The 71,650-nt window shown below is 41.9% G+C and overlaps 5 protein-coding genes across 10 annotated transcripts in view; 3 read left to right on the plus strand and 2 right to left on the minus strand.

The window, feature by feature from the left end:
• Window positions 1-2,294: 2,294 nt before the first annotated feature.
• LOC125300073 (scrapie-responsive protein 1-like) lies at window positions 2,295-4,615 on the plus strand. Of its 2 annotated transcripts, none has more exons than XM_048252020.1 (3): window positions 2,295-3,267; window positions 3,510-3,754; window positions 4,150-4,615. In XM_048252020.1, the coding sequence occupies exons 2-3, from the start codon at window positions 3,519-3,521 to the stop codon at window positions 4,202-4,204; spliced, it is 291 nt and encodes a 96-aa protein (XP_048107977.1). In that variant the 5' UTR covers window positions 2,295-3,267; window positions 3,510-3,518; the 3' UTR covers window positions 4,205-4,615. The 2 variants fall into 2 exon arrangements, with proteins under 2 accessions (XP_048107977.1, XP_048108800.1); XM_048252843.1 differs by having other exon boundaries at window positions 2,295-3,199.
• A 14,020-nt stretch (window positions 4,616-18,635) lies between these two features.
• On the plus strand, window positions 18,636-20,977 carry hmgb2a (high mobility group box 2a). Its single transcript, XM_048227692.1, has 5 exons — window positions 18,636-18,786; window positions 19,576-19,732; window positions 19,920-20,074; window positions 20,174-20,348; window positions 20,434-20,977. Exons 2-5 carry the CDS (start codon window positions 19,586-19,588, stop codon window positions 20,614-20,616), a joined length of 660 nt encoding a protein of 219 aa, XP_048083649.1. The 5' UTR covers window positions 18,636-18,786; window positions 19,576-19,585; the 3' UTR covers window positions 20,617-20,977.
• Window positions 20,978-23,237: 2,260 nt separating this feature from the next.
• galnt7 (UDP-N-acetyl-alpha-D-galactosamine: polypeptide N-acetylgalactosaminyltransferase 7) lies at window positions 23,238-45,486 on the minus strand. Of its 3 annotated transcripts, none has more exons than XM_048257920.1 (12): window positions 45,114-45,486; window positions 43,374-43,804; window positions 33,671-33,837; window positions 31,915-32,045; window positions 28,282-28,361; window positions 27,078-27,260; window positions 25,864-25,981; window positions 25,459-25,581; window positions 25,102-25,320; window positions 24,888-24,986; window positions 24,676-24,804; window positions 23,238-24,554 (listed from the first exon to the last, which is right to left on the minus strand). In XM_048257920.1, the coding sequence occupies exons 1-12, from the start codon at window positions 45,234-45,236 to the stop codon at window positions 24,417-24,419; spliced, it is 1,941 nt and encodes a 646-aa protein (XP_048113877.1). In that variant the 5' UTR covers window positions 45,237-45,486; the 3' UTR covers window positions 23,238-24,416. The 3 variants fall into 3 exon arrangements, with proteins under 3 accessions (XP_048113877.1, XP_048113110.1, XP_048114649.1); XM_048257153.1 differs by lacking the exon at window positions 27,078-27,260 and adding an exon at window positions 27,438-27,620 and having other exon boundaries at window positions 45,114-45,484; XM_048258692.1 differs by lacking the exons at window positions 27,078-27,260; window positions 45,114-45,486 and adding exons at window positions 27,438-27,620; window positions 44,548-44,610.
• LOC125284521 lies at window positions 43,926-54,664 on the plus strand. Of its 3 annotated transcripts, XM_048230430.1 has the most exons (4): window positions 52,743-53,230; window positions 54,021-54,106; window positions 54,207-54,398; window positions 54,608-54,640. In XM_048230430.1, the coding sequence occupies exons 1-4, from the start codon at window positions 53,151-53,153 to the stop codon at window positions 54,613-54,615; spliced, it is 366 nt and encodes a 121-aa protein (XP_048086387.1). In that variant the 5' UTR covers window positions 52,743-53,150; the 3' UTR covers window positions 54,616-54,640. The 3 variants fall into 3 exon arrangements, with proteins under 3 accessions (XP_048085618.1, XP_048086387.1, XP_048084837.1); XM_048229661.1 differs by lacking the exon at window positions 52,743-53,230 and adding an exon at window positions 43,926-44,398 and having other exon boundaries at window positions 54,207-54,664; XM_048228880.1 differs by having other exon boundaries at window positions 54,207-54,664.
• Window positions 54,665-69,391: 14,727 nt separating this feature from the next.
• The window catches only part of galntl6 (polypeptide N-acetylgalactosaminyltransferase like 6), a 38,384-nt gene continuing 36,125 nt past the window's right edge, over window positions 69,392-71,650 (minus strand). Inside the window, exon 10 of the mRNA XM_048252237.1 lies at window positions 69,392-70,317. Coding sequence (XP_048108194.1) covers window positions 70,150-70,317 — 168 coding nt within the window. The 3' untranslated portion in view covers window positions 69,392-70,149. The remainder of the gene's footprint in view (window positions 70,318-71,650) is intronic.

Here is a 71,650-nt window from a genome sequence, read left to right on the forward strand (position 1 = left end):
AAATAACAACCTATGTGTGCCAAAAAGGTATTTTGTTGTTGTTATTGTTATGAGTTTGCTTTTTTTAGAAATAGATTTCACTTGTGAATAATACAGTACTGTGGCACTGTTTAGTATGGACATCCCAATAAATTCAAATATGAATTCAAGCTGACTGAGAGGAGGAAAGCGGTAATCATCCCCAGTTGTTTTCATGTTGCGCTTCTAGAGGGGAGGGAGGCCAAGGAAAAGGTAAAATGCATGCCCAGAAGGAAAGTGTCAAGGAACTGACGTCAGCTAAAGGCACCGTGCAAACCCAGCAGCCCCCTGCCTCCAAACACACAAACACGCAAACACACACACACACACACACACACACACACACACACACACTTACAGAGCAAGAACAATAACCAAAATCATACATTTCAGACAGCCCCTGCCAGAGATTTCAGGAAACCTGAGAATGCAGCCAACGACATGTCTCCTACAGTGACCAGCTGATGGTTTTGGGCAACTTCTATACATAAACCATATGCTACGACTGGGAAGTGGAGAGGAACAATCAGTTGTTCCTGATGAACAGACAAATAAAAGCATGATATGTTACAGTTCTGTCTGTCTGAAGGATGACGATTATGACAAGAGGAAAACTATTTTCTTTCACTGGACTGAGTCAAAAGAGATGTCTAGTATCTCTGAGAATAAACATATCACCACCACTATTCAATACATGTAGCACTATGTCTTTAGAGGTTCCATGCAGAAGCTTGTGGAAGTAAATGGATTTGGCTTATGATGCTCAAACAGTAGAGGTTTATGGTGCTTGTGTGGTAATAGGTCCCTCTAGTGGTACAAAGGTATTACTCCCTCTGCCTCTAGTGGACAGAGAAATAGGGCCCTTTGACAACATAGAGATGAATAATAGTAAAATAATAGTACTATATTACTGCTAGTAGGAGTATTGATAATAATAATAATATGTAATGTTTTACATAGCTTACACAAGCTATTTATATTCAGTGTTGAATGTACTGGATGGAATTCAGGGGTCCTATAACAAATGTGAAAGTTTGAAAATATTACTAGTCAGAAAACATATAATATTGATACAAGCTGGACTGTACAATTGTTGAATTCACTGGAGAGCTTTTCATTGAAGCTGAAGCATTTGACTCAGGTGTGAATTGTGCCTATAGTGATTTCAATTTTTATGTTTGAACTTTTTAGCAGCGTGTTTTATATGCTACAGGTTATAGAAGGAATCAGTGCACTGCAAGGCATTCCTATTTTGCATGTACAGTACACAAATGGCACAATCGTCAAACTAGCATTAGTTTCAATGAGTTAGTTTCAATTAAATAAAAAATAAGACAAATTGCTGTCTTATAAGCAATATAGATTTGTTCACAAGACAAACCCAGTGCTGTTCTACATCCCCACAAATGTGTCTTCATAGGCAACCCTTCTCCATTTGAGTATAGTCACATGTGCTTTATTTGGTAACATGAAGAAGAGAGAAATACACATCACCATTACTGCTCAGACTGTGTTCTAGTTTGTGGTGCAGGACAGACCACCTGGTGAAAATGTTAGAACAGTCTGAACAGCATGACTTCTCCAAATACATACTGGCAAACACTGCAAAATCTAAGTGAAATAAATAAGCTTAAATCAAGTGAATATGTACTTATTTTTCTAATATTTGCTCATTACAAGACATTTTTGCACTTGATTTAAGTTTTTTTTGCCGTGTACTAAGTGAAAATCTTCTTGTTCTATTGGAAATCTTGCCAGATAATTACATTTTTTTTAAGTAGTATTTCCACAAAACAAGAAACTTTCACTTGCAAGATTTGCCAACAGAACAAGAAGATTTTCACTTATAACAAGGTCAAAACTGTGCAAAAAAAGTGTCTTGTTATAAGCAAAAATTAGAAAAATAAGTACATATTCACTTGATTTAAGCTTATTTATCTCACTTAGATTTTGAATTCTAGGATTTTTTGCAGTGAACGTGTCTCTGTACAACTGAACGTGTCTCTGTAAAACTGAAATTCTTCTTCCTCCAGCTGCTCATCTAAGGATTAATTCTGATGCTTTGTTCTCATTTTAACCATTTGACCATTAAAAAACTTCAAGAGTATAGTGAATCACGTTTAGAATGGATAACATATGAGCATGAGATGGATGATACATCCACCAGTCACACCTGTTCCCAAGTGTCTTGGCTGACTGAATATGTTGCAAAATTAAATATGCTAAATTAATGATGAAGCATCTTGGGGAGTTACATTGTATCTCACTAACAACTAGTGCACATATACATTTAATCAGATCTTAAACATTTCTGTTGTTAGCACCTTGTACCAAGTTGAGGGGATACAAAAACCAAGAAACCATCTACAACATGAAATTCCAACCTCATCCATCATTTCAAAAAACATAGTTTTGTTGGGTTGATGTTAAACATGTCATGCACAAAACAATGAATAGTCTTCTTTCTCTGTGCATCCATCTCTTTATCTATTTAAAGGGAGTATCTAGAAATGCACACTTTCACCAAAATCAAATATTGACTGTGCTTTTTTTAAGCCTTCTCCATCATTCAAATAGATCTTAAAATACCAGCTGCAAAGCTAGTTTTCATAGGTGTATGCACTAGGCAGGCATCTCAGCCGCAACTTTGGCATATCAGAATGGCTTTTTCCAGCTGAAATACCAGTTCCAGTTTGAATAGCACTACACAGTGATTGTGAACTTGTAGGTTTTGAAGCCTTAACTTTCTAAATCTGGAAGTGTGTGTGTGCACTACTGGTCTGGCCACTCTGTGCATGAACATGCAGCTTATGTGTGTGAGCATGTTTGTATTTTATTGCGTCTGTATGTGACAGAGGGTATGTGTGCATGTTTGTTTTACTGCATGTATGTGTGTTTACATACTTGGGTTCACATTTGTATACAGTTGTAAGGAAGAGAGCATGTGTGTGTGTGTGTGTGTGTGTGTACACTGGATTCCCATGGGTTGGTTTATAAATGCTGCCAGTTATTTCTCCTATCATGGCACATGAGAGGCTAGTGTGAGGGACTGGCCATCACCCTTTCAGTTCGGGGGCCTGCCAGGCACAAAGAGTGCACTGTGTGGGTGCCTACGACCAGCTCTGGCTCTCCAGATATCTTCTCAGAGTGTTCAGCCATTGCCTTGGATACAGCCCCAAAGGTAAGGTCCTCTCAGCTCTCACATCAGCAGACAGTGGATGGTTCGGGAGGCTCGTGGCTTTTTTTGTCGTAAGTTAAGAGCAAAGTTACTTTTGTAATTTTATGTTTAGATGAGGGACAAGTCTTTTTGTGGCTCTTTTGCCCAATTAATTCTGTAATCATGAAGCCTAAAACAATTGGTACCAACAGTGAAATGGGAATGGCATGTTTTGTGCAAGTGTAAAGGGAACAGTAGTTGCTTAGTATTTTCTAATAAGCTGAGTAAGTATGGAGATGAACAAGAAAAATAAATAAATCTTTGTTTTTTCCAGATTGCCACAATGAAAGCAGTGCTTATTGCTGCACTGCTTTTACTTGGACTGTACAACAGTCATGCAGTATCCTTGAATCGCTGGTCTTGCAACAAAAAAGTCCTTAAGGACAAAAATTGTCATGACATTGCCAGCGGCATGGGGCAGATGAGACCAATTGATTCCCTTCAGAACCATTTCTGGGAGGGAAAGAAATGTGATGTGGTCTGCTACTGCAACTTCAGGGAGCTTCTCTGTTGTCCCAGGTAATATCACTTTTTGACCACCAGGTGGAGCCCTTAGCAATATAGTGACTGCAGATAACTTGAATTGCTTCAGTTCAAGAGACTAGGGAGAGCTTTCCGCTATCAAACACTACTGGCTTTGTTGTTATCATAAGTCACCAGTAAAATAAATCACATGTGCTAAACAGTGTGGTGACTTCTGTTCCATTGATCTGTTTTAATTTGAACTATTATGTGCCTCAAACCTGGAGTTCTCCACAATAAAACAACTTGATTCCTGTGTTAATTTATGACCTCTAAGCCTACAAATGTAAAACACAATAGCATTTTGCTTATATTCACATGCAGACACAAATGTGTTAAGACCAAACAGAGAAATGCATGTTTGATTTGTTTTCTTTTATTAATATTTCCAGGGACATGTTCTTTGGGCCAAAAATCTCATTTGTGATTCCATGCAAAGACGCCTGAGGCCTATCAACTAATGGACAGTAACTTGCAGAATGATATGCATCACAGAACCTATGGTGGCTATTATTGTAATATCACATCTCTATTCAAGCCAACACACCTAACTTGTCTGACAGTGTACTAGAATATTTTTGCACATAACAATGGTTGGTATGTATAAAATAGCGGTATGTTAGGTGCATGTTTGTTAGAACACATCAGCTCATTCAACCACATACTATAAACAGCAAGTGATATGTGCCTAAGGAAAGTCTTCCTTACAATTCTGCCAGTTCAGCATTTCCACATACCATGCTCCTTCTCAAATATTTGTATCCCTTAAAATGTGAACAGCCATGAAGTATTAGGATGATGGCAGGAACTCTGTCCAGTTACTGTGGGTTCCCTTGTTAATAAATATACTCTATAGCATTCTGACTCCTCAGTAGTCTTGTTTTCACATCCCAGACTGTTAAGTGTTGTGAGTGCCGGAGCGTTGGGCCCAGGGGTGGAAATAAAAATGTAAAAATGTGTACATCTACCAGCCACTAGCAGATTTCTGGTCAAATTCACCAGCCACTTAATATTAAAATATTACTTTGTGTCTGAAATCTACCAGCCACTCTCATTTTACCAGCATGGTGCTAATTTCCATCCCTGGTTGGGCCACTACTCAACAATTACCGGCCATTCACAAACAAAGGGTGCGAAACAGCACAGCATACAAAACCATCAGGCACACCATCGTTTATACAAAGAGCTTAGAAGTTATGCAAAACAAAGCAGTATGACTCCAAGGGAGCTTAAGCTGAAGCTGTGGTAGATCTGTGTATGCCCTACTAGTAGACAGAGAGGGCCGTTAGATTTCCTTTAGCTGACAATTGCACATAATGGACTTCATTCTTAGCATCATGTAGATACAATGTTTTTTGTAAATGATTTTCAAATTGATTGAGTTTATTTCTTGTTAACATGTTTTTCTTAAACTCTGGGACCTGGGCTACAAGAAAATACCACTTAAGTCTAGTTTGGGGGCATAAACTATTAGCCTGCCCAAACTTTGTAGGGTGGAAGACATGTTCTCAGTGGATGACATGTTCTCGGTATGATGGTATGGTAATGTTGAGCCAATACCCTGAGGTCTCTACAACAAATGCACATGAGGATATTATGGATAAAACAAGGTGTGATTGCATTTTTTGGTAATGTTTATAGGACCAAAATGGTATGTGGGGTAGCTATAACACGGAAATCAATGTGGAAATAGCTTATAGTCGTTTCATGTATAAAGTGCCATTGATTAATGTTTCATTTATACATAAATACACTTACTTGGTTAAATTATATTCCTATGGGTTTTCATTCTTGGCCCTGAAGCAAAACAATGATGTTGACTAAAGGTATTTATGGAACAACACTGGCACTTTGTACCCTAAATGCCCATACACTGAGCTACTTTCACATAGATTTTCAATTGCCTAGCTACCCCTATACCATTTTAATAATCCTGTGAAAATTACCGAAAAACACAACCTCCCCTTGTTTAATCTTTAACATATTCAAGCCCATTATATGTGGAAAGCTCAAATATTGGAACACATATTAAAACATTAATAAAATATAGCATTTAAAGAAGAAAACAATGATTGATTCCAAATGCATACAAAGTCATGTTTTTCTTTCACCCTACACAATTTGGGCTGCCTATGAATAATACTTTCCATTATATTAATGCCCAACTATTGATTACCAGACTGATTTTCAGTGATTTTCAGGCTGTAAAACTGAAGTAACTTCAAGGGCTGAAAATAATAGGATAGACATAGACATAGGATTTGAACAGAAATATTTCACAGGCCTTGGTTTTGGGACCCATTCTTGATATAGACAAGGTTTGAACAAAACCTGAGACGGTGTAGCAACAACCTTATCTGATTTGACACAGAATGTGCTAAAAACATTTAAGTATAGCCTACAGAATATATGGCCAGTAAACAGTTTTGTTTTTTCAGTTTCATCAGGATTCATGTTTTCTCACCTCACTCTGTTCTCATAGCTATATTCTTGACTTCTTCACTGAAATGGTGGAACATAAACAACCCCCTCAAAGCCCAACCACATCCACTGGAATGACACAAACGGAGAAAGCAGACATCTGGATCACCTGTCCCAAGGCTGAGGAGAGGCTATCGAACGAGAAGGGTCATCAGTGGTTGACCCAATCTTAGAGAACTATCCTCAGGCTGTTACATCAACTACATTTGACATCTGTTACATCTACTCCCCTGGGGCCTATTGCACAAAACAGGATAAAGGATTAAGCCGGGATATCTTGGTTATCCTGGCTCAATTTATCCGTGATCCAGTTGCACAAAAGCGGGATAGGGGGCAGCAGGATATGTTATGGTATAAATCACCATGGCGATTTATTCTGTGGAGCTAGCCTGCTCCAGACCAGGCTAAGTTCCAGGATCTATTTAATCTCATCCCTTATCTCAGTCAGCAGTCACCACAAACGGACACCAATAGTTATTCCACTGCCCACTACACATTGTTATCACATATAACTAGACCCACTGTCATTATTTAAACGTTTGTGATCATTAATTAACTTTTACATATCGCCATTCCTGACCTGTCATGCGACAATGTGACGTCACGGGAGTGCCTAACCATTTTGCGCGTGGTGGTCGCGGCACTAGTTGCAATATTCTCCTAAACAGAGGTGTTGCTGTTTGTTGCTGTTGTGAAAAGGCTATCGCTACCTACTTCACACCATAGAAGAAGCAATGAAGCCACTCTAGTTGCCATGGTGAATCAGTGAATCTGTGATCGGTGGTGGGGTCTATTTGAGGGAGCCGTGAGCGCGCACTTATCCAGGATAGGTTTCACCTGGCTTGATGAATCCATGTCTGCTCATCCTGGCTTGCTCGTTGTCCAACCAATTAAGCCTGTGCGCTCTTGTTTTGGATTCATTGAGCGCAGCTCAGTAACTTATCCCGGATGTCTTAATTCTGCTTTTGTGCAACAGGCCCCTGGTTTCTTGTCACCATCCCCAACCAATCACCTGAAGTCCCCTGCAAGTAGTCAGAAGCTGCTGTTGAATGCCAGGCTGCCTTTTCCTAGCCTGAGACCTTCAGCAGTGTACTCAGTGACATGCAGGCTGCCTTTTTCTAGTTTAAAGAATATTAACTTTTCCCCCAGCTATTACAGCAGTCAAAAGTGCAGGGCAACCCCACCCCTTCCCATTCTGAAGGACCTCAGAAGCCACCTGTCAGCAACAACCTTGTACTTCATATCTGTGTGTGCAGCATGGAATGCAGTGATATAGCCTATAATGCAGAAGCAGGGAACAAATCACTGACTTTAATTGTAGTATAATTGTATGTGTTCTGGGTCCCCTGAAGTAGAAATGGTATAACAGAAGTTCCTGGAACAGACTGGGACCTTGGCATTCTATATCCCTGTATTGATAAACATAGAAGGGTTCAATATAGGGAAACCCAGTCTAACCTCCTACCTTTACCACTACTTCAGAATGCTCCAGTGGGCCATATTATCAGTAAAACCAGCTCTTCTGAATATCAGATCCCTCCAAAACAAGTCTTTTTTTATGAATTATCTTATTTGCACACACAAGCTAGATTTTTTGTTTTATACTGACACATGGATGGATCAAGCAAGTAGTGTTACTACCCTAATTGAATCAGCTCCCCCAAAATGTCAGCTTTATGATTGGAGGGTGCTCAAGGTGTGTGCGTACCAGCTATCAGGGATCTTCACCACCATTTTCAACCTCTCCCTGACACAAGCTGCAGTCCCAGCCTGCCTAAAATCAGCCATAATAATCCCCGTACCCAAGGAAACCCACCACAGGCTGCCTCAATGACTTCCATCCGATTGCACTAACGCCCTAAAACATCAAGGGAGCTATGTAAGAATGCTTATAGCCCAGCCTTCAGCAACATCATCCCAGACATTCTAATCAGTAAACTGACTAGGCTAGGACTCCCTCAACTCACATGCACCTGGATAAAAAAAAATCTGATAAACCGGCCCCCACACTGTGACACTTCTCCTCCACACACACCCTTCGCACAGGCTAACATTATTGTTCAGGCTAACCACTATTGTGAATAATCTATACACATGACAGCAGTCCAGACCACCACTAGAACACCATCGTCAAATTTGCAGACGACACCATAGCGGTGGGGCAATTATCAGAGGGAGACAAGTCTGCTTACCGGGATGAGATCCTGAAACTAACAGTGTGGTACTCAACCAACAACCTGACGCTCAACACCTCAAAAACCAAGGAAATCATGCTGGACTTTAGGAAACGCAAGTTAGACCCCCGTTCCCTTATCATCAATGGAGACTGTGTAGAGAGAGTCAAAACATTCCCAGCACCATCATCTCTGCTGACCTCACCGACACTGCAAACACTACAACCATCATCAAACAAGCTCAGCAGCGTTTTCACCTCCTAAGGGTAGGAATCTCAGGGGGAAGTTGCTGACAATCTTTTACCGTTCTGCTGTGGAAAGTCTGCTCACCTACTGCATCACAGTGTGCTACTCCAGCTGCATCAATGCAGAAAAGAAGAAGCTCCAGATTAGCTGGCTGGCAGACTGGCTGCCCATTCCCCTGTTTCCGTGAAAATGCATGGATTCCAGTTGCTGCTACGGAAGCAACTGAATCCATGCATTTCCACTGAATTATTTTTGGAATCTGATCCCTTATCATACCTGTTCGTTCGTACTCGTCGCTCGACTTATCGTGACTAAATTCAAGATGGCGTCGAACGGTAAAATTCATTAAGGTACTGTCTGTATAAATCGTCTTGTAAATAAAACACACTTTAGGTCAATATCACACTGGAATTCTCCTTTAAGAATGATATCAGAGTGGGCCTTTTTCTACCAGTTTTTGCTACATAAAAATAATAAAGATTGCTTGAACTCACATACGTATGCCTGGTGACTTGTGTGATCTTCATCTTGCAAAAGTTCTGCCTAGGCTAAGTACAAATGAGCATACAGTCTCATATTAAGATATAAATGCTATTTTTTCATCACCGAATATCCACAAAGATGCTGCCAATTTGTTTACTACGTTCCCAAACTTTGCAGCTCATGTGACTTCATTAAGGGCTACGATTCGCCAGTAAAGTGAAACAAGCGTAACCTCTGAGCTGAGCTTTTCCAGTGTATCTGCAGCATTAAGGGACTGTAATGATATTCGTAATCTGGGGTGAACCATACAAGCTGCCCAGACATTGCTTCGTCTTTGCAGAAAGTCACCACGTTTGCGTCTCGTTGCTTCACTAGATGCCATGTTTAAAAACCTGCAAGCTTACGAGGGGGGTTGTGGGAGATTCAGGTAGGGTTGCGACTTTTTGGACTCACCCACTCTGTCAAAGAGACGTGAATCATGTTTTGGCCTACAAACCTTTTAAAATATTGAAAACGGATCATTGATCAGGGGAAAAAAATATCATGGATCAGGAAAAAATTATTTCTCCTGGGCCTTCCCCTAAGGCTTAAAATATTCTCTTAGGCCCCCCCCCGGTAAATATCGTAGTCCCTTAGCAGAGCTAGAAATATTGCAAAGGACCATTCTCATGTCAGTTTTTACCTGTTCGACCTGTTGCCCTCTGGAAGGTGCTTCAGGTGTATCAGAGCCCAGACAAACAGACTCAGGGGCAGCTTCTTCCCAGAGCCATAACCACCTTGAACTCTTTCTATCCTCTTGATGAGGAAGCAGTCATCCAACAACATGTCCTTTAGATCCTATCCCGTCTACTCTTCTACAGTCTATCGCACCTTCTGTTCTACCAGCAGTCATACATGTGTTTAATACTTTACTCAGTTCTGGAATAGTTACACACCTTTGCTAAAGAAAAGTACATTTAACCCAACGGATGTGAAGAACTACAGCCCTGTCTCCCTTCCTTGTCAAAGGTTTTGGAGAAAGTGGTCTTCAAGCAAGTATGTGACTTCCTTTATCAGAATAACCTTCTACCTATGCAGTCTGGTTTCAAGAGTGGTCATTCTTTACTGAAACGGCTCTTCTCTCTGTGACTGAAGCATTGAGAGTAGCTAAGTCCTCTATATTAATTCTACTATCTGCAGCCTTTGATACTGTTAACCATGGCATTCTCCTTTCTACATCTGAACTGGGAATTTCTGGGAACGCTTTTGACTGGTTTGAATCTTACCTTAAAGGGTGTTCTTTCAGCGTGTCTTGGCAGGGACAGGTATCAAAGTCTCATGACCTCACCACAGGTGTGCCTCAGGGATCAGTATTAGGACACCTGCTTTTCTCTATTTACACCACCTCCTTAGGTGAGACCATTCGCTCCAATGGATTTGACTATCACTGCTATGCGGACGACACTCAACTCAACTTTACCTATCTTTCAGGGACGTTGTTAGGATATTTCTACAGGCATGCTTCAGTTAACATGAATGCAAAACAATCACGAGACACAAAATATTTTTCCTTGATATAAAGGCTTAAATATGCAAGCATGATCACATCATACTTTACCAGATATGGGTAGCCTATATTGTCTGCAAAATGATATAGCCTAGCTAGCATGAAGAGCTCCTTTCCAAAACGCTATAAATCCATTTTTGAAAACATTAATAGATGTTAGGCCTATTTAATTGTGTATTTCAGGTAATATCAATAAAATGCAGTTGTGTTGTTTTGACTGAGTAAAGATAAATCAAATAACAATAACTCAATTACAGTTCCACTGAATTTACTTGAAAAAAAAAATATTATTGAAAATGCAATGGAGGATTTTGGAACCAAACTCTTAATATATAGATGGTCCTTACAATGACCAAGATAAGTAATAGTAAAATTACACTGAAAATAGCCTAGGCCTCAAAGTACTAATCTATGTGATACTTTATTTAAATACTTAGTTGTTTTGTTTTGGTGTGTCACCCCAAGATTTGCAATGGTCTTATCTGGCCACCCATGTTAACATTTTCTGGGGGCGCCACTGGCAAGACACTCCATCAGTCCCCGTAGACTGTTGTTATAATCAGCAATATTGCGAAAGTGAAAAAGTATTTTCTGACACAAGCTTCCAAACTTCTTGTACAGGCCATAGTTATATCCAAGCTGGGCTGTTGTAATTAACTGTTAGCTGGCCTACCTGCTTGTGTAGTAAGATTGTTACAACTTCTGCAGCACACATGGTTTTCAATCAGCCATGAAAACACATGTAACTCCTCTCCACTGGCTCCCTAATGGCCAGAATGACAGACAGACAGAGTCTTTATTGTCAGCACCACTTTTTTACAAAGGTACAACGAGATTGAAAGTGCTGTCAACTCATAAGGTATACATAAGAACAATACATTGTATTTTTAAACTCATATAAGAATATAAAAAGAATAGAAACACATTGCACTGGTTATGAACAGGAATGGTTTTGTACAGATTTCACAAGGTAAAGACTATCTACACATCATTATACTGGTGATACAAATTTGTAAAGGTTACACTGGTAAAGAACATACTCCACAATAGAATTTGCACAATGGGTTAGGGGCCAAGAACAGACTATTTCAAATTTGAAGAGTTAAGGGCCATGATTGCCTTCGTATAGAAACTATTTTTTAAATGGTTTGTCCTGGTTTTCATTGTTCGGTATCTCCTGCCTGATGGCAAGAGCTGAAAGTGACAATGACCTGGGTGTGAAGGGTCCTTTGAAATATCTATTGCCTTCTTGCAGCATCTGGAGGTGTAGATCTCTTCTAGCAGGGGGAGGGGCAGCCTATTGGTCATACAGACTGTGACCACGGAGCAGACTTCAGACGGAGCAGACTCAGAGGAGTTGGGCAGGGAACAAACAGACAAAGACTGGACTGACTCGGGCAGGACTCAGACTCAGACACGACAGACTCAGACACGACATGTGACAGGAACAAAGACAGTGACAGGAACAGTGACTGGGATGGTGACGGGGACAGTAACAGGGACGGTGACTGGAATGGTGACTAGGACAGAGACACAGACAGAGACAGAGACGGGAACAGAGACGGGCACAGTGACAGGGATGGTGACTGGCACAAAGACGGGGACAGGGACAGACCACTCAGCAGAGACAGGAACAGAGAAGGGCTCGGGCAGAGGCGGGGCCGGAGAGTCAGAGGGAGGCGGAACCGACTCGGGCAGAGGCGGGGCCAGAAAGTCAGAGGGAGGCGGATCCGGCTGCAGGCGGGGGGCTGGGCGACTGGGCTGCTCTCTGGGCTGGGCACAGGAGCGGGCGTCTCTGGGCTGGGCACAGGAGCGGGCACCTCTGGGCTGGGCACAGGAGGCATGGTGTCGGATGACTGGGTTGGCCGACGCTTGGCACGTCTCCTCCTGGAGGGAGCCTGAGGGACCTGGATGAGTTCTGGGGGGAACTGGAACTCCTCAGGCTGGGGTTCTGGACCTGAAGCGGTGGTTGAAGGCGCAGCACGCCCACCCTAAGCCCCTGGCAATGAGCGGGAGGGGCAGGGTCAGGCAGGAGACTAGCAGCCTCAAAAACTGGGTTACTGGAGGGACCAAGGAGGGACTGAAGGCTCTTACCCAGACCTGACAGCTGGTCGGCCAGGGTAGCCATTCCTGGAACCTTCAGCAGCCAGGGCCTTGAGGAAATAGTCCTCTCCATCAAGGTAACGATAGCATGCCGGTGCTCCAAGTCAGTGGACTTCACCAGCTCAGAGTTGAGCCTGCTGAGAGTGTAATCCACTTGACTCAGCTCCTCCATTGGGAAGTCAGAGTTTGCTGGGTCCATTTCTGATCGGATCGTACTGTCAGGGTTGTGCAGGAGGACCCAAGTGCAAGACTCCAACAGGACAAACAGAACAATACACAAAATGGCCACCAGGGTGGCACAAACTCCAACAGTCCGGGCCAGATCCTGACAGAAGGGGGCAACAAAATACTAGAAAAGTTGTGTAATGATAAAGAAAACAAAAGGAGGAATATTTCACAACTAGGGTAACTGGCAACACGATTGGGTATGAAAAAAACATTGAGAGGCAGAGTCTCTTAGAAGTAAAGATGTAGGGATATTCATCACTCTGTGTAAACCAACCTGTGTGGACAAATAATGAAACGATATACCTGTAATATATACAAATACTTCATGCTTCTTAACATGAAATTATGAAGTATTTGGGGAGTTCATCATCTATAGATATTACCTGAAATACACAATTAAATAGGCCTAACATGACTTATTAATGTTAGTGCTAGTGTAAACTTTACCATGCAACAGCCACAATTGAATTTAGACGATACAGAAATACCACACTTGTTTAAGATGTTAGTGGAAAAGGGTCCTGTGGTTTGGCAAATTGGCAATTCTTTTTGGAAATCATGCACTCATCTGGGCTAAAGAGGAGAGGGCCTATCCAAGTATCCAACCTATTTTAGTGCTTAGTTCGAAACCCAACATGACGGTGTGGAAGTGCATTAATGCCTTCAGAATGGACATCTTGCAAGGCAAGGCACAATCAATTCTGAATGATGTATGATTTTGAGTAACACACTGCCATCCAGGCAATGTCTTTTCCAGGGAAGACCTTGAATATTTCAGGAAAACAATGGCAAAATGAATTCTGCACATTATTCTAGAGGATTCCAGGTGCTAAAATGGCCTGTCTGCAGTCCAGACCTGTCAAATTAGGTGCATCATGGGATGACAAACATGATTAAGAATACCCCATACTGTTGAGCAGCTGAAATCCAATATCGGGCAGGAAGAATTTCATTCTCAAAACTGGTCTCCTCAGTTCCATTTACAGAATTCTGTTAAATGAAGAGGTGAAGCCGCACAATGGTAAATTTACCCCTGTCCCAACTTTTTTGAAACATGTTGCTGGCATCAAATTCAAAATGAACATATATTTTCCATTAAATAGTCAAATATTTAATTTGTCTTTTTGCAGCTAAATATGGGTTTTCAAAATGTGTAGATTTTCACAATCTGTTTTAATTTGCATTTTACACAACGTCCCAACTTATTCTGATTTGAGGTTGTACATCCCCAACCGCCCAGTCTTCTAATGAGTGTCTTTTGTGTCATCCAGCCATAAACGTTAGGTCAAATTCAAGACTCTTTTCATCAGTGGTTCCATGTTGAGTTGCCCAGTGCTCTTCGTTGCTGTGATAGTTTAATTGATTTAATTGACAATCTTATTTATTATTGCTAGCCTGGGCGCCAGCCGAACTTAGTCCCACCCACAACATTTGAGGTCGGGAAGTTCGGTCTGGCATTGCTCCATTGTTGAGCAACTATGCTCGCCCAAAATCTGGCGGACCAATCAAATCGGGCTTTACGATGATGGACAGGTGATTATGTTTGCAACAAAAACGCTGTGGCTAGAAGGAGACAGATTGCTTCTGAGACCCCATATGGAAAATGCATATTATTTCAATTAGGTTTTATCACTGAAAATTATTATTTCTGAAAACTTTGGCCAAAGTTGAGATGTGGGAAAACTCATGGTTTTACTTTCATCAAGGGAAAACAGTGTGTTGCACTGTGACATGTTGTTCCCTCATTCGTTTGAAATCTCTGATTGACCACCTGTTCGAGGGATTTGCGACAGCCTTTCCGAGCTGTTTAGCCTATAACATGTTTGTAGCATATCCGTGTTCAACAGAATTATTTTTAAAAACGGAGGGGATATAGGCTATCAGTTTTTCCTAATAGCCTACCCTACGTATCTCTTAGATTTCGCTAATGAGTGTTATAGGAGATATTGACGGCACAATAACTTTTACAAAAGACCAGAAAACAATGTTAAGGCATTTGTGGAGAAGGATGGTTCGTTTGTTCTTCCTACATCTCACGGTAAGTTATTTCGTTGCTCTGATTGGTTAGGTCTATCCAATTAAGTGCAGAGGCATTCTCCCCTGTATTGGTTGAAACACGCCCTATACGTCCCAATGGAGCAGTCTCAGACTCATATTCTGACTAGAATTGAGTATGGCTACATCAGGCTAGCTATTCTCCTTAATGTAGTCCAACCTTTTAAACTGTTTACTGTTCAATTTAACTATTGTATTGTTGTTATTTGTATGTCGCTTTGGACAAAAGCACCTGCCAAATCCCATAACCAAAATAAAAAAAAAAAAATCTGTGCAACAGTCATCATTTGCTGACTTTGCATCATTTCCATGCCTATGCCACCCATTAAATGTTCACCCTGGATTTTGTTATTATTTACACGCCTCCAAACAAATTTGGCAAAAGGTTTTCTTGAAGAGTTGGGTGAACTGCTGTCAGCCATCTGTGTAGAGTTGGACTGTCTTAAAATAAGGATGGTCACTGAAAAGAGCTGTGAAGGAGCTGTCCGAGGCTGCTGAAAAGGCAAGCATAGGCTGAAGCACTCCGACTACTTTGAGTCATGTTATCACCTGAATAGACTCGGAGATAGAAAAATCCGGTCACTGCATGTTCCATAGTTGTGTCTGTTTGCAATGTGTCCTAACCCTTGAGTTTGAAGAGGGATGGGTCCAAGACTCTGGATGCCACTGTTGAGCCTTCCTGAGGCATTGTGGGCTAAACTAAACTACGATTAAAGAAGGTGCCTGCTTGAAACCCTCAGTGAAATGCTCACAAATGCTGCTCTGTTAGGTAGTAGTGTTTTTTTTTTTTTGCTGGGCAATTGTGTAATTTAAGAAAGACTAGTTGTTGATTGGCTTCTGTGCCAGCACACATTGTACTGTGAATGTGGGCCTTTGCAGATCATGTGTAACTGTTTGTTTCTGTTTGTGGCTGTTGCAGACAATCATAGGCGATATTGCTTTTGTATCGTGTCATGTTAGCTTTGGTTATTGGTGGGCCACTGTGAAAAATCCTCTAACAGCACAAGAAATGTAACACCTTTCCTGTATATCTGAAATTATTAAGGGATCTATTCTGAATAATCCAGAAAACAGTTATTCCAAGGAACTAATTGCACTACTTCATACCTTTACACAGCAAATCCTCACTGGGTTGGATTCTCAGACAGTCATCAAGTGCTTGTAATTTTATACCTACAAGAAATGAGCTTCAGCAACATGTGCTGTCAGCCATGATGCAGTGGTCAACCTTGGGGCCACTTTTCAATCTTCATATGTCTGCACTTAAACAATCATCAAGAACAATTTGATTACCCAAATTGTAATCTTCAGATGCCTGTCTTTAGGTAGCGTTATCTAATTTTAAACTTTCATCTCTCACACAATATTTTAATTAGGCCTACAGGAGTTTGAAGCCAAAGATCCAAATAAGCCCAGGGGGAAGATGTCATATGCCTTCTCTCCCAGTTACAGCATTTGGTGGCACATTCAGAGATAGCAGTGGTAAGGGGTCACATTTTGAAGCATGAATAACAATGCTGTTGCCACTAGTGATGGGGCAATAGAATGAGTGACTTATTCATGGTTTACTGACATGAAGGCTGATACACAACACCAAAGAGATATACCAAGCTTAGTCATTTCAGTGTTTCCTTTACTTCAAACAGCACATGTTATCATACATCAATACCCCATAATTTCAGACAGAGTATCCTGGATATAATTACAAAATAACAAAATGTTTAGGACTCCTAGTGAATTGGAGTTCAAATGATAGTTTTCCTTTTCAGTTTTTCAATATTTATGTTTGATATCATCTAGGCCTAACAGCCATGGTCTCATTGTCCTTGTTGGCCAAAGAATATGCATGTCTCAAAATGTTCTTCAACTGCATGAACAAGGACAATATTGAGTTTAGGACTGCCACACATCTTAGCAAAAGGGTTTATTTTATAATATAATTAACTTTAAAGCACTATTGCCTGTTAAATCACTGAATGGGATAGGAACAGCCGTGGCCCACTGGTTAGCACTCTGGACTTGTAACTGGAGGGTTGCAGGTTCGAGCCCCGACCAGTGGGCTGTGGCTTGAGCAAGACACCTAACCCCTCACTGCTCCGTGCTGCCGTTGTAGCAGGCAGCTCACTGCGCCAGGATTAGTGTGTGCTTCACCTCACTGTGTGTACACTGTGTGCTGTTTGTGTTTCACTGATTCACCGATTGGGTTAAATGCAGAGACCAAATTTCCCTCACAGGATCAAAAAAGTATATATATTTACTTATACCAAATTACCTTACAGATATGTTTCAGCACTTAAATCACTGGAGAAATAGTCTAGGCCTACTGGTTTGTAAAACCCACAATCATGAAGCATTTTTTTTGCTGCATGTTTCAGCTCTGGTAACAACTTCTGAATAACAAGCAAGATGCTCCAACTGTTTCTAATTTTAAATCAAAGTTTAAGACCAAACTGTTCATGCTGTCTGTTAACTGATAATTGTATGCACTTTCATTTTATCACACACCCCTGTGATGTTGGTCTTAATTAATTGGCATGAAGGCCTACTTCACTTTTTGTGAACTATTGTTATTTTATGCTTTTATTGACCATTTCCTGTTGTTATTTGCAGTAAAGCATAACTGCCTCTCTGTATTCAATGCGATATATAAATAACCATGCCTCTCCTTGTAGTTTAATAGGTTATGCTAAAGTACTAGGCCTTAGCAAAAGGCTTTGGCAGCTGTGCTTCAGTCATTCACTGACTGTCTCACGCTCCCGCACACAGTCTTGACATACAATCCCCCACACACAATTCACTTCTCTTCCCATGTGACACTGCGACCGGTTTGGTCTGCTTGGATCCAGTTTGCAACACAGACTGAGAATGCAATAACATAGCCGGAGAGTAGAGCAGGAAGACCTAGTTTGCCTTCAACAAGCAGGCTACACATTTAACCAAAAAAGTCTCACAGTCACCATAAGAACAATTTAATAAAAATAAAAATTAAGAAAATGAATGCTGTATTGCCCAACATCAGCATTAAGAAAGTCAGACCTTAAAACTAGTATTTTCTGTACATGGACGTTTCAGAGCACCACTAAAGAAAAAACATTTTCCCTAAAACGGCAAACGTTCATCATCATTTCAACGTCCCATTCAAACTTATCCGACGTCAAACAAAAGAGATGGCGTGGCTTGGGTTTCATATCCCAACAAAAGAGGTCAAGGCGGGAGACTCATGAACCGCGAGTTTAAAAACATATGGCGTATGCTAACTAGCGATTTCGCAAACCATCTGTGGTGTAGTTAACCACGGGCTACAATGTGTACATTGCATTAAAAATGTTGCCTATTTACATATAGTATATACAAGACTCACGGTAGTGTACAGAAACTTTGTGACAACACCAGCCTACAATAGCAAGATCTTTACATTTAGCATGGATGTTTCCCGCTGGTTATTTTAAAGAACACAGCTGACTTACACCTGATTGGCTACAGAATCACGATGGCTGGAGTAAGTATAGTACCAACCAGTAGGAGCAACGCATTTCTTCCCCTGTGCCCGCGGTTCAAAATTTGAAAGGGCTGGAACCACTAACAGAGTAACAAGTGGGAGGAGCCCTCGAGCCATTTAATCAAGCTTGTGCGGCGTCTGCTTCTGAGAAAACATCATCGAGAACTTCTGTAGTTGCAGGCGGTGATAGAACAACGTTAGTGGCTGAAAACAGGTATGTCATAAGCTCTTCATTCAAAGTGATTCATTTTTGGATTCTATCTATGTGGTTTTCAATGGCTATTGGTAATAAGAACGTATATTACCCATATATTTCTGTAGTTTAATAGTAACATTTAATTGTTAGTCTGCGGACTAGAGTTAAGGTTAATGTTAGCCTTGCGAGCTAAGGATTAATGTGGCCGAGGACCTGCTAAGTGTTAGCCTGTGCGTTGTAAGGCTAGATATTCGATGCTCTTTTCTTAAAATGTAATTTCAGGCGTTTTAGCAATATGGACTTGTGTTTTGCCCATATCTTAATTAAACACCCGGCCCATTTGTCAGCAAAGTTAACCTACGCAACTCACTGCTAATGGTAGCTGGTTAGCTAACGTTAGCTGCCGCGTTATGGTTAAACTCCATGCAGGACGAATTATGCATGCGTTACAATAGCAAGTTGATGAAACCGTAAACGTTAACGTCCCGGAGAGCCGACGTTTGTCACGTCTTGGAGTTTAACATCAACAATGGTTTACACACATGCTTTTAAAATTATCAAGGAAATTGTTTAGGCGGGAAACAAAATGGTGGGGTGCTTATTGTTCTGTGCTATGGACACCACGAAGCAGGAACTTGATCGGATTAGATCAGTAATTTCCTCGACGGGTTAGCAAGCGCATTAGTGAAGCTAAATGCACTGTTAACGGGTGGTTGACTTGTTTTTTTTTACCTGTTTTGACGGGGATAATGGTTAACGATACCGAATTTTAAACTTTAATCTACTCCCACGCAATTTTAATTACAGATTTGCAGTCATGGGTAAAGATCCAAATAAGCCCAGGGGAAAGACGTCCTCATATGCCTTCTTTGTTCAAACGTGCCGGGAGGAGCACAAGAAGAAACACCCAGGCACCTCCGTGAACTTCACCGAATTCTCCAAGAAATGTTCGGAACGGTGGAAGGTGAGTCGAACAGCTTAACAGCCATGTTGCAGAATAACTTTGTTTTTCCGGGGGTTGGACAAGACTGGAGGGGGTGGGGCGTAGTTGACACAAGTGTTAAAACCAACCTGACCCCAAGCAAATGGCAGACGGGAGACTCTTTGAAATGGCTGATGTCGACACTAATCCTTTTTTTTTTTTTTTAAAGGGCATGTCTGCCAAGGAGAAAGGAAAGTTTGAGGACATGGCCAAAACCGACAAAGTTCGTTATGACCGTGAAATGAAAACCTACGTGCCTCCCAAAGGCGCAGTTGGGAAGATGGGAAAGAGAAAGAAGGATCCCAACGCCCCCAAGCGTCCACCGTATGTTCTAGATAAATTTGCAATTACTCCCCCCCCCCAAAAAAAAATATCACTGCGGTTTTGATCCTTACCTTCAATATTTTTGTTTTGTTTCACAAGGTCTGCATTTTTCGTCTTCTGCTCGGATCACCGAGCAAAAATCAAGGGGGAGAATCCAGGCATCTCTATTGGCGACATTGCTAAGAAGCTTGGTGTCATGTGGTCAAATATTACCCCCCAGGAAAAAAAACCGTATGAGCAGAAGGCACTTAAGCTGAAGGAGAAATATGAAAAGGTAATTTTCAAATGTCCATTCTTGATTCTAACCCCCTCCCCTTGGATCTTAGACAGTTATGTAATGAAACTATTCTTATGTGCAGGATGTTGCAGCCTATCGTGCTAAGGGGGTAAAAACCGATGCTGGTAAGAAGGGTGGACCAGGTCGGCCAGCAGGAGGGAAGAAGGCAGCACCAGTAGATGATGATGACGATGATGATGATGAGGATGATGAGGAGGAAGAGGATGACGACGAAGATGACGATGATGATGATGACGATGATTAAAGTGCTTGGAAATTTGAGCTGGATTATTTTCAAAACAATGTGAACACGCAATGAATTGTTATATTTTTAGATTTTCAAAACGTGTACAGAAATGTTTAACTGTTGTGCATATCAAGGGTCATTTACTGTTTTGTAAATTAACAGCTTTTTTTGTTTTTTCCTAAAGCACTGCTTTCTCATGGGTAGTGGTAATTGCCCTCCCATCTCCATTTTTGAACTGGTTTCTACTGCTGTGTAAAGGATTCAGAGGAACAAGTCTTGTTTAGTAAATGTAATGCAGTTTTTTAAAAACTGAGCTTTAAATTGTGTGTAGACGGAACTTTTTTATATAATAAAGTTTTGTATATTATGATCGACCACATTGCCATGTGTTTGTCCATTTATTGCCAGCTGAAAGGATGCCAGACTATGCCTCAAAGTTATATTTTGTTGCTTTACAGTGCGATATTAGCTATGCAGTTTCTTTTCAGAAGCTTTGTATTTAATGATTTTGTGAGGCTTAGTTTTTGTGCAGGTCTTAAAGGGATATTCCACCATTTGGGGAATTACTCATTTTCCACCTCCCCTTGAGTTAAACTGTTGAGTTTTACCTTTTCCCCAGTTCATCCAGCCGTTCCTTGAGTCTGGCAATACCACTTTTAGCTCCAGCCTAGCATAGATCATTGAATCGGCTTAGACTATTTGCATCTCGCCTGCTAGCATCACGTTTAAAAGTGACTCAGATTTCCAGTCATTTTCCTATTTAAAACTTGTCTCCTGTCAAAATAGAAAGTGTAATAAGACCAATGAAACACGAAATGTGGCTATTTTCCTAGGATGATTTGATATGGAACTATACTCTCATTCAGGTGTAATAATCCAGTCACTAACCAATTTGGTGCTGCATGATATTGTGCTGCTGTGCCCATGGTGTTTCTTGATTATTACACAGGAATGAGGAGTATAGTTCCATGTCAAATCAGCCTAAAAAATCATCAAGTTTCATTTTACGTTGGTCTTATTACACTTTCTAACTTGAGAGGAGACAAGTTTTAAATAGGAAAATTACTGGAAAACTTAGTCACTTATAAATGTGATGCTAGCAGGCGAGAAGCTAATGGTCTAATCAGATTCAATGATCTATGCTAGGCTGGAGCTAAAGCTGGTATCGCCAGACTCTGACAACGGCTGGATGAACTGAAGAAGGGTAAAAATCAATTGTTTAACTCAAGAGGAGGTGGAAAATGAGTGTAATTCCCCAAATGGTGGAATATCCCTTTTAAGTTAAGACTTTACTTTACTGGCTTAAATGGTTGAACTTGAATTGCCACACAATGTGGATACTGGGAGCCACGTTGGTAAAAAGATCTTTTATTTGCGAAAACAGAGCCAACATATATTTTGTATAAGTTAAGATATTTACACCTTCATTGCAAGGCTCCACCTTCATAAGTATAGAAACCTATTTACATTGTACAAAAGCAGCATACATAACATGATTCCTCACCTCTGAAAAGTTTGTCCAATTGCAAGAATTTTGTACATTGCAATAATCAGTTAGCCATATAGTGGGGCTGTTAAGCTCTTAAAATTGGGACGATCTTGGTTTTTATGAAAGAAGCATGAAACTTTCAGAGTTTGTTCTTGACCTAAGCTTTAATTTAAGATCTGGAGGCATTCTCAGTTTGACCTCTGTAATATAATAATAGATGTCACCATGAAACTTTCTCAGTTGATTACTCATATTAAGCTAAGAAAAAATTGTATTGAAAGTTTTTTTTATATTTTAATGTTTAAATATACAAATTAGGTCTTATCTCATTAAAAATGTGCTAACGTGCATACATAAAAAACAAAATCAGATTGTCTGATAAAGCCAGGCTCAAAATATTTTTTTCATTTTGTTGTCATACGAGATGAGAAAAGAATGGACATCTACTTCTATTATTCTTTAATTCACCTGTGCCTCTGTGATATGAAATTTCTAGGCCCGAAATTAGAAATGGGTGTATCGATCTAAATGTGATAGAAATGTAAACTAAATATGTTTTTCCATGTTTCTGGGCTTGAGTAACTCATCTATAGCATTGATAGCACTCCAAGGGCCCTATCATGACAGTCTAAAGCGCATCGCCACTCGTCAAAAGCGTACTCAAATTTAGTAGGATGTCCAGTCCACATTGGGAGTGTTTTCTTTATCAAACATCGAGCACATGTGTGTGTTCCTAGGTTTCTTAATCAGTCATGGGTGTGTTTGGGGCGTAACATCATTTAAACCAATGAGAATGACATCGGTCATTCCCTTTAACGGTGCAAAGCGTGACCTCAAAGAATGCATCAGTATTTTGACAGTCAACGGCACACTTAAAGGAGTCTGCAGTCAATTGCGAGACCGTATGGAACAGTCATTCCACTACCTTTTTTTGCTTTACTAAAACCTAGCATAGCCTTTACGCGTTTGCGTCTATGGTTTGCACTCGTCTATTATATAACCTCATTGGCAAAGTGAAACTAGCTTCACCATGGTGTCAGTCCACGACAAGACAGTTATACGCAGTAAGTTACTTTCACTATTGACTGACAATGGGTTACCATCGAAAACATAGGCTGGAAAAAGCAACACTTACCCTAATATTTTTTTCGAATGACTGAACAAAACAACGTTTATCCTCCAGAGGAGTTATATCTTGTGATAGTGCGTCTTCAGCTGTATTCTCGTCTAATCACTTTTAACCGTCATTACCAATTTGCAAATGATAATTGTAGTCTAATCGTGTAATTTCTAATGTTTTGCATGGATGTGTGCGCTGGTGTGCGTTCATGGAGGATAGAAGGATGGTGCGTTGTGCACCTGCCAATATGACTGTTGACAATGCGCTCTTAAAATAACATATAAACAACTCGCCATAGACTGACTCACCAACATGAGTAATCAACTGAGAAAGTTTCATGGTGATATCTATTCAAATTTTTTAGCCCATTCACCTGTAGTGTCACAACATATTACAGAGGTCAATGACCTCTATCTGACCTCAGAGGTCAAACTGAGAATGCCTCCAGATCTAAAATGAAAGCTTAGGTCATCAAGAACAAACCCTGAAAGTTTCATGCTTCTTTCATAAAAAGCAAGATCGTTGAGCTTAACAGCCCCACTAATATGTATGTTGAGTCAAAGATTGCTCACAAACCATTTCCCCAAAAGCTCAATTTGTGCAATTAAAAATGGAGTTTCAATTAAATACTCCCATGATTTCCATGTTCTGATTTCAGTGATTCACCACAGCTAAAATTGAGGCAAAGAAAAATCCAGTTTCGAGCTCTGACGTTTCACTGTGCCTGTGACCCGCATCGTCATTACAATGTCAGTAAGTCCTCATAGCAATCCAGTGTTAAGTCTTAAGTATGAAAAAAATAATTCCAAAAATACTCATCACTTTTCTCCAGTGATGAACAGTGGGACAAAAATAAGTGGTTCTGAATCAAAAGTCAAAACACTTGCAACTCCCAAATTCGAGGGAAAAAAAAAAACAAAAACCCTTAGAAAGACCCCGGAAAGTCAAAGTAAAAAAAAAAACCCAAATCCTTTCATTAAGATATGGCAATGAGGAGTGCATTTTGAATGTAAACATCTACAACGAGAGAAGAATAGAGTGGACATCCTCATAATCAGCAGTCTGAGCCAGGTTGGGATGGAGACTGCCCAGTTCTCAGTCAAATTATTTACACCCTTTTTAAATTCATAAGTACATATATTAAAAAGCAAATCCACATGTTCCAATGTTTAGAGAAAGGATGCACTCCTGCCGAGCTGTGTTTTGGTGTCAGACTGCAACAATATTGTTCATCTCCCACTTCTGAGTAGATTTGCTGTTGTCACACTCAGAGATGAAAACCTTGTGGAGTATGTCAGAACGGTCTAAGCACTTCCCAGTCGGAATGTGTGTAAAACGGTGAAGATCCTATAGGAGGGGAGGAGAAAAAAAAAATCAGTTGATCCACCAGAGTAATCTAACTAGTGTGTGAGAAAGATGTGATTGCCTGATTGACAGGTATTGACAAAGGGACTTGGTGATCACCCACCTTGAAATATCTCCACTCCATGTGCTCATTCATGTTGCAGTGTGTGATGAAAACTGCAGACCCGTCTGGACCTTTGGTCAGACACTGGTCGTACTGCATCAGCTGATTGGCCTCGTTTATCCTAAAGAGCTGTGAGAAAGAGATAGGGAAACTGTGATTTGCCAAGCAACCTCTAGCTGTACAGAATGCCCCTTCTCACCACATCTGCATACCTGGTTGCCGCCCATCCGGTGGCAGGGCCCTATCTCCACGTCACCTCCATTAGTGTGACCCATGCTATCTATGCAGTAGCTGGTTTCAAAGCCTCGGATCTAAGGAAAAGCAAAGTGATGTGATGATTCAAAGTCAAATGTATATGTTCGGCAGCTACAGCGATCTTTAATAAAAATGACTGTGATTAAAACTGAAAGGTATAAGGGGCAGCACCTCTCCCCACTCCACATTTTTGGGAGGCAAAGGGTAGTGTGTGGGTATGTCATAAGCAACCTCCTCCATGAACCACTTGAAGCTCTTGCATCGGTGTTCTTCTCTGAACTTCTTGAGCTCGCTGATGTCGCCATAGGCTAGTGTCAGAGTCTCAGGCCGGCTGGCGTAGAAGTAGTCCTTGTACTCGTCCCACCACACCTCTACCACACGCACATAGTTCTGCAGGGAAGCAACAGAGCAGAGGACATCTTTCAGACACCTAAACCTGACAGAGAGCACTGATTGGCGCTTTAAGATGAACTGCAGTGCGGACAGTCACAGAAGAGTTTAGACAACTGTGCTTAGGTAAGCACTGACCTTAAGTGTTGGGGATGACCCCACGTGAGCAGGGGGTGGATTGCCCTCCCAACCCTGCAAACGGTAGATGTGTCCCACACGGGAGCATGGCACAAAGAGCAGCTTCCCACCACACTGCCAGATCTACACAGGGTACAGGGTAAGCCATGAAGACTTGTTTAAAATCATTTTACAGATGCCTGTTGACTTGTACATCACCTATACTAATACATATTCACTCCATACATACAACAAAAGAACACTGTTTTTAAATACTTATATCACCAAGGAACAACCTTATCAAGTGTCAACATGCATCCATTGGTGGTAAGATACTGAAATACATAAATACTTCAGCGCAAACACTGGCCTGACTGAAAGTCAACCATTTCATCAAAAACAGTCATTTCATTCACTTTTGTATACCTTATATGATATCTCAAAGTTCTCTCCTCCCCAGATCTGAAGGCCTGGATCGTACAGCCCCAGCTCAAAGAAGAATTCCCTCTCTATGGCAAATAACCCGCCTGCCATGGCAGGGGACCTGAGAGAGACACACAGGCACACGTCAGATGCTGAGGCTTCCTCCTGTCGTCACATACACACATACACATCCATGGACTGACACAAATCGACAGAGGAAAAGACCAGAGTGGCACCAGAAGAAAGAGGGTTTTTTTTTTTTTACAGGATCTCACAAAGCCACAAACACTTAGTCAGCACTGCAGTGTTTTTTTTTTATGCCCACAAACATTACGTACAAGAGTCAGAAGAGATTACAGTTGCTTAGTAACAAGTAAAACCAATTGAGTTAGTGAGTGAGTGACAGACAACTTGAGTGAGGTGAGTATGTGAAAAAGGAATTATGCCAGAGCTGCATGCATTTCCAGAGATAGAGCTTCTAGGGATAGAGCTTTTTTTGTTTCCCACCAGACACACATTTCAGAACCCTTTGTGTAAGTTATCACTGCAGGAACAAGGGCTACTTTTCTTTCTATTTTACCTTAGGTAGAAATACCTGTATTTGAGTTTGCATAGTCTAAATGAGTAAACTTAAGTAAGGCTTAAATCTTAAAAAGTAGTATTATGATGGACAACTGCAGAGCAGGGCTGGCCATTACATCCTAAGTATGGATTAAAATAAACCTAGTCAAATTTACTAAGGAAAGAGGTGGTTACTCAGATTTCACTGCATGATAAAAAAAAAAAAATCCAGATAAAATATGTATTTCAAGCCCTGAATAACTGCTTTGTCATCACCTCAGATTAAATTTTCATGTTAGCAATTGTTTTCCTACAATCCCTCCAAAGTGGTAGTGCTGTGTTTGCACTACACCATCAGAAGCATATGATTCCATCCTTTCTGTGCAAGATAAAAGCAGGCAGTGCCACAAGCGAGGCAGTCTTACAACATTAGTAGCCATAAGCTGCTAGCTGAGGTCAGTGAAGATTCCGTCACCAGACAAAACAATCAATGTAAAGCGGGGAAGGGGGCCACCACCAAAGGGACCACAAACCACACTTGAGGCCCAAGCGCACACACACACACACACACACACACACACACACACACACACACACAGTTAGGGCTCAGGTGTGGTTTTCACTCCCTTTGGCTCAGCGGTGTAGTGCTGATTTACCGATAGGGTTCGGTTCTAGTTAATCTCTTCTGCGTCTCCCTGTTAGTGAGCGGCACGCGCTTCCAGAGCATGCTCCAGTCCCATGCTCCTCTGGCAAAGCCATCCTTGTCCCCTCCCCCCTGAGGTTCAATGGTGAATTTGAGGCCGTGAATGGAGTCAATGAGCGGCACCGTGCACACCGTTCTGAAGCCACGGAGCGTAGAGGGGATGGTGGGGTGCGGATGAAGGTCATGAGCCATGCGCACGCACACACGCACGCACACACACACACACACATGGGGGCAGGGGGCAAAAAACAAAAACAAAGAGACAGAAGAGAGAGAGAATGTGTTTAGATGGACATGCGTGACCAACATTTACCCATAGGGCTCGGTCTTATGCTGCCTCTTAGCCTTCTCCCTGCTGCTGAGCGGCACACGCTTCCACAGCAGGCTCCAGTCCCACGCCCCGCGGGCCAGACCGTCCTCATCGCCGCCCTGCTGGGGCTCTATGGTATAGTCTTTGCCGTCTATGTAATCTATCAGTGGCACCGTGCACACCGTTCTGCAAATGTTAACCACAACAGCAGCTCAGTGCACACACACACACACACACACACACACACACACATACATTCACTGTGCAGTGAGGCGAGGGAGGGCGAGACGTTGGTCTGGTTCTTCCACCTGGGTTTAAATAAACTTGTTAGACGAATGAAACAGGCAGGAATTAACAGGGGCACAGGGGATTTCAATCCAGTACGTATATGGGTCTGTAAATTTGCATTTAACAGTGGTAAATAAATGCTGGCAAATAATATTGAACACACTTAAAACCAGTTCTTCACTACTTGCATTCATCTTTTCATCTAACAGTGGGCTATACTGTAAACATATTGTAATGGCATTCATGGCATTGAAACGTGAAACAATGTCACATTAAAGCAAGAGACAAAGGTACATATTAAACAAATCACCTCAGCAAATACAGACAATGAGATTACACCTCAGAAGGACAAAACCTGAACGAAACCTGATCAACCAAATAGACATGAAACCGCCCACACTGGTCATTTGAATGAGAGATATCTGGGGAAAATTTAAATTTTGGGCTCTGATCCTTATTTGTTACCCCCAGTTTTCTTTTGAACAAATTCACATCATGACCGTGGTAGCCCAAGGTGAGTGAGTGGGTAGCCCAAGGTGAGTGAGTGGGTGTGCCATACCTGTCCTTAGATATGGGGGCCACCAGTGGAGCGTACCAGTTGATGCTGACCTCACAGTGAGCGTCCAGGTAGATCAGCACCTGTGTGTATAGGGGGTAATTCATGATGAAGTAACTGGTGAACTATGGCTGCCTGAGCCTAGCTGGCTTTCAGGACAGAGGCTTTGCTAATATTACCACTTTTAAACATACAGGCAACTAGATGTACCGCATAGCGGTACAAAATATGACCGCCGCTCAGTCCTGTACATCCGTTCCGCGAAAATAAATCACACTTCAATTTGTCTCCATATTTTACTCCATCCCCCACTCTTGAAACTTTTGTGCATGCTTGTTTGGCATGCCTGAGTGTGTGTGTGCGGCTGCACAGAAAGTACCCTACTGGTGCTGAAAAGGTGAATAGATTGTAGAATAGCCAAAGAAGATGTAGAATTGTTATAAAACCTTTAAAATCTCTAAACAATCACAAGTAGGGCAGTTCATCACAGTTCATCCATTGCAACTGGATTGATGAAAGGTCACTTACACCTGTAGGCTACATTGTATTTGGGAAAAGCAAAAGGTATCAGCATAATGTTATTTATTTTTATGTATTTATAAACAAAAACATCTCTGTCAGTTCCATGCGTTTTCAACAGCTATCAAAAACAAAGGTCATTTTGGATGGATGGATTTTTTGTGAATGTTTCTTCTTCTACATAAGATTTTAGTCATCTTTAGTTCATGTAATACTTTATTGTCAATGCACAAATTAAGTAACAGTAGTCTGAAAGCGTTATTGTTAATGCACAAATTAAGTAACAGTAGCCTAGTCTGAAACGAAATGCTGTTTTACATCTAACCAGTGGTGCAAATAACTGACATGTCCAAATGGGCCTTGATGAAATGCGTCCGCTAGACTGTTCATACACATTTTAACGGGCCAAAGTTGAAAAAAACTTTGTCCGTTATTGTTAGTGCAAATATAGGCTGATTCATGTTCCTTGCATTGTTTAACTGAGGTCCATGGCTAGTCTGGCTTTCATCAGACCAAGCTCAATCTTTTAAGAAATCAAAAATAAATAGCGGGCAGATCAGGCTGGGTTCACCCAGCCTAGTCCATAGGCACCCGATATTGTTTAATTTTCCGATTGAGATATACACGCTCTGGCTATTCTAAATGCAAAAAATGCATCAGGGAGTTATGACAAAACGGTAACTAACAAACTAGATCCTAATAGAAAGTTGTTAGCTTCCTAAGCTACAGGTAGGATTATAAGGTAGGCCTATTGACAAACATAAATTGTCAATAGGCTATGCTAACGACACAAATAAAATCTCCTTTGGAAACCAATGGCTTCTACCTTACAGTATCAAGCGGACTTAAACTGTCATATCGTGGCGAAAAGTTGTAATAACATTCACGCGCAGCTCCATGAGTCAAGGAAAGCGAATGAAGTAGCCACTTCTAAATGGGACCCACTACACAGTAGCTTAAGGTGTTTTGCTAAAGCAGCCATAATGAAATGAAGGTGTCATTGTTTGGATACTTCACACACCGCGTGCTTTTTAATTTCACAGACTACAACTACCAAGCTGTAATCAAAGCACATCGATTCCCCTCTCACACCCTGCACGCACTTAAAACAAAATAAACAGGCGTCTCAGTCTCACGCATGTATAGGCAAACTGTATCAGACCGGTGTAACGTTGGTAAATCTTCCATTGCACAGAATGATTTTGCAAACGTGCAATAAATGACAGTCGAAAGATACAAACAGTGCTGCTATCAATTTGCTTGGTATAACCGCATTTATAGTTTTCTACAAATGCAATCAATCAAATGCCTCCATCACTCAACCAACGCTTAACGGTAACATTACCTAGGTCCTTATTGATATTACAAGATTAGCGTTACCTGCGAGTAAAAACCAAGCATGTCCGAGAAACATCCTTAGATTTATTTACGGCTTCAAGAAGAAATGGGAATTACACTTCATGTGAACATAGTCCTATCCTTATTAGATGTTAAGCTGCGGTAAATTACAGTCCTTGTATGAAGCGTCCATTGTTTTTCCAACCCACTTTTAACTTCCAACAAAATTACGTCTCACTGCAACGATCGCCATCTAGTGGACAAAGCGACTACTTCTAGCCAATACTGAAAATGCAGCCATGATGATGATGATGAATATTTATTTTGGCTTTCTTTTAATCCTACTGATTTTAATTTTTTTTTAGGCAAATCACAAATGAGTGATTATGAGCCAGGTTGATGTGGGCCCTTGAGACCAACATACCATAAAAGATTCACAGAGAACTGTGTCTGCCCTACCCTCCTTCGGGGGTCCAGTCCAGCGGGGGCTGCAGATGAAAAGCGAAAAATGACGGTTCCATGCTATCCATGTGGGGGTACATGCTCACCAAGTTTTGTGTACCCCGGTCTTTCAGTGTCCCGGAATCCTTGTTGGTGTGCGTCACTAAATGTACACATAAATTATTTTATTGTAAGGCCCCCCATGAACGAAAGTACACAAAACTTGGCATGCATTCAGAGGGTGTCATAATGATCCTACTCTTTTAATTTCGTGCAGTTTTGACCTTGTCAGCCAGAGATATTGAGATGAAAACCTCATTTTTGCTTTTTTTAATTTTTTTAACTAGGTGGCTATACATGAAATAAGTGGTAATGGGATGGGTTGACATGCCCCTTAAGACCAACATACAAAAAAAAGGTGGACCTCCTAGGCCCCTCTGGGTTCTCGAGATATTCACAGAAAACTGTCTCCGGCCACCTACAGGCCAGTTGGTGTATAGTAACATAAATTAATTTATTGTGTGGCCCCCCATGAACGAATTCCACAAAACTTGGCGTGCATACATAGGGTGTCATAATGATCCTACACTTCCAATTTTGTGCAGTTTTGACTATGTTAGGTCACAGATACCTTCAATTACACCACCTCATTATTACTTTTTTTGTTTTAACTAGGTGGCTATACATGAAATGAGTGGTTATGGAATGGGTTGACATGGCCCCTTGAGATCAACATACAAAAAAAAATGGTCCTCCTAAACCCTACGGTTTTCGAGATATTCACAGAAAACTGTGTCTGCCCTACCCTCCTTCGGGGTCCAATTCAGCGGAGGGGCTACAGATCAAAACGAAAAACGATGGTTCCATGCTATCCATGTGGGGTTACATGTCCACCAAGTTTCGCTTCGCTGTGCGGCGGTCATAATAATCCTTTTGATGCCTAATATACCATACTATTTCTTACAAGGTAGTACAGGCTAATTTATGTCTGCTTTGCAGTTGTGTGATGTGGCACTATGACAGGCTCGCAAGCAAAATAGGAGACGCACAATCCTGGTGCGCAAGTTCAAGACATATTTTGCTGTCTCCCTTCTTTGTGAAGTGTAGGTGTACATATTGTACATTAAATTCCAACACACTGCAACACTGAAAACTGCTCTGGGCAGCCTAGTTGCACTTGTTGAGTAAGCGTAATAACAACATGTGAACAAGATGCAAAAGATGATCCCCAGATATGCATTGTGTTTCACTGTGGGTTAAGCGTGTGCGCACACACACACACACACACACACACACACACACACACACACACACACACAAAGAGGAGTCAGATCAGACCTGGCCCAGAGTAGCTTTGCGAGCCCCAATACTCCTGGCCTGGATCAGTCCCTCTCTTTTCTCATTCCTGAACACCTTCACCATGCCATTCCACTGCTTTATGTACTCCTCTAATCGCTCCTTTAGATGAACTACAGGGAGAGAGAGAGAGAGAGAATTAATACACTGCATGAGTGCAGTCAGACAGACATTGGCTGACTGCCTGAGGACTTAGCAGAAATGTGCTCCTCAGTGCATGTGATTTTGCAGAAATAAATCCTTTACAAACAACTCATGATAACATGGAGGATCAACACGCCATGTAGGCTGCCATTCCCCACATGGGAAGCAATCAGACAGGTCCCACCTCATGTTAGCTAGCACTACAGCTGCTTGCTAAACTGACTAGTCTCTCTTGAGGTTTAACATATATAGGGCCTGTGTGTACATCAGCAACTATAGCTTTCTAAAACGGATCATTCCGATCTTTGATTATTATTGGCTGGCTCCTGTTCAATGTCATTGTAAAACCCAATTCAACCACAAATGTATTAACCTGACTCTCGCACCAGATTTTATGGTAGAGCCAATCAGGACGCAGGGCGGGAGTTTCATAGATGTGACGTAGCGTTGAAGCGACTGTGAGACTGTTCTCAGCGTCACAGGTTGGCTTCGATGTGAGTGGTTGAAGTAGCACGTCAATAGATGACGGACAAGTGGCTTATCCAATCATATGCAAGGATTTTTGATAAGGCCCAGCCTTCTGAAGCACCACTCCAATGGATCGATCCCAGATGGATGAGTGGAGCTAGGCGGAACGAAATTCATCTGGCGAGAGTCAGGTTACATATGTATAGCCTACAAAAGTTAAAGTTCCAGTGTCTCATCATTGCTTGGCAACCATTCTGATTCAGAAGGATGATTATCGATCATTGCATTTCTCATTGCTGTGCCTTTATTTTATGGAATCTTGTCAGGTATATGTAGTAACTGTTTTAAAAAAGCAATAAGCCCTGCAAGGCCGTAGGATCCAGTGATTTTAGAGCGGTTAAGGGGAAGGGGATCATGCCTAATGCCTCCTCTTCTTATCGTGCCTAACACCGCCCTTAGCTCTTACAACATCAACTGGAACTGGAACAACTGGAACCTACAGCCTCTGGGGGCTTATTGCTTGAGTTTAGCACAACAGTGGGGCCACTTCAGCAGAGGATGGGCTGACACCTCACTGATGTCTTCTCTTCCCACGAGTAGCCACTACCTGAATGGCCTTACCATGACAATAGGCAGAGTGCTGAGAGGAGCTCAAGACGAGGTGACAGTGGCTGCATATTACGCACATATCTTATGTGCTATTTTACCTTTATTTTACAAGGCAGAACAATTTAAATAAATTAATGCTTGGTCTGGCCTGGAGGTGTTTCAGCACACTAGTGCTAATACACATGCCAGGTCATGTGGTAAAACAAGAACAAAGTTACTTAACTTCATGTGTGAGATAGACTACCTCTTTCAGGCAAACTGTATCTCATACCCAACACACAAAAACACACAGAACAGAGAGAGAGAGAGACCTTTCCAAAGTGCTCGCCTTATCTGTGCTAATTCAGAGAGAGATTGCACTCAAGGGATTTGAGCGGGCATTGTTTTACAGGCAAGCTAACCACAAAAGGAAGAGATGGACCGTTACACCCCGAGCTACAGTCACCCAGCCTGTTTTGCACACTGCAGGGAGGGCAAGAGAAGGGGAGGAGGAAAAACAGAAGACTGCCAAGCATACCTTTGTTGCTGAAGTCGTCGATCATGACTATCTCGGCCAGGTAGCGACGGGGGGTCCTCTTGATGACGCTGTGCACCGTCCTCATCAGCGTGGACCACCCCTCGTTGTGGAAGACGATGATGACGCTGGCCGTGAGCAGGTTCTCGTCATAGTGCCAGTATTTACACCTGCCAGGCCAGGGACAGAAAGAAGGCTTTTAATCCTTAGAACCCTAAGCTGTTTTTAGGGCATTTTCACTACCTTTATTCATAAGGATTTATTCTGGTCATTGTAAGTGCCACACACACATATTATATATCGTTTTTTTCAGCAGAGTCTAGGCTATCCAGATCATTCCATGTATTAGTACTAGCATTGATTTTAATTTAGATTTTTAAAGAATTAAAATATAAAAAGCGTATTATAAAAAATCTTATATTTCGAAGATGTATCTCACCACAGCAAGCTCATAGCTCTACATGCATTTCATGTGTGTGTAGGGCAGACTGTCCTGAATCGGGCAATATAATTGCCATGTTGGAGGGATACTCTGGGGCTGAGCAATTTACAGAAATATGTGGTGTGTGATTTACGGAAATAAATGCCACTTTTTATTTAGTGATGAAAAATGATCTTTCTGCGCTCCATATCTGACACAAACTGATCTGACCCGACTTGACCCGAGGTTGCGTGTTAGCCTGCGTGCCTATGCACTCATAATGATTCTCAACTTTTTACTGGATTGCCATGAACAAAGTAAAGGCAAAAAAGGTGTTTCTTTGTTTAACAAATTGGGATGCAATGTGAGGCTTGAATTGGATGCCATGCAGGAATGTGCTAGGATCTCAAAACCGGATTATGAACATGCTTTGCCATAGAGAAACACACGATAGCGTTGGATTATAAACATGCTTTGCCACAAGAACAGACAAAAACATGGGGTAAGTCCAGCTATATGAAGTTATTATTTTGCTGTCACTTCGTCTTTTTTATAACCCAGAATGATGTACTTGGTATCAAATGATAGCTCTGTGTCTCCTCTTTCATCTGACATGCGTGGCATATCTATCCGATCACGGGTCCGCCAGTAATTCAAACGAGAGTAATGGGTGTGCATCTTGGTTTGTGAACATGACGTTATTATTTTGCAGTCACTTCGTCTGTTTTTATAAGCCAGAAGGATCGATAAACATGGCACCAATGGATAGCCCTGTGTCCCCTCTTTCATCTGATATGCTTGCCATATTGATGCGATCAAGGGTTCGCGAGTAATTCAAACGAGAGTAATGGGTGCGCAGGTGAACGCAGAGAAGTACAGACTGTAAATATGATGCAATTTGATTTAATTTCATGATTTTCGTTCATTTTCATACTTGATCGTACAGACAAGTGTGTAGTCTCTTTGGAAAGCCCCACTTCTGCTCTGTCATGCAATAAAGGTTTCATCTCGCTGCGATTAACAGTTCCGGAGCGAAGAAAGGCGGTGTTTTTTGACGCACTTTGCGTCAATCGGGTTCTAAGGGTTAAAACTGCCCGCTGCATTGCAAATGAGCAGATGGTTAAAGGGAGCACCTGACAATAAAAAGATGGGATTTGGAATGGGGATGTGCATAAACAAAGAAACTCACTGCTACCGTTCACCACCACCCCCCCCCCCCACACACACACGCGCACACACACGCGCGCGCACACACACACACACCACACACACACACACACACACACACACAACCCTTAGCGAGGGCCATCTGTGAGTCAGAGGAAGATGGTGGGCCCTGCTCTGGGCTTCCTGTGAGCCGCTGTGACCTTGCCTAACTTCCTGCTGTGCCTCGTGCTCGCAGCTGAGCTAGACTGAGCGAGAGGGTAGGGAGGCGGGCAGGGAGGCCCGATCAGACTTGCTGGCAGCTTGGCACTAAGTTAGCCCGCCGCCGCTCCCCACAGGCTACGCGCCTGAGCCACGGCATCCAGGGCTTATAAAGAGGGAAAGAGAGAGAGAGAGAGAGAGACAGAGAGAGACAGAGAGACAGAGAGAGAAAAAGCTGCTAATACTGCCACAGTGAGCGCTGAAGTATGCTGTGACTTGCATGCCTATTTTTAGATGTGTTTCCAGCAGTTCAGATTGTAAACATGCCATTGAATGAGGGAGAGGGAATGAGAGAAAAAGAAAGAGAGAGTGAGAGAGAGTGAGAGAGTGAGAGAGAGAGAGAGAGAGAGAGAGAGCACGCATGAGAAAGAGGCTTGGCAGCTTTTGGATTTTGAGGTCATGTGACGGTGGTATGCGGCAGACTTCATTGGCTACATGCAAATCAGCGAGTGTGGTATAAAGTTAGCAGGGCTGGGCTGGGCTGGGCTGGGGAGAGAGAGCACAGAGCGACAAAGAGAGACATAGGGAGAGAGGGGGAGAGAGCAAGAAAGAGGGAGGGGGGGGCAACTGACAGACTCCCCACAGGGAGTTCAGCAGGGTGAATCCAAAAGGGCCGGCTGTCCTGTCTGGCAAAGCCCAGAGTTTTATTACATTAGGCCACACAAATGGCCTCTTTATCGGACCAAATGTGTGCGTGTGTGTGTGTGTGTGTGTGTGTGTGTGTGTGTTTACGAATGTGAGATTAACTCAAGCACACATAGCTTTTACACAGCTGCGCAGGAACTAGCTCACTCTCTGCTACCCAACAACACCCACACACACACAGAGAAAGACAGAGAGACAGAGAGACAGAGAGAGAGAGAGAGAGAGAGACGTGTGTTCATGTTTCCTGTTCCAGACTGCCTTTGTATCTTGGTAGGGCGTGCTCTCTATGAGCTCTGTTGATCACAGCTTGCAGCAACCGCACGGCTCTGCTTGCTTTCCCTAATACCAACAATCAGGAGAAAATGTCAGCCCGTAGCTGCCGACACGCTGGGCCACAGACCCTTACTACACCAATAACCTCACTCACGTTGTCTATGGAGGAAGAGGTGACAAGAAGATCTAGGCCATCAATTTTCCTTTCTACTTAATGCTTTTTCACAGGCCCACAATACTTAAAGCAAGCATACCACTACACAAGATCAACAACAAAGGCTTACACCTCAAAGGTGTCTATTCAATAGAAAACATTTGACAAACAGGGGCAGCCACAAGCACATATAAACAGCAATATAAGTCAAGGGCTTGTCCTTTGTCCCCTCCAGTAAACTGATAGCAGAGAGAACCCGACACTCTTGGAACCGACTGAGCTTCTCCTCGGCAGCCGCATATAGGAGCTACTCCAACAAAAACAGCACTTCACTCACGAGCATGGAAGTGGGGAGCCCACGTGCATCAGGCCTATTCTAAAAGCACTAGGATACTTACTACAACATAAACAGAGCAAGGTCTGTGAGTGTTTAAACATGTCCGCCACCACATACCATTCACCTGCAACAGCGCTCCAGTGGTGGCCAAAGGTGAACATATCTGCTGCTGTCAGAGGAATCCATTAAGGACACAGAAACACAGGGGGAGATTTGAAGGTCATAAAGGCAGTGTAGAGATGTAGAGCCCTCTGCATGGCATACCACAGCCAACATATTCACATTCACTGTGACATTGAAAGCAGATTGTTTGTTAGCTAGGCTTAAGCTTATCTGTATAGGCTATAGATACCTACACAGAGGTTCTCACTTTTCTCTGTGGCACCCTGACGGTACAAATAAAATATATATAAACCTACCACTGTTGAATAGTTTTATAGTGAATGTCAAGCTGAGTAAATTGAACTTAATACATTGATGATTATTGCCCATGACTCAATAAATTACTAGAAAACCTTCTCTTATATTAGTAAAAGGCAGAACACTTTAAAAGTGTTACAACAACCCAAATGAACCTCACAGGACAGTTGAGAAAAACATAGTACCAAAATGTCTCAATGGGCACCCTGCTCCATCTACTGGACAAATATGGTACTACACACATATATTAAGAAGGAGAATAAAGTGACGGCAGTTCTATGTGCACAGAACTAGGGATGGGCAACATGGCGTAACAATCATACCTCAATAGTCTGAAAAGAATAAGTAGATACTACATTCTTTCCTTTTTTGTGTTATTTTGTCATGCTTGGCTGAATGACGTTTCAACATTTCGGTCTTTTGGAAATGCCATTCAGCCAAGCATGACGAAGGAATGAATCAAGATGTATGCAGACTTTTTAAGTAGCGCTAGATATCTGCTAAAATGGCCCATTTTATTTTCCAGCCTAATTATAGGGTTTCAAATGGACTTGCAAAATAGTGTCTGGGCCTGTTTGTTGACAGACCAACGTTGCATACCTTCTATGTTACCATCAGAGAACAAGGTGAAATACTCCGCTCATCCATTCTGTCATCTTTAAGTATCAGTATTTAAAAGGTCAATAAAGGTTAACCCATTATATCACACACAGCTGTACAGTACCCTCCAGAATTATTGGCACCTCTGCTAAAGTTGACTAAAAACCGGTATGAGCAACGTGTTTTCATTAAAAATATTTATTTCTTTATGAGATTTTCCTTTTTCCTATATAGAATAAATTTGCTTTCCTTCAAGGGTGGATTTTTTCTCATTGTTTTCATTGTGAGAGTACAATAAATCACCAAAAGATTTTTTATACCTGTTTTTAGTGAACTTTACCAAAGGTGCCAATAATTCTGGAGGGTACTGTACATATTATGTGCACATGCCTCCACATGTAGTCCACTGAAATATGCTAAATGCACAGCTATGAAAAGACCTTACCATACCACAATATCATCAATATTGTAATATGGCAAATTCACATTGCATAACAGTAAATGAGATACTCTACGACAGCGGTTCCTAAACTTTTTTCCCGCGTACCACCACCTACATCCTGACTCAGCTTGTGTACCCCCACCATCCAACACATAAAAACGAAACACATTCTATTGATGCATTCCAGACATCATGTTTAATTAGCCGCCCTACATGATAACAAATAACAAAATCAAAACGTGCAACTGATCTATGAGCTTTCACACTAAGGCTACGTTTACACGTGGCCGGCTATTTTCATAGACGGACATTTCACCCTCTCCTTTTCGAAAATAACATTGTGCACACCTGTCAGTTTTCAGAAAAGTTTTTGTTTACCCTAACCCGTGTATACCGTCAAGAGCATGCCAAACCTGTAGGTGGCAGTGTAACGACAAGCTCAAGCCCACGTTAGCCAATCAGAGTCCCGAAAATAGCAACAACGGCAACAAATCACTTCCTCTTCGTCTTTTACACTGTATGCAATTGCAAACAGACAAAAAGAGTTTGCACCAACATAAATGCAACTACTACTCTGAATGCATCCATGATCACCATAGCCAAATGAAAATGTGGCTAAAGGTTGTACGTTGGCTGCCTAAACCTCTGTTTTTGTCAGTTTACATGCAAACGTGCAACCAAAGTTTTCCAAAATCTTCACTCTGGCTGGAGTTTTTAAAAACTCTGTTTGCGGGGGGATGAAACCTCTGTTTGCCTAAAACCTAAAAAAAGTTTTTAACACTTTTCCGACATTGCCCTTCTCATCTTGCGTACCCCCTAGTGGAAGCTCATAGTTTGGGAATCCCTGCGCTACGATATAGTACATGCCAACACAGAACTCTTTCTGCAGAATTTCCGTATTGGATAGACACTCCAGATCCGGTTCCTGGCCATGCTGATCTGCCACTCTCTGTGTGCTGGACACGGGTGTCAATAACTCAGTGTACTGTTTTATGAGCAAACAGCACACCTCGAGCTCGAGAGAGTGTGTGTTTACTACCTGCCCCGTAAATGCCCATTGTGCCACACACACATTTGCACACATCCCTGAACAACAGGGGAACCTTCAACAGGGCTGGCCTTTGTTTACTGGCTGGCAATCAGCCAGAGCCAGTCTAGTGTTCTCCACCAAAAGCCTATTTGTATTTCCCTGTGGAGTCTGTTGCTTTTGGCGTGGCTGTATGTAGATAGACGTGAGTATGTGTGTGCTTAACGTGTGTGATCACCAAATGCTGTAAATACTGTAATCAGACACATGTATGTAAATGATGTATTAAGTCAAATCTGATCCACAGAAGTCCAGGATGCATCTATTGACTTTTAAAACACACATACAGACGTGGTGGATCAGTGAAAACCAGCTGGCGATGGGTTGACATCTTGACACATGATAGTAATGTACACATCTCTTTCTCACTCTGAATGCACAGAGCTTAGAGTGCCAGGCAGGGTGTTGATAAAGGACTTGCAGGGAGACTGATCTGTTCCTCTGCATGCAGCCTCTCCATCCCCAATCCCACATCCAATACCACCAACAGCCACACCTGACAACATTAGACATCCCTTATTAATTTACCGGTTGCTATGACAGCATGGCAGAAAGATCTTCAAGTCGTGGCTTCGGGACGGTTAAACACAAAACTGTTTGGCCAGGCATTGTGCAGGTGAGTACTGTTCACTTAGGCGGAGCTTGCGGTCATAAACATTTATTGGTTCAAAAAGAACAACACCGAGTGACCTCTGAAGTTCATCTACAAAAGGGAGCCATCTTTGCCTATATAAGGAGATCTGGGTGTTAATTGAAGCTAACTACACCTATGGCAAGTTGCATTGTAAGTTAGCTCTGGGGTAGCAAAGATTAAAGTGTGCTGAAGATCACAGTATCCACTCGAAGGCAGAGGACAAAACTGTGTAGAGCAAAACGTCTGCATTTCCGATTTCTTCGTCCCCGCAAGAGTTTAACAGATGCAATAATTCAAAATCCCCATGTTATTTTCCCATAGAAAAAAACTCAAGATACCGGATCTCCTCATTTGGGCAAAGATAGTAGCTTTGTAGGTGATCTTCAGAGGTCTATAAAGGTTGATCAGAAAGCAATGTAATTCAACCACAACAATGCAGCTGTTGAGTGAGAAAAAGTAAGTGTATGACAAATAAATCTGAGTGTGTTTGTATGTGTATGTGTGTGTGTGCGTGTGTGTGTGCATGAAAGCCCTGAATGAGATTGTGTGTCTGAGTGTGTGAGATAGCCCTGCCCCGCCTGCTTGCATCACAAAGACGAAGGCGTCATTACTATTAGATACCACAGTTCTGCTTATCACTTGCTGGTGACGTGGCTAGTCAGTCACATTTCAACTAAGGGATTTATGTAAGAGCAACAACAGCACTGCTGCAGTTTTTTTCTGGGGCAGGATTATGAGGCGGGAGAGACAGAATGAAATTCACATGGAAGATTTTCTAAATCCCAGCACTGGCTGACTGCTCGGAAAGACTACAGTAACTTGAGCTAAAAGTGCATTACAACAAAACCCAAACCAATCCTGTGGAAATTAGTGCACACCATCTTCACGACTCCTCTTCCACCCAGCATTAACATAGGATCCGTATGAGGATTATCCGTCTCTACGCAGTAAAATGGCCTGATCTCGCTCGCACTTTGTGGGTTGTAGACAAACAATGCAATGGAATTGAATTGGGGATGAGCCCACTTGATCTGACAATACAGATCATAATGAATACTGCAACGTGGTACATTCCGTTAGCATGCACTTCCCCATCCAGAATCAGAGTGTACTGTTTTATGAGCAAACAGCACACCTCGAGCTCGAGAGAGTGTGTGTTTACTACCTGCCCCGTAAATGCCCATTGTGCCACACACACATTTGCACACATCCCTGAACAACAGGGGAACCTTCAACAGGGCTGGCCTTTGTTTACTGGCTGGCAATCAGCCAGAGCCAGTCTAGTGTTCTCCACCAAAAGCCTATTTGTATTTCCCTGTGGAGTCTGTTGCTTTTGGCGTGGCTGTATGTAGATAGACGTGAGTATGTGTGTGCTTAACGTGTGTGATCACCAAATGCTGTAAATACTGTAATCAGACACGTATGTAAATGATGTATTAAGTCAAATCTGATCCACAGAAGTCCAGGATGCATCTATTGACTTTTAAAACACACATACAGACGTGGTGGATCAGTGAAAACCAGCTGGCGATGGGTTGACATCTTGACACATGATAGTAATGTACACATCTCTTTCTCACTCTGAATGCACAGAGCTTAGAGTGCCAGGCAGGGTGTTGATAAAGGACTTGCAGGGAGACTGATCTGTTCCTCTGCATGCAGCCTCTCCATCCCCAATCCCACATCCAATACCACCAACAGCCACACCTGACAACATTAGACATCCCTTATTAATTTACCGGTTGCTATGACAGCATGGCAGAAAGATCTTCAAGTCGTGGCTTCGGGACGGTTAAACACAAAACTGTTTGGCCAGGCATTGTGCAGGTGAGTACTGTTCACTTAGGCGGAGCTTGCGGTCATAAACATTTATTGGTTCAAAAAGAACAACACCGAGTGACCTCTGAAGTTCATCTACAAAAGGGAGCCATTTTTGCCTATATAAGGAGATCTGGGTGTTAATTGAAGCTAACTACACCTATGGCAAGTTGCATTGTAAGTTAGCTCTGGGGTAGCAAAGATTAAAGTGTGCTGAAGATCACAGTATCCACTCGAAGGCAGAGGACAAAACTGTGTAGAGCAAAACGTCTGCATTTCCGATTTCTTCGTCCCCGCAAGAGTTTAACAGATGCAATAATTCAAAATCCCCATGTTATTTTCCCATAGAAAAAAACTCAAGATACCGGATCTCCTCATTTGGGCAAAGATGGTAGCTTTGTAGGTGATCTTCAGAGGTCTATAAAGGTTGATCAGAAAGCAATGTAATTCAACCACAACAATGCAGCTGTTGAGTGAGAAAAAGTAAGTGTATGACAAATAAATCTGAGTGTGTTTGTATGTGTATGTGTGTGTGTGCGTGTGTGTGTGCATGAAAGCCCTGAATGAGATTGTGTGTCTGAGTGTGTGAGATAGCCCTGCCCCGCCTGCTTGCATCACAAAGACGAAGGCGTCATTACTATTAGATACCACAGTTCTGCTTATCACTTGCTGGTGACGTGGCTAGTCAGTCACATTTCAACTAAGGGATTTATGTAAGAGCAACAACAGCACTGCTGCAGTTTTTTTCTGGGGCAGGATTATGAGGCGGGAGAGACAGAATGAAATTCACATGGAAGATTTTCTAAATCCCAGCACTGGCTGACTGCTCGGAAAGACTACAGTAACTTGAGCTAAAAGTGCATTACAACAAAACCCAAACCAATCCTGTGGAAATTAGTGCACACCATCTTCACGACTCCTCTTCCACCCAGCATTAACATAGGATCCGTTATGAGGATTATCCGCCTCTCTCGCAGTAAAATGGCCTGATCTCGCCAAGACTTTGTGGGTTGTAGACAAACAATGCAATGGAATTGAATTGGGGATGAGCCCACTTGATCTGACAATACAGATCATAATGAATACCGCAACGTGGTACATTCCGTTAGCATGCACTTCCCCATCCAGAATCAGAGTGCGTGCCATGTGCAGGCTAAAGAGACATGGCATTAGTGCATTGCAGGCCAACTGTAAGTGTCATTCACATCAGAAACCTGTTCTATCAGTCCATCTCCCAGGCCTCACCTAGTCAGAGACACAGCTCTATTGCACTTCATTCAAAATCTCAGACACAATTAAACAAAAACCTCAGACACAATTAAACAAAAACCTCTAATTGAAAGGATAAGAGAGTTAAGTAATTAAAACTACATGCATAAAACTGATCACTGGCTGACTGAGCATTTGCTTTCAGTGTCTAAATAAACTAAAAGTATAACAACCAACTCACTCTTCATGTCGCAATTCATTGATGGTCCTGTCCAGCGAGATCATGTCACTGGCAACCATATTGAAACCGAACTCCTTGACGCTGGCCTGGATGGCTGACTTGTATTCTGCTCCCAGCACAAACGGCTTGGCCCCCTCGCCAGGTCCACCCTGCACCCCCTGGGGCTCTGGCTCTTTCGGCTCCAGGTTGCCCAGGATGCCCCGTTTGAGTACAGGGTCCGAGTAGACATGCGTCTGGGGCTTGAAGGTGACGTACTGCTTCTGGATGACATTCTGTTGGTTTTGCGCCTTCGCTTGCTGCTTGTCCTCACCATTTTTCTGCCGGATGGAGTCCAAGTCAACCTCAACACCCTCTACATGTGGCCAGGGCACTACGGGCTTGAACTGGTTGGCTGCAGCGTCGTTTTTCTGGGGCTCAGCCTCCCTGGAGTCCTGTGGTTCAGAGGTGATGGTGACAAAGTGTACTTTTGCAACAATGTATTTATAATAATATGCAATCCACGTATTTAAAAACAAAACATACTTCAAAACATTATCTCACTTATCACCTATGCCTGGACACGTGTTCACAACCATTGCCTGAGCCGTCCTAACGTCAACCCAACGCTACCACTTTTCATAAGGAAGATGCCTTGATATATATGTAGTAAGTGCTTCAGGCTGTAGTGTAGTAGGCTACATGCATGTCAGTTGAAGACATGCACATTGTAAAGAAATTGACATTGCAGGCACAACTGTTGGACATTGCAAATAACATCCCACTTGCTGTTCATCCCACGAATGAGTATTTGCAGCAGTGCTCATTCAATTGGCCTACTCTCACGAATGTTTCCTGGTTACTTTCAGCAAGTTAGCCTAAATAAAGAATGCACTGGTTTGAAAACAGGTTAGTAAGTTGAATGCCACGTGTCTTACTCTAATCTCAAATTCTGATTTTACCAGTATAACTAGTCAAGCTAGATGTCCAACAAGAAAATCGCGTGAAACCATTATGGACGTTCTGTATGACAGCTTCCTTCACCTTAGGTAACGTTGGCTTCAATTACATTAATGTTGCTTGTTGGCAAAATTTACCAGAACCCGTATTATTACAATCGCTCTGATTTAACCCATCGCTAGCTTGCTTGCTAGTAAACGGAGGTTTCTAACTGGCTGCAAGGAGTGAAATATCATACCTTTATTTGGTATCCTGATATCAATTTAATCTTATAAAATGACAACATTAGTTAATGTTAAACACCAGGCTCCATTATCACATGTATGGCTTTCTGGACATCAATTAAATTACATACATATGAGCTAGCGTTAGCATAAACCTTCCGGGTTTGAATGATATTGCTGTCCAAGCAATTGTAAGATAATATTGAGCCAGGCAGAGAGAGAAGCAGGGGCAACTAACGATAACGTTAGCAAGCTAGTCTGAATAGTTTAGCCTCCAGATGTCACCAATACTATTAAACCGTTTCAACCTATTCACAAGCATGTTATATCAAACTATGCTAATGCGATTTAATAATAACGTCAACATCATTGCTGTTCATGTCAACATACTAACGTTAGCCAGCTATCTCCATGACAACGATTTGGCTAACCTGCTAGCTCGCAACATATCACCCATAGCTAAAATGCTTGCATGAACTGCAGAGGATTTTTATTTTTAAGTTAGCTAACGTTACCATCAGCTAACTTATCATACGTGAAATGAACATAGTGAATTATGGTAAGCAATGGAAATACATACCACTTTACCACCAAACGGCTCATCGCTTGTTTTAGGTGAGAGGGAAGACCAGAGTACGACCAAACCTAAAAATGTGCCAATGACTAATATACTGCGCAGAATAAATCCAATTTTTAACCTCATTTTGCAAATATAGTGGTGATATGACGTGGAGCTAGCAGCTAGCTAACCAGCTAGCAATGACTACTTGGTGACTCCCAGCTCGAGCCCCCTATCCTGTTCCTCGTTGAGTTGCAGTGCTGCGCCTCTGTGGTTCGAATCCCTCTCAGCCAGTCATGCTGCCTCCTCAATTAGTCATGCCGCCCTTCCAGCAAAACTTTTTTTCTTTCTCTGAGAAGCAGGCTGACGTACTGATGGGCCTTGAACAATGGCATTTTATCAGCTCGTTATCCCTTTAACTGACTGACACACACACACACACGGATATAGTCATTTGCCCAATCTGTGAAATGTTATGGCCTTCTGGGTCTATCAATATCATGTTTGAAACAAATTGTGTGAATTATCCCCGTGTTTGGTCCTACTGTGGTTCTTTGGTTTCCAGATCAGGGTAAGTGTTTGACATGTCTGTGTAGGCTATGCCTACCTCATTGGAATTATTGACTAGAGTTATGTTAAATGCTCAAAGCCTACTTTGCAGACACTTTTGTCCAAAGAAACGTAGGCCCAGAACAATATAAAGCACAGGGTTCCAACGGGTCATGGAATTTCTGGAATATCAAAGTCAGGGAATTTTATCATTTTTGGGGCAAAGTTATGACATATCATGGCATTTTATTGTAGCAGTTTACAATTTACTTGGCAAAAAACATTAATACAAATATTTCCGTACAGAACTAGCTTTACTGCTTGCTTCAGTATCCAGAACTTTGTTTATTCAATGTCCATTCATCTCCCTCTCTAGAAAAGTAAATGACTGCACGGCTGCTCTGAACTCATTGGTCGGTATATGTACCATTCATTAGTAGGCCTAAGTCTTGGAAATTCAAGATTTTTGTCAGGGAAATGTCATGGAATTTTACATTTGACTTAGAGTGGGAACCCTGTAACTGTTTGACATCTGTGCACCTCAAATGATTACATTGGAATTTAGTATTGACTAGGTGTGTTTAATGTTTATAGTAGGTAGGCCTATTGACTAGGTGTATTTAATGCTCATACTTGGCAGACACTTTTGTCCAAAGAAACACACAACAATATCATAAACACTATGCGAATGTAACAAGGTGATACATAGGAAGGGCCAAGGGGCCAATCACAGTAGCCTGACTACACCACCCTAAAGCCTAATGAGTCAGGGAATCTTTAAGAGCTTGTACCGCTTTCAGGTTTGTAACTACACGGTGGAGACATGAATTCCAGAAAAAAACAATATTTATTAAGACAAAGGGTTGGGCAGTGGGGATCTGAGGGTGGCAACTATGGACGTCCACACATATTTTACGTGCAAGCATAAAGAAAAGCTCACCTATTACACAGCAAAGGCACACCACAAAGCGATAAGCAATACACAAAACCACACCACACGTATGCTCAGAGTAGCCCCCCTCAGAGCCACCTCCCTACTAAATAAACATAAAAGTTACAAACAGAAGGACAAGACAGGCAACACAAAAACCAAACATAAAATAACCAAAGCAAAACCAAGACAAGACAGCAGCACGACCCGTGTTCCCCATCAGCATGACTGTACTGCCTAAAAGAACAGAACAAAGAAGATTAAACAAAGAACACACCACAATATACATAACATAAAACCACAAATGTTTATGGGGAGACAGTAGGGGTGTGACTTTCGAAACCGACGTCTCGAATCAGTGTCGAGGCTTCGAAGCACAAGTGTTTCGAAACACTGCTTCGAAACGTGGTACAAAACAGCCATGTCATGTGATCACTGCTTCGAAACATCGTTCAAAATCCCTATGTCATGTGACCAAAGTTAAGTGAACCTTCGGTGCCTCTCACCGGTGTCGGCAGGCGTGCCCGCACGTTCAATTAACAGTGTAGCTTTCTCTTATGCAATAACCATGATGGTGTAGTGGTTAGTGAGGTTGTTTTTTGCACGGTAGCCCAGGCTTCTCAAATGTGGTTCTATCCCCGTTTGATTTGTAAGGTATTGTTTCAGATCGTATCTGTTTATGTTTTCTTACTTCACCATTAACCACACAGTTTCAACTAAACTCTCAGAATGGTCAAAAATCAAGAGTTTTTATAAGAAGAAAGTGATTTAGAGAACACATAGTGGCAGCAATAAGACTCCCTTTATTGTGACTTCATGTGGTCTCCCATCCAGTAATTGACCAAGGGCATGCTGCTTAGCTTTTGACAAAGACTAAACACAAGTAACACAGCGAGCCACGAACTTTAAAGACTGCATCTCTAATACGAAGCATTTGACAGATTTGTTTCACCCTAAACAGCTCTGAGGTGTCGGAATTGTTTCAAAGCTTCGGAACAATTCGGCACAATTGCTTCAACGTTTCAATGTTTCATAAAGCCTCGCTTTGCCCATCCCTAGGAGACAGCATACCTGACGGTAGCAGCCAGGGGCTACACCAGTGGAGTCTACATTGCTACTGGCTGCTGCCCCTCTTAAGTAGCACTCCACTGGTGCCAGATTGATCAAATGCCTATGCCCCGCCCCCTTCATTAGTACTTCCAGGTGCTATGGGGAAATAGCAGGCAGAGAAGGTCTACCTGCTACACCTACATTATTATATATAGTATAAGTAGGCCTATACTCTTTTGATCCCGTGAGGGAAATTTGGTCTCTGTATGTATCCCAATCCGTGAATTAGTGAACAGTGAACACACAGTGAGGTGAAGCACACACTAATCCCGGTGTTATACGGTAACTGGCTTTCATGTTAACTGGCTGGACTGTTTACTTTGCCTCTGGAGTTAACGTAACCGCCCCCTTCCCTGGCAGGTGTGTTCAGCTGATGATTTAGCCTCCGATACCTGGCCGCAGATTCGTCTGTTTAACTGAAGTTCAAATAGACATTTTTGTGATGCTCCACTTTGTTGTTTAATAAAGCTTTACAACACGATGTGTCGGCGTTGGAAGTGTCAGGTTGTCTGTAGTAGGCTAGGCTACATGCGCTGGACCATGAATATGCCACCAAATAAATAAAACTAAATAAACTCAACGTGGGTCTCGAACCACTACTAAATTAAACTGCTTGCATGATAACCTCACATTTATCTGCTTGCGCCACTAACCAAGCGGACACAACCATTGGCCATACTTATTTACTAGGCCTACAAGTAAAATAGGTCATCTAGTATGTTATTGTGTTTGTAGCAGGTTAACACAGTGGATCATGGTAACTGGCTACTGTGTTATCTTGCTGCATTGCCCAAGCCATTTAGACCTTCAAAGTATAGCCTAGGATTAATGTTTTTTACGTTTCACTGACTGCTGGTCAGGCTGCCCGCGGCCACCTAGTCTATATTCAGCCTAAATTGAGGAAGCATTGCTTGTCTAAAAATGTATACATTTAAAATAAACTGTGAATGGCGAGGATTGAACCCGTAGGCTAATCTAAAAAAAACATTGTCAACGCATCAACATGTTGAGCCACATGCAACTTATCACTTGATAAGAAATAAATTATTAAAATATATATAAATCCAATACATCTCAAACCTATGTTAACATGTCAAAACACGAACCTAAATAGCCTAGGCCTACGTATCTTGTGATATTTTATATTACAAATCTTTTGTGATATGTAACATTTTGTGTAAAATGAAGACATAGACTTCTCCTGCACATTGTGCGTTTCAATGCGTGTTTCACGTTTGTTGTGATATGCATCAGGTGCAGCTTATAGTTCTAGTTTTGTCATTCGAGTTCGAATCTCATAGTTGAACTTTTTTATTTTATTTATTTGCTGGCGTTCATAATAAGACACTTCAAGTAGAGGCGGCCACAGCCTGGTAGCAATCAGTGAAACGTTTGTAAACTGAATCATAATAGGCTACTTTGGGCAACATTGCAAGATAACACAGTAGCCAGTCACCATAACCTCCAAAACACAATAACATGCTGACCTCATTTACTAGTAGGCCTAGTATTACCAATTTCGCTTGGAAGTGTCAACTGGTTAGTGGTGCAAGCATGTTGGTGTCAGGTTATCATGCAAGCAGTTTAATTTAGTGGTTTGAGACCCACGTGGAGTTTATTTACTTTTATTTATTTGGTAGCATATTCATGGTCCAGCGCATGTAGCCTACTACAGACAACCTGACACTTCCAACGCCGACACATCGTGTTGTAAAGCTTTATTAAACAACAAAGTGGAGCATCACAAACATTTCTATTTGAACTTCAGTTAAACAGACGAATCTGCGGCCAGGTATCGGAGGCTAAATCATCAGCTAAACACATCTGCAAAAGAAGGGGGCGGTTACGTTAACTCCAGAGGCAAAGTAAACAGTCCAGCCAGTTACCGTATAACACCGGTCGCAGTGAGCTGCCTGCAACAACAGCGGCGCTCGGGGAGCAGGGGTTAAGTGCCTTCTGGTCAGCGTTCGAACCGGCAACCCTCTGGTTACAAGTCCGAAGCGCTAACCAGTAGGCCACGGCTGCCCGCACATTGATTAAAATCAATAGTTTAAGGTATGTCAAATAGCCTACATTAATAAGTCAAGTCAAATCAATTTATTAGCACATTTTATGTAACAGGGTTGACCCAAAGTGCTTTAGGCTTACAAATGATTAAATATGAATAATAACAACATTTCACCTGTGACCGGGGGTCTCTCTGGGGAGGCAGCTCCCAGGACGACTACACCGGCATTCTGTTCAGTTCTGCAACCGATGGCTGGTTGGGCCCATAGGGTGCAGCAGTTCTCTCCTTTCCTCTAATATCCTGTTTAGAACATTGAATGAGGGGCAATAGAGCTCAACAGTAACCGCCCACTCCGATTCTGGAACTTAATTAAGGCATAAAATCATAACTGTCCAAGGTAGACTTAAAACCAGCCGGCATGATTAAGCGACAGCCTAAAGCAAGGGCTAAAACTGTTTTTATACAGATTTGACTGTTGAACTCTATGGTGGGAAAGCTTTCTTCTAGCTTTCTGCTAATGAATGACGTCATTGACACATTTGAAAGGCTTTTTAGAACAAATAAGTGACTCAAAAAATAGTTTGGAAAGATCGAAATAGTTTCGAAAGATCGTACCTGTCAAACTCTCAAAGGTGACAAAGTAGAAAAAGCTGGTGGGCCGATTGGCCTACACACTTCTGCCATCTAGTTTCCACTGGATTTTTTGATTGTCGGTGCCAGTTAAATAGTAAACGATTATTAATGCTAACCGGGAGCTAGTTCTGATGTACGCGGGCGGAGGAGGGCGTTAGAACTTGCTCACAACCAACCAGTCACAACCTAACGTGATGGTCATTTTCACGTGTGATTCATGCGTGGTTTCAGTGGTCTATAAATGTAAATCGTTTGCAAGGTTCAGCCTCTTTTCAACATGACTTAACTTTGGTTTGACTGTGCGAGTTGTGCGGCTGTTATTAAGATATTTTGAAAAAGAAAGAAATTGCCGACGAAGACACTAAAGACATGACGAGATGAGATTTTTTTCAAGAATAACAGATAATGATAAGCAGACTAGGAATCAGAGGCTGAATCGTATTGAGTCGATAGCTTTATTTTGCATGACCTTGATCAGAACAGTAACGTTTTCAGTATTAACAACCTGTCAAACATGATGATTTCACGCAGGGTTAGTGCTACCTCCGTAGACAGGCTCTGGTGTCACAAACTCCATTTCGGTGAAGACAAACTATGAAACATTGCCGTTGCTATGCGACCTTGACTGGGGGAGTTGCGGCGTCTGAAGCGTGCATTAGCTTAGTGCTTCTTACTGATATTTCTACTTTAACGGCACCGACAATCAAAAAACCCAGTGGAAACTAGATGGCAGAAGTGTGTAGGCCAATCGGCCCACCATTTTTTTCTACTTCGCCACCTACAGATGTTTTACCAGTATGATATATCGAAACGCCATGTTATTTCCCATAGACATTCGACGCCCGGACGTTGGATGGATACGGAAGTTATGGAGGCGGGACTTATTCTGGAGAGGTCTATAAGAGACGGTTGATAAAGTTAACTATAGAATCTTTGGGTCTATTCTAAAACAGATAGTTCCGGTCCTTGATTATGATTGGCTGAATTGTGTTCGTTGCCGTTGTAAAATCCAGCACAAACATACACCTTGACTGCATTTTGTGCTATATTACTGCACAACATGATACAAAACAGCCGCTGCGTCTCAACGTTGCTTGACAACATTCTGATAGAGGAAATATATTTCTTGGCAGAAGAATGATTATCTATAAATAAATAGTTCATTTCTCGTTGCTGTCCCTTTATTTTGTGAAATCTTTCCAGATATATGTAGTAACTGTTTTAGAAAAGCAATAGCCTAAGTCACTTAGTCCGGCCATGGGTGGGCCAATGTGTCTTGTGGGAAATTGTCACCCAGGGACGGACTGGGACTAAAAAAATGCCCTGGACTTTATTCCAAATGGGCCCACTACCATTCGCATGCACACACACATTAGCTGTCTATCATGATACAGTCTCACAATCTTATTATGCCAGTGCAAGCATCACAGTCAGTCAGATTTTACAAAAAATATTATTTATTGTTTAATTATTATTTTGCCTCGTGCCTTCATTCATACAAGCAGCCTAACTAACAGGGACGTCAGAAAAGTGACGATGCCTCTTTGCCTGCATCGCAGCCAGACCCTCCTACCTCTCCTCTGAACAGGGAGGTGGATGTGGTTTCTCTTGCTGCCACTGATTCTCTGTTTCCTCTGGACACAGATGAGTTTTCGCTTCCAGAGGATCATGCTTTTGACTCTTCTGCAACAGAGAGTGGCAGGGAGTCAGAGGACTCGATCTGGCGAAGCTCAATGTGGAACCTCTTCCCCAGGCTATGATACAGACGAACCGCCTCTGCCGCCTCTCCGTGCGCAGCAATGACCTGTTTGTTCCACACTGTGAAGACTTTATAAAGATGTTTGCTGAGGCTTTGAAGGATGCGAACACTAGCAGGATGGATCGCCCCACTAGACTGTTAGCGTCCATGGCAGAACCGGGCTCTGCAGGCCTGGGCCCTATGCCTCCAGTGGAAGCGGCAGTGGTCTCCTTGGTCATCTCACCTGACGAGGCTCTTCGCGCTGACCCACGGTGCCCTAGCCCTGAATGTAGGCGTACCGACAACTTAGTGTGCAGAGCGTATAACACACAGGCGACGATTGGACGGGTCCTTAACACAACACTGCAGCCATCCTCAGATGCAGCAGCTTCTGAGTTAGTTGATACAGCACTTCAGGGTGTGGGAGCCCTGGCTAAGCAGTGTGGGAAATCAATGGGGCTGCTACTTCAAGCCCGTAGGCAGATTTGGATAGCACAGTCCCCTCTTCCAGATGCAGCTAGGAATGTGTTGCGCCAGCTGCCTCTGGCCCCCGGCCAGGTGTTTGGCCCAGCTGCGCAGGAGGCTTTGAACTGCCGCAAACTTGCGTCTGAAACTCGCTCTCAGCATGTGAAACCGAGAGTAGTTTTCAAGCGTCCACCTCTGCCGCCACCACCTACGTTTCGTGGCGCCCCCTCTTACCGCCGACATACTGCTGCCAACCAACAACCATATAGGAGACAGGCGGAGCACAGTTTTGCTCAACGTGGAGTGCGAGGCAGACCCACGCAGTCCTTTCATAGGACAGACCGGGCTGCTTATGGCCATCCCCCCAAACCTACACAGCGTGCACAGACACGAGACTGAGGGTGCATGGCCGGCGGCAGGGTGTTTCACTCAAGGCTAAAGACCAGCGGGCGCTGAGGTCTTTTCTCCTCAGGGGGGTTCCCCTGGGGCCACCTCCAGCAAGGAGGGAGGTCATCACCACGAACGCCAGCCAGCACGGCTGGGGCGGGGTTTGGAACCATCAGGGAATACACGGCGTATGGCGGGGCAGGCTTCAGGCCTACCACATCAATTATCTGGAGCTACATGCAGTATGGCTTACACTGCAGAACTTCAAAGAACAGTTGGAACACAAACATGTTCTTCTGGACTCTTCGAATATACAGGTACCCCAACCCACTTTTAAACCCAAATCCAAATTTTTTCCCCCTCAGTAGTAATGCATGTTTGAATGCCTTTGTGAAAAAAGTAAATCATGACGTGGAAAAATTGCTGAACACTAAACCAAGTACAACTCCTAACCTATCCCGTGGGGAATGTGAAGCGCTGAAATTGCTTAGAAACAATGAAAACATTGTCATTAGACAAGCTGATAAAGGGGGAGATACTGTAGTGTGGGGGATGGATGCGTACACACAAGAGGCTCTCCGACAACTCACGAACACAAGTTACTACACCCCCCTTGCCTCCAACCCCATGCCACAGGTTAGACTTGATTTAAAGAATATTTTGGATCATGCTTTGGCACACAACTGGATCAATGTCAATGAGTACAAATTCCTATTACCCTCAGACCCAAAGATAGGCATATTTTATCTCCTGCCCAAAATACACAAGGACCCTCTCACCCCACCTGGAAGGCCCATTATTAGTGGAAATGACACTATCACAGAACCAGCTTCTAAGTATATAGACTTCCACATTAAGCCTCTTACACAGTCATTACAGGCATATCTCCAGGACACTACACATGTTTTGAAAAAGCTGGGGGAAATCAATTATAATCCCAATTTTATACTGGCTACCATGGATGTGGAAGCTCTCTACACAAATATAGCCCACTCAGACGGACTGCTCTCCATCATTACCTTCAAAAAAGACCTAACAACCAGAGCCCTGATTTCATTGTGGAACTGACACGTTGGACTCTTAACAACAACTTTTTCTTATTTCAAGTTATACAGGCAGGTCATGGGAACTGCGATGGGTGCTGCATATGCTCCAAACTATGCTGGCCTCTACCTGGGCCTATGGGAGGAATGGTACGTCTTGAGTTCAAGTAACCCCTACAGACATTACATCCAGTACTATGGGCGCTACATAGATGATTTACTCATAATTTTCTCTGGTTCTGTCCAACAGCTGAACGAATTCCACCTGTACTTGAACAGCATCAACCCCAATCAACCTCAATCAACTTCCTTGATTTGAAAATCTGTGTGGACACGGAGGGGGGCCTTCACACCTCCATTTACAGGAAGCCCACCGACAGGAACACCATCCTCAGAGCAGACAGCTTCCACCCAGCCAACTTAATTTCAAACATCCCATACGGTCAGTTTCAGAGACTCCGACGAATCTGTGACTCAGACAATGATTTTGAAGTTCAGTCAACTGACATATATGAACGTTTTAAACAAAGGGGCTACAAGGACAAAACATTGAACCGTGCATTGACTAAAACAAAATCAACTGAACGAGCCAACCTCTTCAAACCCAAACCCAAGAAACCTGTGAGTAACAGAACCTTTTGCTCCCTACAGTACAGTAACCAAACCAACAAAATCAAACAACTGGGACATCTTACTAAGTGACACTGCTCTGGCCCCTGTCTTCGCTGAACCCCCAGTTTGCTGTGAAAAGGGCCCCTACCCTCAAGGATAAGTTGGTAAGAAACTAGATGTACCGCATAGCGGTACAAAATATGACCGCCGCTCAGTCCTGTACATCCGTTCTGCGAAAAATAAATCACACTTCAATTTGTCTCCATATTTTACTCCATCCCCCACTCTTGAAACTTTTTGTGTATGCTTGTTTGGCATGCCTGAGTGTGTGTGTGCGGCTGCACAGAAAGTACCCTACTGGTGCTGAAAAGGTGAATAGATTGTAGAATAGCCAAAGATGTAGAATTGTTATAAAACCTTTAAAATCTCTAAACAATCACAAGTAGGGCAGTTCATCACAGTTCATCCATTGCAACTGGATTGATGAAAGGTCACTTACACCTGTAGGCTACATTGTATTTGGGGAAAAGCAAAAGGTATCAGCATAATGTTATTTATTTATTTATTTATTTATTTTTTATGTATTTTTAAACAAAAACATCTCTGTCAGTTCCATGCCGTTTTCAACAGCTATCAAAAACAAAGGTCATTTTTGGATGGATGGATTTTTTGTGAATGTTTCTTCTTCTACATAAGATTTTAGTCATCTTTAGTTCATGTAATACTTTTATTGTCAATGCACAAATTAAGTAACAGTAGTCTGAAACGTTATTGTTAATGCACAAATTAAGTAACAGTAGCCTAGTCTGAAACGAAATGCTGTTTTACATCTAACCAGTGGCGCAAATAACTGACATGTCCAAATGGGCCTTGATGAAATCGCCGCTAGACTGTTCATACACATTTTAACGGGCCAAAGTTGAAGAGCTTTGTCCGTTATTGTTAGTGCAAATATAGGCTGATTCATGTTCCCTTGCATTGTTTAACTGAGGTCCATGGCTAGTCTGGCTTTCATCAGACCAAGCTCAATCTTTTAAGAAATCAAAAAATAAATAGCGGCAGATCAGGCTGGGTTCACCCACACTGTAAAAAGTTTAACGTAAAATTTACAGCAACTTGATGGCAGCAAATAACCAGCAAGTTGCTGTATTTCACTCTACAGTACACCTACTGTATATGAAATCACAGTACCTATGCCTGATACTGTAAATGCAAACTACAGTAGTACTACCAGTGCTGTAATGTATACAGTATTGAATTGTCTACCGTATTTTTAATCACAGTACTTATGGATCATACTGTAATTTAGTACAGTAGTAATACCAGTGCTGTAATATTATATACAGTAATTTTGGGAAATTCATATCCTGCTTTATCTACAGCCAGGATAAATTTGACTAGGCCTAGGTATGGTTTAGGCTACACAAACTTGCATAAATGACCATTGACAACTTGTTATCAGTTTGAAAAGCAAGTACATTTATTCACTTTTTTCGTTTAGAAATTTTCATGTGCTGCATCCTAACGTTAGACCAACGGTTGCAGTCAGCCTGATCCACCACCAGTAGCAGAGTGGAAGCAGCACCTAGCAGAAATAGAAGAAAAAAGATAAACAGTGTTAGATAACAATTTCAACTGAAACTGAAGGCTACTTACAAGTGAAACTTTAGAATAATCATTTATATATATACTGTATGTTTTTGAGTTTACTGTCAAAATGCCAGGCTGAAGATGGTGTTAGCATAACTCAGTTTCAAGAAGGTATATTTAGCTGCTAACGTTAGCCAGCTGGGTGAGCTCATTGATGTTTGCTTGCAGCAACACATAGATATATGTACTGATTACGATGAGTTAACGTTACATAAGTTAGCTGGTAGCAGCTAAACCCCCACGTTAACGTTAACCAGCAGCACATCATCTTCAGCCTAACATTGTGACAGTAACATACTAGGCCTAGCACTACTAGCGAATGTTTTATATAAATTATATGAATATAATAAACTGTAACTTACTGAGAACTAAGGTAGGCCTAATATAAATGAGACTGCCAAAACGTTAACGTAACATAAAACATTAACGTTAATGCCACCTTCACAGCAACAGCAACTATGATAGCTAGCCTAACGTTAGAAGCTACTTATCGATACTTAGTTGATCCAACAAGCATGGATGAGTTTGTAAGTTAGACAGTACAATACATAGACTGTACACATGCCCGAATTTAATGTGTACAATTTCACAATGAAACATTAACGTTACATAAATAAATGCTTGCTTACCATTAAGGTGGAGCTGCGAACTTGTCAGAGTGCTGAACACCGTTGGTCTGACTGACTGAACTGTTGCTCAAAATGATCTCCCGCCCGACGGACAGTTCAAACGTCGCCGCTACGGTGCACGCGTTCAATCACCACGCGTCAAATTTCCCAGTAAACCATATATCCATGACTTTTCAATATCTTTTCAAAATGATGATTTGGATGGAAAATCCAACATAATATCAATGTCACCTTGCTATCTGGGAGCTTAACTTTGTATTTATGTGCAAAAAGAAAACAGAAAACCCTAACTGATTTTTCCGCCATGTTTTTTCAAAATTTTCAAAAGCTGACAAGTGAGGGAGGAGTCAGATTTATTACTGTGTTATGATTAGCAGCAAATTTTTTCTGTAGTTTGACCATTTTTGACCATAATTCATAGCGAAACTACAGCAACATACTGTATTCACAAATACAGTACATTTTTTTCAAAACAGCAGTGATGCTGTGAAAATCACAGAATCTTGTTACAGTGCAGCCTAGTCCATAGGCACCCGATATTGTTTAATTTTCCGATTGAGATATAGCCTACACGCTCTGGCTATTCTAAATGCAAAAATGCATCAGGGAGTTATGACAAAGCGGTAACTAACAAACTAGATCCTAATAGAAAGCTGTTAGCTTCCCTAAGCTACAGGTAGGATTATAAGGTAGGCCTATTGACAACATAAATTGTCAATAGGCTATGCTAACGACACAAATAAAATCTCCTTTGGAAACCAATGGCTTCGCCTTACAGTATCAAAGCGGACTTAAACTGTCATATAGCGCTGAAAAAGTTGTAATAACATTCACGCAGCTCCATGAGTCAAGGAAAGCGAAATGAAGTAGCCACTTCTAAATGGGACCCACTACACAGTAGCTTAAGGTGTTTTGCTAAAGCAGCCATAATGAAATGAAGGTGTCATTGTTTGGATACTTCACACACACGCTTTTTAATTTCACAGACTACAACTACCAAGCTGTAATCAAAGCACATCGATTCCCCTCTCACCCCTGCACGCGCCTTAAAACAAAATAAACAGGCGTCTCAGTCTCACGCATGTATAGGCAAAACTGTATCAGACCGGTTGTAACATTGGTAAATCTTCCATTGCACAGAATGATTTTGTAACGTGCAATAAATGACAGTCGAAAGATACAAACAGTGCTGCTATACATTTGCTTGGTATAACCGCATTTATAGTTTTCTACAAATGCAATAAATCAAATGCCTCCATCACTCAACCAACGCTTAACGGTAACATTACCTAGGTCCTTATTGATATTACAAGATTAGCGTTACCTGCAGTAAAACCAAGCATGTCCGATAAACATCCTCAGATTTATTTAGGCTTCAAGAAGAAATGGGAATTACACTTCATGTGAACATCGTCCCTATCCTTATTAGATGTTAGCTGCGGTAAATTACAGTCCTTGTATGAAGCGTCCATTGTTTTTCCAACCCACTTTTTAACTTCCAACAAAATTACGTCTCACTGCAACGATGCCATCTAGTGGACAAACGACTACTTGTCGCCAATACTGAAAATGCAGCCATGATGATGATGATGAATATTTATTTTGGCTTTCTTTTTAATCCTACTGATTTTCATTTTTACGGGGGCAAATCACAAATGAGTGATTATGAGCCAGGTTGATGTGGGCCCTTGAGACCAACATACCATAAAGATTCACAGAGAACTGTGTCTGCCCTACCCTCCTTTCGGGGGTCCAGTCCAGCGGGGGCTGCAGATGAAAAACGAAAAATGGCGGTTCCATGCTATCCATGTGGGGGTACATGCCCACCAAGTTTTGTGTACCCGGTCTTTCAGTGTCCGGGAATCCTTGTTGGTGTATGTCACTAAATGTACACATAAATTATTTTATTGTAAGGCCCCCATGAACGAAAAGTACACAAAACTTGGCATGCATTCAGAGGGTGTCATAATGATCCTACACTTTTAATTTCGTTGCAGTTTGACCTTGTCAGCCAGAGATATTGAGATGAAAACACCTAATTTTTTGCTTTTTAATTTTTAACTAGGTGGCGCTATACATGAAATAAGTGGTAATGGGATGGGTTGACATGCCCCTTAAGACCAACATACAAAAAAGGTGGACCTCCTAGGCCCTACGGTTCTCGAGATATTCACAGAAAACTGTCTCCGGCCACCTACAGGCCAGTTGGTGTATAGTAACATAAATTAATTTATTGTGTGGCCCCATGAACGGAATTCCACAAAACTTGGCGTGCATACAGAGGGTGTCATAATGATCCTACACTTCCAATTTCGTGCAGTTTTGACTATGTTAGGTCACAGATACCTTCAATTACACCACCTCATTTTTACTTTTTGTGTTTAACTAGGTGGCTATACATGAAATGAGTGGTTATGGAATGGGTTGACATGGCCCCTTGAGATCAACATACAAAAAAAAAAATGGTCCTCCTAAACCCTACGGTTTTGAGATATTCACAGAAAACTGTGTCTGCCCTACCTCCCGGTCTTTCAGTGTCCGGGGAATCATTGAAATTTGGACATGCGAAAAAAAAAAAAAATCTGACTAAACCTATATGACCGCCCGGCTAAATAGGGCGGTCATAATTACATCTCTGCTCCCAAACCAAAAACGTTCCTGACCAAACTCACAGGCACTTTTCAGTGTGGCGCCTGTAGACACTGCCCACACATCAACAAGTCAACCACATTCATGAATGCAACTGGTACTAAATCTTTTCATTGTAAACAATTTGCCAATTGCAACTCTACTCATGTCATATATCGTCTTGACTGCAAGTGTGGCTGTTTCTACATTGGCCTCACTAAGAGGAGACTGAGGGACCGCTTTGGAGAACATAAGTATGCAATCAAAAACAAAAATTTGAACTATCCCATCGCCAAACACTTTCAGTCCTCCTCACATTGGAACCCTACAGAACTTAAAGTAATGGTCATTGAGGTCATCCAAAAGGACATCAAGGGTGGGGATAGACTGAGAACATTGGCCCAGAGAGAATCCTTTTGGATTGACACCTTAGAGGCAGTGATCTTTCCTGGACTGAATGAGGAACTGGACTTTTCTGTGTTTTTTATGAGAGAAAAAAAAAAACCTGATATGTACTTAGTGTACTGAACTGTAACATACTCATTGTTTCCTGCTGTTCCACTGAGGTGTATGTGAGGGATCTGCCACTCACAAGGAACTACATGGGTTTTTTGACTGTTTCTTTGTCCTAAGCATGGCTGTGCTAATGTTAGTGATGCTTTGTACATTGGTATGGTCTTAACTACACATCAACTTGAAACATGCTATGTGTAGTGCTCTAGTGGTATTTAACTTTAACATGTCATGTTGTGTCATTTTGTCTCTATGTCTTGTTGTGTCAAATTTGTGTCGAACCAGTCACGTGATTGGATCTCATGACTTTTTGGAAAGGTGAAAACACACCTGTTTGATACTGTTTTAATCAGCCCTGAAGAAGGTCGCACGCGACCGAAACGCTTTGGCTTGATGTCCCACTCAGAAAAATAAAGGACATTTAACTTTACTTCAGACGTGCCTCGGACCCTCTCTCTGCTCTCTACTTGTATTCCTCTGGACACCGATGAGCACCTGAAGTTTCACTGACTACCCACAGACGCAACTCTACCCCTCTCTCTCTCTCTGCACAAACAAGCTTTGTTCAGTCCGACAACACATCGACAGTCTACCATGTCAATCACCAAGGGGGGACGAGGTCCCCAATGCTGAACCGCCTGACCAGACAGATCTGGCTGTGGGCGAATGCACACCTGCTATCGCTGAGGGCGATTTATTTGCCTGGGAAAAATAACTGTGTGCCCGATGTCTTGTCCCGGGGCGGGCCCTCATGGGGGAGTGGCATCTGAACGAGGAGGTTGTTCAGATGATCTGGAACACCTATGGGCAAGCAGAGGTAGATCTGTTTGCCACCAGCGACACGACTCGCTGTCTGAAGTGGTTCTCACAGCGGGACGAACCAGGGTCCCTGGGACAAGATGCATTAGCCCAACATTGGCCAAATCTGAGGCTGTACACCATTCCACCGTTTCGGTTGCTTTTGCAGACGCTCCAGCGAATACGGATGACCAACCAGCCAGTACTTCTGGTTGCACCATATCGTGTCCACGGCCCTTGGTTTTACGTTCTCAAAGTGCTCCTGACGGGGCTGCCCAGCCCACTACCAGTCAAGGCAGACTTGTTGACCCAGTTGAATGGCCGTCTGTGGCATCATCAACCGCCGAAACTGAAGCTTTGGGTCTGGCCCTTGGGAGGTCATGCAACGTACTAGACTATTCACAAGGGGTCAGGGACACTATTCTAAATGCCCCGTCTACGCGCTTACTATATAGTAATAGATGGAAGTTCTTTTCAACTTGGTGCGCTGAGCGTAACATTGTACCACAAACATGTTTATTGGCAGACATCTTAAATGGCTGCTCTGCATCCACCCTGAGAGGTTATGTGGCAAATATGTCGGCCTACAGGGGCTCAATTGAAGGGTCTACAGTAGGAACGCATAGGATGATAGTGGCCTTCCTGAAAGGTGCAAGGCGTTTGAACCCACCTCGTAAATGTTTTGTTCCTCAGTGGGACCTCAATACTGTGTTGAACAGCTTGTCTTCCCTATGAACCTTTGGAAGAGGCAGGCGTTAAATGGCTCTCAATGAAAACAGCTTTCCTGCTGGCAGTTGCTTCCGCAAAAAGAGTTAGTGAGTTGCATGCTCTCTCTGTCAGCCCACAGTGTCTGCAGTGGCGGCCAGAGTACTCGCGAGTAACATTGTGGCCGAATCCTGCATTCCTGCCAAAAGTCTTAGGTCCAGATTATGTCAACCGACCCGTTACGATTCTTGCTTTGTGCTCTTTTGACAATACGCAAAACACAGACCTTTGCCCTGTCAGAGCACTTAGGCGATATGTGGCAGCCACGGGAGCTTGGCGGGCCACTGACCAATTGTTTGTGTGTTTCAGTGACCGATGTAAAGGGGCAGCTTTGTCAAAGGACAGATTAGCTCACTGGATTACAGAGACTATTACTTATGCATACTCTTCTACCAGTCGTGATCGTGATTACGCCGGGTCCTGTGAAATGTCATTCCACTCGTTCTGTGTCTACTTCTTGGGCAGCCCTGCGGGGTGTCAGCCTACTAGATATTTGTTCTGCTGCGACATGGACGTCGTTGTGCACATTTTCCAGGTTCTACAGGTTCAATGTTGCTTCAGGTTCCCAGTCTTGTGTACAGGCAGTATTGAGCACTGTTTCGCCTGTTCAATTGACCTCTGCTGTGGATAACAGCGGATCAGGTTTGTGAGTGTGCGTAAGCCTTGTCTCCGCCTGTTGATAATAATAATAATAAAAATGAAAAAAAAAAAATGTAAAATTACAAAAAAGTAAATAAAACAAAAAGTACAAAACTGAAGTATTTCTTGTTTTTATTGTTCTTTGCTCTATGCCATGTAAATAGTGACACCGTACATGTGTTTGGGCCCTCGTGACAGCTTGGACATAAGTCTTCCACACAGTCTAAACTGCGCCATCTGGCGGTCTGGAGACAAGGAAGTAGAATGCTGGTTATGTATGCAACCGTGGTTCTACGACTGGTGGAAGACCGCCAGATGTATAGGTCATTTGGGCCTCTGATTCTGGCAAGAAAAATATTAATACTCGAGTTAAGTACACATAGTAAATGTACTGTCCACCCCTGTTGCCGAGTGTCTGTTAACAGACATTGCACATACAAAAAAAGCCTACAACTTGGGTTGGTGCACAGTACATCATCAAGATGTGAATAGACCTAAGATTAGAGCTATTCCTTGCAAATACGTGGTAGTTATGGTAGCAAATGTCTAGACAAGTAGACAATGTGACTCATTCTTCATCTTTCAATAATGAGGCAACAACCTGTCTGTTTTGTCTGTTTTGGTTGCTAAACACACCATCTTAACATAGTTTGAGACGGACAGAAATACTAAAGCCTTGCCAGTCTTCTGTCTGACTCACATCAATATTATCTCATGCATTACAGGCCTACCACATTTCACTGCTTGATTCAATGAAAAATCACTACTGAACATGGACATCGCCATAGGTTACTTCAGTCATGTTGACAATGGAGAAAACATATCCATATTAGCATATACATGGTTTCTGATAGAAATTAACATGTTTGTGCATTTCCCTTTCTTTACTTAGTTATAGCCCATGTTCCACATAAGCAGGTGTAAGTGAAGCATATTTATTTGTAGAGCTAGACTCTGACTTGGCTGATATTAAGCCAGGTCGACGGCCGTTGGATGGACGGCCATTCTGGACTTTTCCAGAATGTCCAGATTGCCAGTCTGCCCCTGTTGTCGCCCCTTAGAGAAAACTAAAGCTGACAGTGGGTGTTCTGCCTAGTGGCGAACAGGCACACGTGGGCCCTGTAAAACCACAGCCATATTTGACAACTTCAGGGTGGAGACACCAGTCTGCCACCCGAGGATTGTCCCTCGATAATAGGTTTGTGCCACAATTGAGATGACCTGGAACATGAACCCTTCTGAGGGACAGAAGGTTCTCCACAATTTGCAGACGATACAGAAACAGAGAATGCACGTCTCCCTAGCGATTTCCATATGCCATAGCTGTGGTGTTGTCTGTCCTGACCAGCCAAAAACATTGACAGTTCTAACTCATTTATGATAATACCACCAGTTTCCACCCCTTTCGATTCAAAATTCGAAAATAAAGACCGGGAGCATTCACTGCCTAAATTACCTGATTATACCATGTACATAGTTTGTTACTGTAATGTTGTGCTCCCCATTTCCACCCACTTGCTCGGTGCCTCAAGGTGTTACAAAGAACATTAAAATGTGGTGAATTGAAAGCCACTGTGATGGCTGTCATCCTTTGTGTCTGCTCCCCTAAATTCAGGATCAGGTGTGCCGTGGGCGGGGCAACCGCTCAACAGCTGATTGGCTACTCCAGTATGCAGGTGTAGCCGGACATATTGGGAGTTCGCTCATCTCGATGCCTCTTTCTTTCATTCCACACTGGAACATGCAACAGGCAAACAGCACATTCCATGAATCCCAACACCACTGACCCTCTAGCTGACTCGTTACTTTGATCCGGACAATATTGATTGAAATGAAAAACCCGACTTTTCATTGCACCTTGCAAACCTCTGTCCCCCTTTATTGTTTCGGCTTCCCTAGGCTGTAGCAGCCACATTCAAGTTTTATCCTCCCAAGACCTAGCCTAGAAATCTAGACGCACCCTAGCGGCAGCAAATGTAATTTGCAGCCAGGGTCGTCTAGCAACTCTCTGTTGACTTGCGAGCTGGAAAACCAAACTCTGGTTTAGGCCAGTGTTTCTCAAACTTTTTTTCTGGAGACCCACTTTTTAAAAATTACAGACCATCGCGACCCATTCACTTCAGAGCAAACAATCATCCACCAATATTGTTTTATTGTTTTAGGCCACAGGTTCTCAAACTTTTCTATGCCCCCCCACCAAAACTATAGAAAATGGATGTGCGAAATTCAGAATTGAATTGAGAAACAAGACTCTTAAATTTCAGTTCAATTCTTTAAATTTAAATTTGAATTGAGGGAAAAAACAGGATCTAGAGTTACAATTCGGATTAAATTTGAATTAAAGGAAGTAGAATTGAAATTCAGTGAAATTCAAAGACATGAATACATAATTTAAGTGAATGAAGTAAATGAAGCTTTACAGTATATGTCACAGGACTCTGATGCTTGGTTTATAGGCTACGGAGTCTGCATGTGCCTGGAGCTTTGCTGGAAGGGCTGGAGGGCGAAACCCACTTGTCCGTTTCACACCCACAGTTGACGCTGGTCCTGATGGAGGTCCATGGAATTCCCCTCTGCTGCTGTTGGGATTCAGGCCTGGAAAGCCTCTGCTCTGCCCCAGTCATTGCATCAACTGCATTGCCAAATAACCCCTCCACACTCACCAGGGCATCATTGGCAACCATTAGTTTGTGCTGAATTTGGTAATCAACTTGTATTGACTTCTCCTAGTAAGGTAGCAGTAACCAGGAGAAGAATTCAGGTAATGCACTGACGGCTCAAAACGTTTTTTACCCCTTCTGTACACTTATTAAGTTATAAATATAACTGTTTGTATAACAGTTTGTCTGCAGAGCCCCTCTCCACAGTTTTAGAAGTGTAATGATATTGTGAGCCCTGTCAGTGGCTTAACCCTTAAGCAAAGATCCTTGATTACTAGCAAGATAGAGCAACGTAATTCGTTACTATGGGAGCAAAACGGGACAGTTCCGGTCTGCATAAGTGGGAGTGTCACCCTACGTCACTAAATAAACTTTCTCTCTTAATAAGCAATAAGAACAAATAAACATAATTGTGTTCACAGTATTATTGTATATAATCGTGTATGATACCAATGAATCATTCTTTAGGACATGATATGAATAATTTAATTAGTCATGTGAACCGAGCTAGCTTGCTAGCTAACGCTAGCTTAAAAATGCTATACAAGTGGATGGGAGTAGCTATGGCAATAGTACAGCTATCGCTAACAAGTGACTAGTTGAAGGACTTCGCTTAAACTTAATATACTGTTGCAAATTCACTTGAGCATAAACTATCCACTTTAACTAATGTCAGTAATGTTATTCAGCTAGTTGTCATTTCAAAGAAATTACACTTCTCCGTTTAAAATGTTACCTTAGCTAAGAGGCTAGCTAGCATGCTAACAACCGACAGTAACTGGCAGCAGCATGGTCTGACATTAGGTTATTTTATTACAAATCCAACACTAAAAAATTACACTTTTAGGCTTGAAATGATCCCAAACACTTACAGATTATGACAACATTTTTCCAAAAACCTCAACAAATCCAGAAAGACATAATGACCAATTTATTGGTAAAATTCCACAAGTCTCCATTGACATTAGTGCAGCGAGGGTTTACTCTGGTCTGCATAAAGGGGGATTTCCCCCCCCTCCCCCTTGCAATAATCGAACGTGGAAATTGTCGAACGTTTGCGCCTCTCGCTCCGCTTTAACCCTCTCTGCCTTAAGCACTGGTGTGACAGGAATGTTGAAAATTGAACATTCTAAAGAATATCTGGAATGGTTTTTTTTATGGAATTTAGAATCTTACTTTGCTGCGGAACAGAATCTTCAGAACCCCTCTGGTCACTAATGGGCCGTGGCGCAACTGGCTGGGGCACCTGCACCATACGCCAGTGACCCGGGTTCAATTCTTCCTGTCTGAATAAATTCATAAAAATCCCCAAAAATATATTTAAAAAAAAGAATTCTCAGTAGATTGGTAATGCTATTGGTGCTGTCTGTAACACATGGAAAGTGAGCATTGCAACACCCATGGTTATCATGTTGAATAGTTAAATGTTTGGTGGTACTGTAGTGTGACATGTCCTGTCATTTTGGATTATACTTGTGTGTCTCATAGATTGTTCCAAAAAAAAAAAACATCATTAGCAGCGTGAAATGGTGAATGTTGATTTCCCACAGGAAAACAAAATTTGAAATGATCTCACCCATTTCTCCTAAAGGCCCCTTAGGAGAAATAGGAAGATAAGAATATATTGGAAAGAAAAACATTTGAGAAATAGCCCTCCTCCTGTCTCAGGCTCAGCCCATATCAGCAGATATCAAAATACTCTCTTCTCAATCCATTCTTATCTCTCCTTATGTCTCCTCAGGGGCATGAGAGACAGTTGAGATCTTAATATCTGATTTATTTCTTTTGAACAAAGAAAAGACCATATTTTTTCCTTTGAGTATGCCAATAACTCATTAACCATAAATCATTGCACTTAAGAACATGGCTTGAGATGTTGGTAGACTTTAATGTGTGAATAGCTTTTTCTCCTGGTTAGAAGAGAGATTTCAAATCTAGCATTAATTCATTCCATAATTCTATTTAATAATTGGGTAACACTTTACTTGACGGGTGAGTGTTTCATTAGACATGATTCAACATTCATACCAAACATTTCATGAATGTGGAGGACAGAACGACAACAACTTGTCAAAATTAAAGTCCAACATTGTATTTGTGTAACCTGGATAACATTCATTTAATCTCTCTAGTCTTTGTAAATATTTCATGAATATCTTATGAAGTCTACATTTAATGTCACTTTACTATACAAGTTGTGAAGTATTCGTAATCACCGAGTTTAACACTGGGAGGTAAACTAGCCTACATTCAGCTGACCTGTATTTGTGTAACCTGGAACGGTTGGACATTCCCAGTAGCAAAAGATGAGAAATCATCTGCAAAGGTTACATCATAAAACAAATACATTTTTATGAAACAAAAATGATTTGCTTGACCATGTTCTGTCTTTTTGGCACTGTGAGTAGCCCATTGACTCAGATGTGATCAGGTAGGCCTAAGAGGTTTGCACCAAAAACGGCAATGCTGCTTTGCGATTTGGGACTTTCATTTTGACAAGCTCTCGTCGTTCTGTCTTCCACATTCATGAAAGGTTTGGTATGAATGCTGAGTCATGTCTCATGAAAGTCATGAATGCTTTATGTGCAGTGTATGACAGCTACTATGAAGGTGTTATGAACTCACCCGTCAAGTAAAGTGTTACCAATAATTGTATAAGCTTTTGAATTTTGAGCAGTGAACTCATTCAGTGTTTCTTGCTCCACTGTTTATGGAAGCTTTGTGTTTACAGACTACCTTTGCATATCAACTGATATGTACTTGTTAGCTAGTGACCCTGAAGACACATAACTCTCAGGATGTTCTAGGGCAGTCATTGAGACAACCCAGAAGAACCAAAAACAAAACAATGATAATGGAAATGATCACAGTAGTGTGTGACCTGTATTCCTGCCATATGGATTAGCATTACCCTGTGTAGTCATGTCCTATTCTGCTGTTGAGTCAAACTCAATGAACCACCTCACTGCATCATGGCTTAGGACCAGGGGTGTAGAGGTAAAATAAGAGGTGGGTAAACTATAAATTCTGTGATCATGGCAAGGTGGATTTTTAAAAAGGCCATTCAGAACATGTTTGATGATGGTGGAGGTTATTGTCCAGTGTTTATAACACCATCAGTGGTATTAAATGATTCATAGAGTGTTGATGAGTGCACATATTGTGAATGTGGATAATACAGTGTGATTTTTGAATGTTTGAATTTGCCACTGGTGAATAAACTCTGATAAGAGATGGATAAACTCTATTTTTGAAATTTAAGAGGAGGTTACTTGTGTTTAACCTCCACTACAGCCCTGCTTAGTACATGATTTAAGTGCATAATACTCCATGTCATTTTTTGTGCCAAGACAATCACAGAGTTCGAAACAGCACAGACAAGGACCTCATCATCAAATAGAGGGCCAGGAATGCAAACTGGGAGAAGAAACTCTATTATACATATATTGACACATGGCACAGCTTCTGGTAAGTAGTGTGAATCAGGGCCAAGCATAATATCAAGCTTAAATGACTAAACCTAAAAAACCCCAGCAATTATAATGTTTTGTGTGTGTATACGCCGCTGTCCAAGGCTGGGCCCACTGACTCTCTCTTTCTCCTTCCTACACTCCTGTTTGTGATTAGGTGAGACAGATTAGGATAGTGAGGTCAAATGGAATAATAGATCATTGGCCTAAACCAATAATTGAATAAATCTATAGATTTATAAAAAGTAAATGAGTCACCCAACCTCTGTCAAGCAGTTTAATCAGTCAGCGGAATTATTTTCCCTCAGTGACTTCTGTACCTTTATTTATGCGTACTGTATGATTCTAAACAGTAGGGGGAGCCCTAACACCACTTCTTACAGACACCATCAAGACAAGAGAGACAGCCTTCAAAGACATTTGCAACAAAGGTGGGGTCCAAACCATCAAGTAAGTTCCAAGTCACTGTGGTGAAATTCAAGCAGGTCAAGTAGAGTCCTGATGTAAGTCAAATCAATGCTCAAATTCTAAAACAGAATAGATTCACACGTCATCCACATATATCAATAATTTTTCTTCATTAGATTCTCTTTGAACGAGTCCCATTTAAACTGCATGGCTTTTCTCTGTGTCTCCACTGCATACTGGCCAGGTTTGCGTACATTGCATTAATCACTCAATCATTTTTCAAAAACAAAACAATGTCTACAAATTGTATAGACATTTCATTTAGAAAGTCAAGTCCTTTCGAGTCATTTGATTCCAGTCAAAGTCAAGTCTCAAGGCACGAGTGTAAAGTCAAAGTCAAGTCAAGTCTTTTATCAATGTTTGTCAAGCAAGTCTCAAGTCCTGAAGTCCTCAAATTTGGACTTAAGTTGGACTTTGAACTTAATTCAGACTTAAGTCAACCCATGTGACTTGAGTCTCCGACCTCTGATGTCCAACCTCTCCTTACTTATACCAGTGTGTTGTGCCATCAATATTAAGATGCGCCCCCACTCCACCCCTGTACTTCCACTCATGCAGACTTTTATTTTGCTTTGTTGGAAATGAAGCCTGAACAAAAACTGATTCCGGAGCAATGAGCCAAAAAATCACTTTATCAGCAGTTTGAATCTTACTATCACAGGAACCAGAAAAAAGAAACTTAAGTATGTACATAACAATAACTTACATTGATAAAACAAATGACACAGAATAAATACAAAATAAATATACATCAAAACAACCATGTAAAATAAATAGTGATACAAAACAATGTCTTTCTTTCAGAACCTCTCACCAAATCCAGCTTCACTATGCGTCTTCAGAGTATGGAGCAACAGTCTTGAGGTGACTGGGGCAGAAATCAAATTCAAATTCCTCCTTATTTATCATGTATTCAGAGAGTCAGATCAGTATGTGATCTCATAACTAAGAAAGAGTGTGTGTAAGAGAGAGAGTTAGAGAGAGATGTCGGCACTCCGCATTTTCCTTGACCAGCAAGGGCTCGTTATGGTCCTACATGGGACTCATCAGCCACACATCTCACAAAGCCACTGCAGTCTCCACGGCTTTGGACTCTGGGTGTAGTACTTTTGATCCACTTTGGTCTAACTCCCAGAGCGTAAGGGCCTCAGACAGATCAAACACACACACACACACACACACTCACACACACACACACACACACACATGTGCATGTATGCAGACATGATCCACACAGTTAGTTAACTGTTCAGCTCTGCTGCTAAGATCTATCGCTGAGGACCCTGTGAGGTCTGGGAGACAGCTGCTTGCTTGGCTGCCGTGTGTGTGTTAAGGAGGCAGGATGGAGGCTGTCAGCATGCCTAGGAGCTGGCGGCGCTGTTGAATTTGTCCAAAACGGTGGCATTGACTCTCTGGAACAGCCATTGCTGCGTCTTCGACAGTGGGTCGCACTTGTTCATGAAAATCCTCTTATCGCTGAGGCTGCTGTCCATACAGCCGCTGCTTACCTGGTGGAAGAGTGATTTATCCTACAATCCAGAGTAGGAGGGGGCATTGGAAGAATTAGAAACCATAAAATGAAAGCAGCGAAAATAAATGAGAAACACAGTCACTGTGACTTTGTCAGTGGAATAAATCCACATCTCTTATCTCACTTTTTCTTTAGTTAGATTAGAGAGGTTGTTTCAGGGAAGTACACACAGTCAAGCATTTTTTTCTTCCAGACAAAACATTTCACTCAGCCTGAGTAGCTAGAGTGTAAAAATAAAATTACAAGAGCACGATGGAACAGACGATCTATTTTGGGACTTGAGAGGCAAAGTAAAGCATGTTACAGGCTTCTTCTGTAATTGCAAGTCTGTAGTTTGCCTGCACTCTCTCATTCATTTAAAACATACACTGAACCCCTGTGGAATACTGACAGAAAATAATAATTGTATGATGAATGGTTTAGATCAAACTTGCCCTTTTGAGCTCCCAAAACTCAACCCTCTCAGAACGAAATCTCTGATTACAATTTTCTGCCCTCAGTAGAAGCCTTCATTTCACTATTCTATGATTACAAACACACAGTAATTGTCATTTTTTTTGTCATTCTGGTTTAAATGGTTAGGTAATGAGCTCATAGATTCAGTTGGAACAAAGTATTATGTGCAGTGCAGCCCAAATAAATGTGGTTCCTCATGCCTTCCTCAATAAGATTGGTTCTGTTCTGACCTCTTACCACCCGGCACAACAATAACAAACCAGCTAATCTCTATGATGCTTACATCAGCTAATACCCATATACTGTATAACATGGGTATTGTTAATTACATCTTTACAAGGTCAATGTCAAAGTTATTCAGATGCGACAAAGAGGAGGAAGAAACTTTATGGCCCTAATATAACTGGACTAGTTTCCACTAATTAATATTCCCTATTTGGGTTTGCTATCCTTACTCGTTTTGCATGCAATTAAAGGAGTACATTCAGTGGATATTAAATAGAATGCACTGCAGCACTGATTAATGTATACTATTGTCATGTGTGAATAGTAAACCTATATTTGATCAAACCAAATTATTACAAAAATACATATGAAAGCAATTACATTGATGGTCTACTTAATAGCTTTTATCCATCGTACAACCCCCCCCCCCCCCCCCCCCCCAGATACAGTACATCCACTATTAGATTTAATGTTCATGCCAGCATGAGTTGCAATTAGAGGATTGGTTCCTTCCTCTTCCTCTTGTGCTGTATTTTAAGTAGGGTAGTTTTTATGAGTTTGGATGGCTAAGCAAATATTAGTCCTATATCTAATATCACAACCTTATTATGGTCACTGCAGTATATCATTTACATAGCAATCAAGGTGAT

This window comes from Alosa alosa, chromosome 1, assembly GCF_017589495.1.
Source record: "Alosa alosa isolate M-15738 ecotype Scorff River chromosome 1, AALO_Geno_1.1, whole genome shotgun sequence".
NCBI classification, from domain to species: Eukaryota; Metazoa; Chordata; class Actinopteri; order Clupeiformes; family Clupeidae; genus Alosa; species Alosa alosa.

Bases quoted from the DNA above. Each gene is read 5' to 3' on its own strand.
- LOC125300073 (XM_048252020.1), top strand. From the start codon at position 3,519: ATGAAAGCAGTGCTTATTGCTGCACTGCTTTTACTTGGACTGTACAAC. The intron at 3,755-4,149 runs GTAATATCACTT...TAATATTTCCAG, and splicing joins GAGCTTCTCTGTTGTCCCAG to GGACATGTTCTTTGGGCCAA.
- hmgb2a (XM_048227692.1), top strand. From the start codon at position 19,586: ATGGGTAAAGATCCAAATAAGCCCAGGGGAAAGACGTCCTCATATGCC. The intron at 19,733-19,919 runs GTGAGTCGAACA...TTTTTTTTAAAG, and splicing joins AATGTTCGGAACGGTGGAAG to GGCATGTCTGCCAAGGAGAA. The intron at 20,075-20,173 runs GTATGTTCTAGA...TTGTTTCACAAG, and splicing joins AACGCCCCCAAGCGTCCACC to GTCTGCATTTTTCGTCTTCT.
- galnt7 (XM_048257920.1), bottom strand. From the start codon at position 45,236: ATGAGGTTAAAAATTGGATTTATTCTGCGCAGTATATTAGTCATTGGC. The intron at 32,046-33,670 runs GTATGCTTGGCA...CTCTCCCTGTAG, and splicing joins CGACGACTTCAGCAACAAAG to TTCATCTAAAGGAGCGATTA. The intron at 28,362-31,914 runs GTCTGATCTGAC...CTATACACACAG, and splicing joins GCAAAGCTACTCTGGGCCAG to GTGCTGATCTACCTGGACGC.
- LOC125284521 (XM_048228880.1), top strand. From the start codon at position 53,151: ATGCAGTATGGCTTACACTGCAGAACTTCAAAGAACAGTTGGAACACA. The intron at 53,231-54,020 runs GTACCCCAACCC...TCTTATTTCAAG, and splicing joins TGGACTCTTCGAATATACAG to TTATACAGGCAGGTCATGGG. The intron at 54,107-54,206 runs GTACGTCTTGAG...TCTGTCCAACAG, and splicing joins CTGGGCCTATGGGAGGAATG to CTGAACGAATTCCACCTGTA.